At 27.9% G+C, this 72,089-nt stretch overlaps 5 protein-coding genes across 5 annotated transcripts; 3 read left to right on the forward strand and 2 right to left on the reverse strand.

Moving 5' to 3' along the window:
* Positions 1-11,461: 11,461 nt before the first annotated feature.
* On the forward strand, positions 11,462-17,698 carry LOC132939233 (uncharacterized). The gene is made up of 6 exons (XM_061006306.1): positions 11,462-11,771; positions 16,361-16,427; positions 16,967-17,070; positions 17,155-17,287; positions 17,351-17,467; positions 17,543-17,698. The coding sequence occupies exons 1-6, from the start codon at positions 11,697-11,699 to the stop codon at positions 17,548-17,550; spliced, it is 504 nt and encodes a 167-aa protein (XP_060862289.1). The 5' UTR covers positions 11,462-11,696; the 3' UTR covers positions 17,551-17,698.
* Positions 17,699-23,423: 5,725 nt separating this feature from the next.
* LOC132937980 (regulator of G-protein signaling egl-10-like) lies at positions 23,424-28,213 on the reverse strand. The gene is made up of 8 exons (XM_061004622.1): positions 28,155-28,213; positions 25,855-26,056; positions 25,678-25,780; positions 25,551-25,598; positions 25,361-25,467; positions 24,333-24,384; positions 24,082-24,239; positions 23,424-23,546 (listed from the first exon to the last, which is right to left on the reverse strand). Exons 1-8 carry the CDS (start codon positions 28,208-28,210, stop codon positions 23,502-23,504), a joined length of 771 nt encoding a protein of 256 aa, XP_060860605.1. The 5' UTR covers positions 28,211-28,213; the 3' UTR covers positions 23,424-23,501.
* A 13,497-nt stretch (positions 28,214-41,710) lies between these two features.
* LOC132938925 (uncharacterized) lies at positions 41,711-42,245 on the forward strand. The gene is made up of 2 exons (XM_061005910.1): positions 41,711-41,861; positions 42,025-42,245. The coding sequence occupies exons 1-2, from the start codon at positions 41,711-41,713 to the stop codon at positions 42,243-42,245; spliced, it is 372 nt and encodes a 123-aa protein (XP_060861893.1).
* Positions 42,246-42,743: 498 nt separating this feature from the next.
* On the reverse strand, positions 42,744-43,571 carry LOC132938926 (uncharacterized). Its single transcript, XM_061005911.1, has 2 exons — positions 43,397-43,571; positions 42,744-43,306 (listed from the first exon to the last, which is right to left on the reverse strand). The coding sequence occupies exons 1-2, from the start codon at positions 43,569-43,571 to the stop codon at positions 42,744-42,746; spliced, it is 738 nt and encodes a 245-aa protein (XP_060861894.1).
* Positions 43,572-67,657: 24,086 nt separating this feature from the next.
* Positions 67,658-71,557, forward strand: LOC132938057 (THAP domain-containing protein 8-like). Its single transcript, XM_061004725.1, has 5 exons — positions 67,658-67,864; positions 68,185-68,420; positions 68,507-68,629; positions 70,808-70,903; positions 71,490-71,557. Exons 1-5 carry the CDS (start codon positions 67,746-67,748, stop codon positions 71,555-71,557), a joined length of 642 nt encoding a protein of 213 aa, XP_060860708.1. The 5' UTR covers positions 67,658-67,745.
* The last annotated feature ends 532 nt before the right edge of the window (positions 71,558-72,089 follow it).

The raw sequence follows: 72,089 nt of genomic DNA on the forward strand, positions 1-72,089 counted from the left end.
TACATTAATTTTCATTAGCCGTTAATTATTATTATATAAATCAGAATATAATATATTGAGGACCTACCCATTATATATTACCTATATTATATTACATTCATTGCAAGTAAAATATTATGATTTTATTAAATTTGACTTATAATTTATCAATAACAATTTTATTCTGGAGGTATATTTGAAAAGTTTAGGTAAGTAACATTTTATTTATTGAAACGCAATTTAATAAAAATTACGTAGAGTAAATCAAAGAGTATAGTCGTATAATTATAGGTACCCTATATAGGGTAGATAGATAATTATGCACTTTATGTGACGAATAAATGTAGCACAACCATAGCTAGCTATAAGTAATAGTATATTGTTTTTTTACAGACAGACATTTCAAATTAAAATTTTGAATAAATTGTATTTTTATAAGCAATTAAAATATATTATTCGTAACTTTGTAAGGATGTTTTTGCTGTTACGTTTTATTATTATTGTAATACACAATACAATAATCAAAATATTTAGATCCATTTCAACTACCAAGTCCACAAACCCATTCTCACCATTCTATATTTCTATGATATTGTTATTTGTTTTTTTTTATAAATTTCGAATTTCGAATCGACGGTTACAACTTACAATTATAATATTATATTATATTTAAGTAGGTACCTAAATGTTGTTTCTAATTTGTTTTAGTATCAATATTTTTCATTTTAGTAATAGGTAGAATGTAGATGCATAATATTATAATATGTACCTACATTAAACGTAGGTAGGAAAGCGGGTGTGAAAAATTTTATATTATGTTACATAATATTAAAATGAACTATGAAGTAATGTATTTTAAAGGCATTTTAACGGGGGGTCTGTTTCATTTAAATGTGTTAAGTCTCTCCAGGTCAAAAACTGAAATTGTGCCTATGATATTAATAGTTAAATAATAAGCAACAATAATTTAATAATAACGAAGTGCTTGATGCCTGTTATTGTACACCTAGATTGTTCAATCTTCAATTACCTACCTATTGTTGTACATAGTGCATTATGCAGTAATACAATTTCAAACTAAAAACACAGAATCTGGTGTAACCGTTAGTCAATAGACATATTATGAAAATAATGAAAAGTGCATAGAAATCGAAGATTTAATTATTATGTACTTATTTATGCAATATAAAATATCACAAAATAAATATTTTTTAAATTAAAAATAAAAAACCTTTTTTTTACTGAAATATATACGATTAAGTTTTAACTAGGTAACTATCTAGTATCTTAGTATCTATAATCTAAATATTATAATTCATTAATAATTTTTACATTCCCTATCTATATAAAAGAAAATATATCACAAACAATAGGTACTTTATCACTAATCGGATACCTAGTGAAACAAAAAAATGAAAAATTGAAATATTTTAACACCCCCCCCCCCCCCTTGACCAATTCCTGCGGACGTCCATGTATTGTGTAAAACCAGAGCCTGATTGGTATGTATCGGTCCATCGAGATTTTCATGTCATACAGATTACAGGTCCATACAGATTTTCACAAGCAGCCAATTTACATATCCACTGGCCAAAAATTACGTCAAAAAATGTTACGAGCTTATATGTGGCTATTCGTGTTTTAAACATTTTAAGGATTACCTATCTTGGTAGCTCCACCCGGCCCTGTGTACAACAAATTGTATATATAATATTATACAGTCGTGATTATACATAATATAAGTTAGGTATACACATTTTACTAATATTATCTATTTATATATTTATACATATTCAGTATAAAGATCTTATTGATGCCAGAGTTGTGAGCGCATGTATGTTCCGTTTCCGCTAATTGGATAAACCCTTGCTGGCGGTTTTTACGTGCTATATTATAGTCTGTTTAATTATAATTTATAACAATTTATTTATATACGACACTATTATACAAATAATGTATCAGCAGCCGAACACTATTTATAGTCCGCTATAACGACTCATGGATATTTTTTAATGATTTATTCAAACAATCGATTATGACAGTTGACTATTTATTTGCTTTCGAAAGTTTATTAATAGTGGGATGATCTTAGTAGGTAATTGAGGACTGTTGAAATTTCCTTCTAGTCCTTACTACTCGTGTTGCCTTCAACAACGGCACACGACTTTATAGTTTCTTGTATTTAACTATTAGTTTGTCAACTTCACCTTCATAATTGTGTTAAGTACCTATACATATAGTTGAATATATTTAACACCTCATCTGTTATTGTAAGTGATTTTTTTGTTTGTGGTATCGACGACGTCGCCGGAACTTCTGGCGAATTACTTGGGCACATATTATTGTAAGTACCCATCTACAAAGCTGGACAGTAACTAGTTAATAAGTTAAAAGTTACTTTTTTTGGTAACTTTTAACTAACTAGTTAAAAAAAATATATAATATAAGAAAGTAACTTAGTTATTTCATTTCATGAAAATTTGTAACTTAACTTAGTATTTATTTTATAAAATTAGCTTAGAATAATTTAACTTTAACTAGTTAAAAAAATTGGTTTACTTGCCCAGTTTCGCCAACCTAGTTGCACTTATCTTAGGTATATTATTAAGTATATTAATAATTAAGTATAATTTAATAATATATTCATTATTATTTATAAATCATTAAATTTAAAACTAAAAGTAATTTGAAATTTCTGTTACATAGTATAAAACTGGGTTACCTACCACCTAGGTACCTACTGCTAATTTTTAACCTGTATAATATTATTCTATATAGGTACTATCGTTTTTAAAACCAATATGCAATATAAATTATAAATTAAAATTGTAGCAGAAAATTATCTTTTAGTTTGGTTTTAATCAATAGGTAACAATATTAACAATGGATATTGCAATGGATACCCCTATAATTTTTTCAAACAATTTTAAATATTTTAATAATTTAATTTACAGTATGATTATTTTATCATAAATCATGATTCACTGATTATATAGGTAAATATTATTATTAAATAAATATCAATTTCAAAACAACATATTGAATGTATTGAAGACTTATCAAATGTAATACAATCAATTTCTAAGTATAAACTGTGTCAAAGACTAAATTCATGGCATGTATCAAAGTATTTTTCAGTCACTAGCAGTGTTAGCACAAATATATTAAAAATAGATAGTACAGGAACGTACAGACATACTAATTGTTAATTTCTCCTTGATATTGGTAGTAAATGCACATATTGTGCTCAAGCCCTTGAGACAAGTCAAACAGTAAAAAGGTTGCTTGTAAATTCGCCCAAAAGACTAAAATTTAAAGTTACTCCAACAAAGAGAAAAATGTTAGAGAGATTGCAAAAAAAGTCAGAGATTATCAGAAAAAGAAATAAACGCCAAGAAAATAGAATAACAATTTTGAAAAATGATTTACCAGAATCAATTAAGAAATTAGAAAGTATGGTGACATCTGATATTACTGAAAAACTTAAAGCTACCACAATGTTCCTGATTACCAACAGGCGACAAGTTATAATTAAAGACATTTTAGCAGCTACTAAGGTTTGTTATATTAAAGAAAATTCAAAGAAAATAATGAAAAAAGATAATATTTTTCTATTTTAGGTTAAAAATTCAAAAGGAAGACGTTATTCTGAAGATTTTATAGTTTTATGTATGCTTTTACACATTCGGTCTCCAGGAGGTTATAATTTCTTAAAGAATAATAATTTGTTACCATTGCCATCTGTTCGTACAATTAGACGCTATTTAGCATTATTAGATATGAAATGTGGTTTTGACAAACAATTTTTTGAATTGTTTAAAAATAACCTTCAGAAAAAAAGTGGTATGCAAAAACATGGAATCATACTATTTGATGAAATGTCTGTAAGACAGGCTATATCTGTATGCTCCAAAACGTTGACTTATAAAGGTCTTGTGGATTTTGTAGAAGACCCAAAAGCAAATGACATCAAAGAACAAGCAACACAAGTGCTCGTGTTTATGTTTCAGCTTTTAGCTGATAATTATATACAGGCATTATCAGTTTTTGCATCCAAAGGCCTAGTTGTTGGAATAGAGTTAGCCAAATTGTTTGTCAAATGTATTATTCTTTTAGAGGAAAGTGCTCTAGTTCATGGATTTGTGTATATATAATATAATAACATATTATATATTGACATACCTACTTAAAAATACATCAGACATTTATAAATTTTTTTACAAATAGTATTTGTACTACACTACTATACTCACGGTTTGCATTGGTTAGATTTCAACTAAATCTATGATTCAAATGATTTTTCAGGTTATTTACGTTTTTTATTTGATTTTAGAAGAAATATTGAGTGAACACAAATTAAGTTTCCCATGTTTTACACATGCCACTGATATAATTTCTTTCGTAGTTATATATTACATACGTATGAGAATGAGGCAGTTTTCCCAACAAGTAAATCATAAAAATAAAAAATTGAATCGTAATAAAAAAAAAAATTGCTAAGTTATATTCGACATAATACATGAAAGTACCTATTGCACCAAACGTTGAAATTGTACTGTAAATATTTGTAAATATTAAAACAATAAAATATAATATGGTTAATTATTAAAGTAAATCATTATTCATTATTATCAATGTATTAATTTATTTTATTTAGTTAATACTTAATTATTAATTGGTGACCGGTTTTAGATTCTGAGATCTGAGCGCCGAGCGGAGCGATGTTTTTTTTTAAATTTGTAACAATGTTGTCACTCTGCAGCCGATGACCGATGGTTAGTTGGTAAATAGGAAAATGCAGCAAGTTGGAACAGAAGCGCAATTAAAATAGTGGATTAAATAAGTACTAAAATGTCCTCTGTAAGCGGGCACAATAATAAGCAAAGAGTCCCGACCTTATCTTCTAAGGCCGTGCTTTATATCATGTTATTTTAGCTTAGAGAGGACATTTTAGTTGAGTTTTTCGCCGCTAATTTATTAGGCGCCCCGGTTTGAACTTTATTGAAGTTATGAATACAATTTAAAATATTTTAGCGGCGAACGAAAATTAAACATCACAATAAATTATTATTATCGTAATTGAAATTAGAAAACAGAAATATTGTATTATACAGAATGTTTAATATATTATTTAACAGGTAGGTAACATAATATAAAAATACCACTGAGTATATTATTTATTATTTATGAGGACAAACAATAAGAATGTTTTTTTTTAATAATTGTATGTATAATATAATAACTAGAGCGCGGATTTTTATGCACTAAAAAGTATCAAAATATGCCATATAATATGCAGTAAAAATCATGAAAATATGCAAAAATAAACAGTAAAAATCATGAAATTCATTTTTTTTATTTATTTAAAATTTTACAAATTAAACTTCTTATAACAATTAATTACTTAAATACTAAAATATTAAATACTTATATAAATTTCTCTTTAAATTTTTTAAATTTTATTTACTATTAAAATGAATGATCATATGCATTTCAAGTTTTTCTTCAGTGAAGCTATGACGTTTATCAGTTAACATATTTTTAAATACTGAAAACGAACGTTCGACGTCAACCGAAGTTGTTGGGGCATATTTGAAACAACTTTTATTTTCGGGTCTTGATAAACATCTTCGAGCTGAACGTTTTCGCCTGATAGCAGTACTGCATTTATTTTTCGTAGAATTTCTAGACCTTTATTTTTATTGGAAAGCTCATTTTTATTTTGTAGTAAGTGTTGCACCTTTTGGCCCAGGAATAGAGTTAATTTTTTCTTTGATTTCGTCAATTATTGAAAAGCTTTCATGTAAAGTCATATTTTGAGTTTCCAGTTTTTTTATGACTATCACTAAAAATGCCAAATGAGTTGATATAAATGTTAAATCATTGACAACATGTACCATCTTCAATTATATTCAAAACTTTTCTAATACTTTGCGCATCATCCATTGCCTGCAGTCTCTCGATAACTTTTTTATATTTGGTAAGATAATCTGCGTAATATAACATATTAACATACCTACTTAAAAATACATTGGACATTTATAATTTTTTTTACAAATAGTATTTGTACTACACTACTATACTCACTGTTTGCATTGGTTAGATTTCAACTAAATCTATGATTCAAATGATTTTTCAGGTTATTTATGTAAACAATTGATGTACATGTATTACACAAGAAACTATCAAGTTTGTAAGACATCATTTATATCTCATCAAGGACATTCGCATAAAATGCAAGCAGCTTTGGTTAACCTGAAAACCCACGGACGATTTATACATCCAAATATAACTTTCTTCTATTTTATTAAAAATATTGAACAAAAATTTGAAAAATATTGTAATTCACCTTACGTTTTTTATTTGATTTTAGAAGAAATATTGAGTGAACACAAATTAAGTTTCCCATGTTTTACACATGCCACTGATATAATTTCTTTCGTAGTTATATATTACATACGTATGAGAATGAGGCAGTTTTCCCAACAAGTAAAACATAAAAATAAAAAATTGAATCGTAATAAAAAAAAAATTGCTAAGTTATATTCGACATAATACATGAAAGTACCTATTGCACCAAACGTTGAAATTGTACTGTAAATATTTGTAAATATTAAAACAATAAAATATAATATTATGGTTAATTATTAAAGTAAATCATTATTCATTATTATCAATGTATTAATTTATTTTATTTAGTTAATACTTAATTATTAATTGGTGACCGGTTTTAGATTCTGAGATCTGAGCGCCGAGTGGAGCGATGTTTTTTTTAAATTTGTAACAATGTTGTCACTCTGCAGCCGATAACCGATGGTAAGTTGGTAAATAGGAAAATGCAGCAAGTTGGAACAGAAGCGCAATTAAAATAGCGGATTAAATAAGTACTAATATGTCCTCTGTAAGCGGGCACAATAATAAGCAAAGAGTCCCGACCTTATCTTCTAAGGCCGTGCTTTATATCATGTTATTTTACCAATTCCCCGTTGGCCGTTTTAGATTCACCACGGATATAGATACTATCATGGCTAAATATATTTAGCCATGGATACTATAGTATCTATATCCGTGAGATTCACCATGAACTAAGTTATAAGTAGGTTAACACTGACTTAAAAGTTAAAATGTTCATGTAAGATGTATAATAATATTTAAACCTTATGGGTAACCATAAAATTAAAAACGAATATAAAATTGTTTCTTAAAAAAAATAAATAAATACGAAAGAATATTGGAAAGATTAACATTTAATTTAATTTTTGGTATTAGTTTTTAAATCTGTATATTAGGATATATTAGGAATGCAATAATAAAATATTATACAACACGTTTCAGGTGTTTCCACCACATATTAATTCGTGGTATAAACTGCTTAAGAGCTAAAAATATAATATAACGTTTACGAAAACTCCCGGGTGTGCCGGCGATAACGATCTATAGTAGACCACTGACAATATGGGCAATAAATAATAATATAATATAGAGTTCGTATTTGGAGAATCCGTCTGTTGTTTTTGTTATTGACGATTGACGAATGACGATCGTTTTCTACAAAAATTAAATATTATTTATATTTAATTTGGAAACAGGGCGCGCCACTAATCGGTATTATGTTGGCTTGTTACTGTTGTAATGTTTTGTAAATTGTAATTTTGTTGAAAATACTAAATAATAAAAACCGCACTCCTGGAGTCCTGCACGTCACGTCGGAGCTTTAACAGTAAACATTTAACTACCTATACAGCTTTACTTTATTTTATTTTTCATATAATTATAAATAAGTGAAGTGATGAATAAACGTCAAAAATTCTCCATATCGGACTTCTTCAATAAAAATACATTTTAAAGCAATACATATACGTAACTTAGTACGTTAAATACGTACTAAAATGTCCTCTGTAATAAGCAAAGAGTCCTGACCTCATCTTCTAAGGCCGTGTGTGATAGTATCTACAGCCGTGCGTGGAACCGTAAGTTAAGATTGAACAGCTTTCGCGCACGAGCCGCCGATCACCGTCTGACCCGGCCGCGGACTAAGATAGTAGTTAGTATCTTAGTCCGTGGACCCAGCCTGCTATAGCAGCTCGATTTTGTAAGTCGATACTGTGTTAACGAAATTATTAGATAGTGATCACTATCGATGTATTCTAAAATGTATCAAATTCAGTTATCGACACAGTGATTCTGTAAAATGGCTCTATCGTTAGTTCGCGCCACTGACTATGATTAACAGGACTGGAAAGTGGAAACGAACAATAGTGCACTGTAATATAATGAAAAGATCGGTTACGGAAAGTCAATGAGCGATTGTATCGCCATCTCCTAGTATCTATCTTTTTCACCAGCTTCCTACGCTGCTCTATTACCTACTATATACAGTGACTAAATTTTAATTACTCAATTTTGTCGCCACGATCGCTCGTTAACTTTCCGTAACAGATTTTGATCAAAATATGATAAAGGTTCGTTTCCAGTCCTGTATGTTTTGGTCATAACAAATTAAATTTGTCCATGGTTCGCGCTTACACATTTCGTTACGTTAGTTATGTTGGCTTCAACTCATTTTATACGCGTAATGATACCGGTTTATCAAATGTACGTTTAAGCAAATAAAACGGTTTTAAATTCTTAAACTACATAGCGCGAGCGTTTTAGCTTTCACAACGGCTTAGTTATAAACCGTTTTAACGCCATCATATAAACATAGTATATAACTCCATCTATTGTACATGATCTAAGGAATAACTAGGAGGCTCACTTAATGAGAACTCGAAAATCAATGAAAAATGTTTGGGATATCAGTGTAGCCAGGATTTGGAAATAATTAAAAATTCTCTTTTACTGCTAAAACTAATGGCGTTTTCCCATGGATTATGTCAAATTTGAATTCAATGATATAATATCATTGTATAAGAAAAACGATTCTGAGCGAAAACGGTCAATCAGCCTATGATATTACCAAGTATATTTGATGATATTATTGTGAATAAAGTAATTTATATAATATTATAACCTATTTACGTGGAGCCTTGTTTTCAATTTTCGATCTTTAGCTATAAAAGTTGAACATTTTATAAATTTCTAACTACAAATTAATGAACTTTGAACAAAATTTGAACTTAAAATGCTTATAAAAAAAAGTTATGCATATGTATTTTTAATATTTTTTAACTGTTACTGTAACAATATATCAGGAGCCTCGCATTCAATTTTTACGCTTTTTTACCCAACAAAAAAATTTTTATTGATATTTATAGAAAAAAAAATAAAAAAAGGTGGATAAGTGGATGTCGCTCTGCTGTACAGTAGGTTACAAGTGGGTCACTGTAATGGATGGTGTTAAATTTGAATTCAATGATATAATATCATTGTATAAAAAAAAACGATTCTGAGCGAAAACGGTCAGTCAGCCTATGATTTTACCAAGTATATTTGATGATATTATTGTGAATAAAGTAATTTATATATAACCTATTTACGTGGATCCTTGTTTTAAATTTTCAATCCTTAGCCATAAAAGTTAAAATTTATAAATTCTTAACCACAAAATAATTAATAAATTATAAATTTGATAAATGTTGTCAAAATTTGAACTTTAAATGCTTATAAAAAAAAATTGTGCCTATGTATTTTTAATATTTTTCAACTGCCTTTGAAACAATAACCTAGGAGCCTTCTATTAAATTTTCAAGCTTTTTTACTCAACAGATAAAATTTTATTGATATTTATAGAAAAAAAAACTAAAAAAATTGAAAACTGACAATGGCCGTAAACAACTCAAAAAGAGTCAAAATATTTTGTAAATTTTATGGTGTATAGAAAATGCTAATATAAACATTCAGTCAAAATTTCATGTCCCTACAGTCATACGTTTTTTTTTTTTTGTTTTCAATCCTTAGCCATAAAAGTTAAACATTTTATACATTTTTAACTACAAAATAATTAATAAATTATAAACTTGATAAATATTGTCAAAATTTGAATTTTAAATGCTTATAAAAAAAAATTGTGCTTATATATTTTTAATATTTTTCAACTGCTATTAGAACGATATATCAGGAGCCTTATATTAAATTTTCACGCTTGTTTACCCTACAAAAAAAATTTTATTGATATTTATAGAAAATAAAATAAAAAAATTGAAAACTGACAATGTCCGTAAACAGCTCAAAAAGAGTCAAAATATTTTCAAAATTTTATGGTGTATAGAAAATGCTTATATAAATATTCAGTGAAATTTTCAAGTATCTACAGTTATTCGTTTTTTAATTAAAATAAAATAAGAAAATTGTTACATGTGAAATCGAGTGAATATCAAATGTTGTAAAAATATAAATTTCAGACGCTCATAAAAATTTAATTTAAGTTTCTTGTAGATATTTTTTTTTTTGATAAAGGTAGACAAACTTATGAGTCATTTTATATTACATTTTCAAATCTTAGATTTAAAAAGAAAAATTTTTATGAATTCTCAACTCAAAATAATTTGCTAATTTTCGTGATTTTTCCGTATATTGTCAAAATTTGAACTTTAAATGCTTATTAATAAAAACTGGATTTTTAATTTTTTTTCATCTGCCTTTGAAACAATAACCAGGAGCCTTCTATTAAATTTTCAAGCTTTTTTACTCAACAGATTAAATTTTATTGATATTTATAGAAAAAAAACTAAAAAAATTGAAAACTGACAATGTCCGTAAACAGCTCAAAAAGAGTCAAAATATTTTCAAAATTGTATGGTGTATAGAAAATGCTAATATAAACATTCAGTGAAATTTTAAAGTATCTACACTCATTTGTTTTAGAGTTACACCAAAAACCAAAATCGATTTTCTCGAAAACAGATTTTGCGTAAAAATTCCCGTTTTTCCTTAATTTTTCTTTTGTTTTACACGCTGCTTTTGAAAACTACTGGGAAATGTTTACTTATGACCCCCCCCCCCCCCAAAGTACCAACTAGATTCACTTTCCTATCAGAAAAGTTACTGTTGAAGAAAATCCAAGCACTTTTATTGTCCTAAAAGGTGACGACAGACACATAAATAAAAAAAATAAAAAAAAACACCCATCATTGTAAAATCAATACATTCATCGCTTCGCTCAGAATTTAAAAGTGCCTATTTGAAAGTATCTGTAAATACTTGTATCTGTACTTGAATACTTTTTAAACCTATTTTTACCTATGAAATCAAAAATTCGTACAAACCGTACAATATTACTTAAACAAATTCCACAAAACGTAAGTACCTAACTACCAACTACATGTAATAATGTATGTATAGGTACGAGGTACCTACCTATATAGTAAATTATACATTTACTAGAATGGCCAATGCGTAGGTATGGAACGTGTTGAGAAAATCAAATAATCATCACGACCAACAGATAACATTGGTAGGAAGTAGGGAACTATATATTATACCTATATAATATATATGACGTGTGTACCTATATAACGATTACAATTATCACTCCGTCGTAATAAACCTACGTCTCACCACATATTATAATATTGTTAAAATCGCCGCTGCAGCCGGGACATATTTTATAAATTATATAATACGTTTATACGAACGCGAGTCACGATCGTCATCCGCCGTCATTCGCCGCCCTGCAATATCAATCGCGTATGGATTAATATAATTGTATTAATAATTATTAATAATAATATTTTAATGTTGCATTTGGCACCAAACCTTATACAATATCGGAGATTATGGCAAAATCTGAATGCTTTTTCGGATTTTTGAATGTATGCGGATGTGCTCTGTCAATAGCCATGTTCAACATGGTAAATATACCATAAATAATACCAATAATGCCTACCGGCTATTTTTATAGTTTACTTATATTCTATTATATATGTATAGCTAGTATATAGGTTGTACCTTATAATATATTACCTATATTACTGTATTATATATATTATATACAGTATATTACTATATTATAGTAGGTATATTATTTAGTATATTATATTATATTGTACTAAAATATGTAGGTACTTGAATAGTGAACTCTTTATGTTTTACATTTTTAGTCGTAAGTATAACTATAGATACCTACCTACCTAAAAATAGCCAATAAAAGATAGGTAATTAAAAGTTATTGAGATGTACAATAATTGTTTTCATATTTAATACCTACCCATCTTGAATATTATATTCGTTTTATTTTTGTAATAAGTATTAGTATAATATAGGACATAGGTATAGACAGGTAGGAGGTAGTCTCTAATTAAAAATATTAAGATCCAATATGCTATTCTCATGTAGTAGATATATAAACATTTTTCCACAACATAACAACATAATCATATTTAACAAAAAATAATTACACATTACCCCAAGTATAAACGGAAACAATAATAACAATCAGTAGGAAAATATTTATTTTAATATTTTATAATATAACACATTGTATCTTCTGAACAAGGAACAACTCTGGTTAGATAATAAAAGTTATTTTAAATTTTTTGTTATTTAGAAATTAAAAACTTTTTAATTTTAAATGTATTTAAATTAACGTTCTACTATGATTTTAATAAACCAACAGAATATATATAAAAAAAAATTATTTTAGGTAGGTAGGTCCTGACAACCAAATGGTGAGAGTATATATTTTATTAAGTAGGTAATGAACATTTAAAGTTAATATTATTACTTTAGTAGGTAGATAATAAGTAATAAGTAATAACTAATGATACTAGCACTAGGCAATAAAATAATTGGATGAACTAAGAAATAATTAATATTTGTAATGTAAAATTGAATAGCTTAATCAACAACTTTGGAAAAATAATCGTAGGTATGTAACTATGTAAGTATTTTCTTTCTTCACTATAGTCTGAACAAAATGTTTTCCTAAATTATTAATCATCGCATAAGATTGGTTGCTAAGTATACTATTTGTTTGAAAAGACAAATCATAAATGATAAACCTAATATAATAAGTAAATATGATTTTAAAACAAGTATAAAAATGCATTGTACCTATAAAATAGGAATTTATATTTATTAATTAATAATTTTATTAATGCTAATAAAACTTCAAATTCCTATTATACATTATCCTATTATATGTTAAACCACACATCTATTAAATTAGGTAGGTACCTATAATGAATATGAAAATACTAATATTTTATTAAAACACTTATTAATGATAAAAAAAAATGTAAGTAGGCACCTATAAGAAAAAAACAATAATAATAATTTGTGTTGAGAAATAATATATCTACAAATGATACACAATAATAGAAAAATATAGCCGACTTATTAACTCTTATTGTTTGGTGATTACATAAACTATTAATTTATATTATATTAGGTTCTATCAAAATATTAGAAAAATTATAAATAATAGATTATGATTCTTTGGAATATTTACATTTGTTAATAAAACCCCTTAAGGTTGAACCCTTAGGTCTTGTTAGTAGGTATTAAATTTTAAATTAACTTGAAAGCAACAACATTTTTTTTTATTACAACATAATATAAGTATATATATATATATATGTTATATAATATATAATGTAGCAGTAGTAATATTTTTTATATATAAATTCTGTTTAAACAGTTACTAAGTAGTAAGTAGTAATTACCTACACACTATTTAATATTTATATCACTAAAGCACCAATATTCAACTATTCATTGTGATAATTTATCAAGAATTTTATGAAAAAGAATCAGGATACATTTTGTAACTTTATGGTAGGTACTTCTAATAATAATAATAATTATTAATAAGCAGTCATAACTATATAATAGTTCAACGACTTTGATATTGCATACTACCTACCTATGAAACATGAAATAACTACCTTTTGTATAAAAATAATATTGAATTATTGAGTACCTATTTACAATTTATCTATAAATTATAGATTTATATTTATAATTTAGTACCTATTTATTCAAGACAAATTAAACTGTGAAAATAAAATATCAATATACACATATTAGGTAGGTATTATATATTATCATTATTAATACCTATTCGATAAAAACATCTTAAATTCATAAACAATGATTTTCCTTTAAATATAGTTCAAATGTTAAAAATAATGGTAGGTTTATTTATAACTCATAATAATAAATTATGTATGAATTGATTATTAAGCTTACAATGAGAAAATTAATAATTAACAATATTGGTAGTTAGTAGGCATTGAAGGTATCCAATTTGCAGTGTTGAAAATCCGTCTACCAATTGATTATATTGAATAGACAAATATTTTATTAATGGCAAATTGTTACACTACATATTATGTACTGTATATAGTTAAATAAATCACAATTTTTATTCTATAAAGATTAAAAAAAAAAACCACAAGGAAATATGCAGATGTATAATATTGTTCTCGTATTACAGAACAAACAGTCACAACAACTGATATAGGTAATAGTACGGTCTACGAAAGATATAATAATTATTATATTAAGTATAGTCCCAGTTGATATTAGCCTCAGGAATATAATATAATAATTATTTTTAGTTAACAGGTAGTCTCTTTTATAAAACGTGAATATAATAATATAAAGGACTAGTTTTCGGATTAGCTATTAAATTAATTTTTTTTGTAGTATTTACTATATATATTATTAGGTATATTTTGTAGTTTCTATATAAATGTATGCATAATAAATTATATAAAATTACCTACATTTGTGTAGACGGATAAAAGCGTATGTAATATTAGAATTTTTTTAGACGTGTGCAATCATTTTATAAAATATGTAGCATTATAAGTAAAATTAATGGCAGCAGTTCAGAAATATCTAATGATTAGGGTTTTGAATGTTCTTATATAAAAATATTATATAGGTAATATAAAAACTTTTTTTAGATAATATACTTTTATATTAATTTGCATCTATATTATGCGGAGAACTAGGTATAAAAAAATAATAGACTCATTAAAAAAATACAAAATAAATGTGAAAAATAATTCTAAAAAAAAACGGGTTAGTAGATATCTACTGCTATGCTGTACAGTAGATCACTGTAATGGATAAGTTAAAAGCTTATATTCAATGATAAATCATTAAAACGAATAACAATTCTGAGTGAAGACGGTTAGTCTATATTACCAAGTGTATTTTATGATGTTATTGGTATTGCCTATTAGCAGTGTTCGGACTTATCTAGACAAATTTATCTAGATGAATATCTAGATAATTATTTGGTCATCTTTTATCTTATCTAGATAACAAGAGATCTAAACGTTCATCTTAGATAATTTCTTTACTAATCTAAAAAAATTCATCTAGATACATTTTTTATTGATAAAAATCGCGAAATTGTACAAACGCATTTTTAAATATTTATACAGATTCTCAAACAAAGTTTATGGTTTATAAATAATGTAATTATTTTTATTTATATCATTATTATTATAATGGTCCTGGTGCCCAATTAAAATATACCTAAATTTAAAACCATTTAAAAAATAATTGTATCTTTTTTATCTAGATAAAAAAGTATTTATCTTTATCTTTATATAGATAAATATGAGTTAAGTTACCTTTTATATCTATCTAAATACATTTGAGTTGCATTATCTTCATCTTTATCTAGATAAAAAAGTACTTATCTAATCCGAACACTACCTATTAGAATAATTTATTGTACTATAAGTAGGTTATAAAGTAGGCCTAGAACATTGCATTTTAAATGTATGTTTAAAATGCAATAACATATTTTTAAAGTTTCAAGTAGGAGGAACCCATAAATAATATTTTTAAATTATAACAAAATAACTAAAATTGTATGAAACTATTTAACCAAACGAAAATTTTTACATTATGGTAACCAATAACATAAACCAATAATTAAAATATTTACAGTCACTTTATAATTATATGTACTATATATTATATTAAAGGGATAAAGATTGGGTAGGTAGGTACTGAAGTATATAGTGAGCGTCATGATTTATAAATGTTCAGCATACCACTGATGGTAGATATACAATGATGATTTTATTTCGACACCATTTATAGGACATTTACGGTTTTTGCACTGATCGATTAAGATTTTTTTTCTGAATATTTCTTTATTAAAATATGATTTTTGAAAAAAATTTGGCCATACCTGATTATTGCACCGGGTATGTTGTATAATATGTTTTAGATATTATATAAAAGTAGAAAAATAATGTATTTATATTGTTATTTTAGTTATGTGAGAAAAATATTACCTACTTGTTTACAAAAGATAACAAACATTTACTTATGTTCAAGCCTCAAGGTATATTTTTTGATAAATACACCTGGCTTATGTTATTTATTTGAATTTATTTTGATCAAGATATTAATTATTATTGTTATCATAGTTTATATTTTTATAATTTATTAAATAATTTATATTTTTTAGGGTTTTTTTGTGTTATGCATCTTAATAGCCATTCGAATGTGTATATTTAATAACTCAATGATAACTGGTAAGTCAATTTTAAATACATACAATACCTACTTAGTTTTCTATTAAAAATACTACATAATTTATTGGAAAGCTTACCTTTTTTTTTTTTTACTTGTGAAGAAAAGAAATGTTAGGTAAATTTATTAACTACATTTTTAATATTTTTAATTTTTAAATACCAATGCTTCAATGCTTGTAACTACTAACTATTATATTGTGTAGGTACTAATGAGATTATGAAATACATTGTACAACACACACTAGATACTCTGAAATATTTTATAGAACCCAAAACTGATAAACACAAAATACAATTTGAGACCTAAGACTCATAAGCTGTTATTTATTTTTAAATCTAGAAATTTGCAAATAAAATTTGTTCTTGCACAGAAATTATAACATTACTAAAAAAACATATAGTTTAAATTACAAACTGATAAATACTAAATAAAACTTAATTTTATTTAAAACAATTTAATTGATTAATTCAATATTTAAAAAAATAAAAAAATTTCTTGATTATAATGAAACAAAAATACAGTGTTTTATCTGTTTCAGATTCATCTTCAATAGTAAAAGCAACTTTTAAAAGTTTACTTTTATTATTCTTACTATGTTTGATAATTTATTTCAACAATAAATTGAAGAAAGCAGCATTTGTGGTAACAAGAATTATTAATTTCCAATTACCCAAAAAAAAAACAAATGGTAAATAATTAATCAATTATCAATATTATTTTTTCCAGCATAATGTTCTTTTCATTAGACAGTGGTTGATGTTTCACTGCATATTTTACGCATTATCTTCAACTCTATTGTGTTATTATCTATTTACACATCCATGTAAAATTATAATTACTAAAGTTATTATTATTATTGGTAAGTTTTAATCATTGAAATCTGGTTTAAACATTTTAATTATTTATAGGTACTTACTTTCAGTTATGGAAATATACCAAATACACATAGTTAAAAGGTTTTACAACAATGAATTGGAGCACTTAGCCACCTCAAATTGTAACATAAACAAACAAAGTATAATACCAATATTTCCCAGAGGTTATTGAATATAAAAGATGTTGATTTAATTTTTTTTATTATTTTAATGTTCACAGTGTTTTTTTAATTTTACAGTTATTTAAATGGAGGAAATTAGTGAAAAATATACCCAATATAAAATATGTATCAAAATGTCAAACTAAATTACTATATTTCATAAATATGTACCTACTCTAATTATTGTATTAAAAGCAATACTTGAATAAAAGTTTATACATTTTATTTTTTAAATTTAACTTTTGATTATTAAATTATACCTAACCTACAGAATATTGTACTTAAAAAAAATAAAAAATAAAAATGATGATTGTTTGGGTTATATAATAACAGATATTTTTTTTATGTATTTTAAAAGAAAAAATAGAAATGTACAACAAAGAGTGGAAAGTTCAACACAATTAATATTTTTATGGGTTTGTTAGTTCAAGGTAATGAAAATCAATGCATATTATTTTTAATTTTTAATTTTTTAATTTGTGTCTATCATCTCCTATTAGGACAGTAAAAATGCTTAGATTTTCTTCAACAGCATCTTTTCTGATAGGAAATTGAATTTATAGTTGGTACTTGGGGGCGGGGGCAAAATAAAAATTCCCAATAGTTTTCAAACGGCAGGGGAAAAAAGCGAGTAATTGGATGTCGCTCTGCTGAACAGTAGGTTACAAGTGGGTCACTGTGTAATGGATAGTATTAAATTTGAATTCCATGATATAATATCATTGTACACGAGAAAAGATTCTGAGCGGGGACGGTTTGTCAGTGTAGACTGTGGATTTTCATGATTGGGCAGTATTTTAAATTATTATATTATATAATTATTGTATAACAATTGTATTTACTGGGCGTTCTTCTAAAGTATTTTGTATCTTGTATTTAAATACTAATTTAATTTAATGTTTTAAGTATTTTAAATAATAAAATAATTCAAGTTAAGAGTACATCGCACCCGCATATGTTGTCTCCGTCTTACACGTGTACGACATAGCAAATTTTACGCTCAGCAGATCACGTTTAGCCCCGTTCATTTTAAAATTAGAGTGAATTGACCTCTTATAAAATTTAAAGTTAAGAATGTTATCTAGGGCATCTCATCGGCTTTTTGTTATATTTCAGTTTTAAAGTGAATTATGAGTATTTTAAAATTGTAAATTGTTTATACATCTTTTAATGCTCATAAGTCGATTTCAAATTAAAATGTTCGACTAGGAAAACTGGAAAAATTAAACTGGTTAATTAGTTCAAAGTTTAAACGTCATAAAATACGTTTTTTGTGACATAGAAATCGACATAACAATCATAGGCGGGGGCTAAGTGCCCCCTCCCAGAATTCTATTAAGCCCCCCGGAAATCTGTTTAGCGCCCTGTGTAAAAGTTTACTGTTTTATACATCCATATATTATGTGAGAATTGAAAAAATTGTAAATGTGCCGACTTAAGGTTGATGTAAATACTAGACAGGGCAAATTCCCCAGTTGCCCCCCCCCCCCCCCAAATGGCGCAACTGTCCATAGTTGGTATAACCAGCCCCTAAGTCGTCGTTCCGTGTTAAGCTGTTGTTCCACGAGTCAGACGACGCATTGTGTTTTTCCATCGTATTGGTTCCGTATTGTTTGATCACGCATCAAGTTCAGTCAGTGCTCAACTGTATGCGAGATATCTGTCGAACTTTCAAATTTTTTTTTTCCAAAATGTGTATCTAAGGGTGCTTTATAAGAATGTAAAAAAAAGGCCCGGACCAACTTCGTTTTGAAGTTATTGATGAAAATCTTCAAAAACTTAATTTTTTTCGTTACGCGCATTTAAAAAAAAAAAAATACTTAGGATTAAATTTTTTTTCCCAAACTGTGTCTTAGGGTGCGTTGTAAGAATATAAAAAAAAAATCGATTTTTTTTTTTTTTTTGTCCGAGCAGGGAGCGAGTGGCAACGCTAGCACATTATGTGCTTTTTAACAACTTTGTTTAACTCCGAGTACTGCCCAAGATGGTTTTTCGATTTTTTTTTCCGAGCGATATTCAATTATAATTTTTTTTTAAAATGCGCGTTATACGAAAATACAGTACATTTTGAAGTTTTTCATCTATAACTTCAAAACGACGTTTGTCCGGACTTGTTTTTTTTACATTCTTACAAAACACCCTAAACACATTTTGAAAAAAAAAATTTTTTAAAAATCGAAAAGTTGCTAAAACAGAATTGTTCCCTATAAACCAGCAGTTCCCAACCTGGGGGTAATTACCCCCTAAGGGATAAAAACACGATTTTTTGAGGGGTAAAAGTTAAATTATTTATTTTTATTTTAAGTACTCATTTTAAGTTTACTCATGTAAATGATCATTATTTTTTTTATTACTCAACTTTTTTTTGATAGGGAGGGGTATTTGTTAATATCTAACCTGACTTATGGGTAATAGTCTCAAAAAGGTTGGGAACCACTGCTATACACTAATGATGGACAGCGCATTCCACTCCGCCCTGTCATCAATGCACGGGAATCATATAAGAGAAAGAAAGAAGAAAGAACGGAGAGAGAAAAGAGAGAAAGTACATAAAGTGGGGTAATCATAGATATATGAAACTAACACTGTATTTCCCCCCACGTTCTCTTTTCTCTTTTACTCTATATCGTACCCTTGATCTCTCTCTCTCTCTAAGCGCTGTCCATTAGTTTATAGGTCTATGACGTATACGTATATTAAAAGTTTCATATATGTATGTAGATACTCTGGGTAAACTTCTCCCGTCCCTAACATCCCGCAATCGGTTACCGCTAACCGCACCAACCGTAGGCTTAGGTTAGGTTAGGCTTCGGCGCAACAGTATAGGTACGCCAAAGTTAGTAATATAATTGCCAGCTAGCTTAATCAAAGAGGACCGTGATCGAACATTCGGACATTTTCATAACGAAAAAATGTTTAGTGCACATTTAGGTGTTCATAAAATCATATTAAAGTATTTAATAAAATACGATTGTAATACCATTGGCCTGCTCTGCAAAAGCTATAAAAAATTACGTTATTTCATGGAAAATATGTCAAAAACGTAAACCAGATAATCAGCCAGCCGCTGGAATGTTACAATCAATATTTAATAAGATCATTTATTACGGCGTTCCTTTCCAAGAGATTTCTATTGATTATAAAGGCAGTTTATAATTTTTCGCGATATACCTGACTAAAACAACTCTGGAGAGTTCACATATTATTTCCTTCAACTTTCAAGTAGGTACACATAATGTTGACCCGGGAGAGTTTACAAATTACTTTCAGGTAAACATAATGGGGGAAAGTTTACTACCGCCCAGTACAATTTTGTAGTGGAAAAAATAATTTTACTAATTAGTAAGGCCCAGAATTATATGAACTAAAAACGTACGAAATATGCATGCATTTATGCACCAATTATCATTCAAAATATATACACTTAAAATATACAAAACTATGCAATCAAAAATGCATTTTAATTAATAATTAAATTAAGAGCAGCAGAAATACATGTACCTACCTAGTTGTAAAAGTTGTATTAGGCATATTACACAATTTTTATCCATATTTTTTAATTTAAAACAAAATCGTGTATTTTGGCTATGTTTGTTTATGTACATAGAATAAATAGTTTTTCCTAAATGTTGACTCGTCCGGAATAGTCCGAAAACCCAACGAACAAATTGGTATGAAACACTTTGGTATTAGAAAAAAAAAACAGAAAATGGAGTAGGTAGTCCTACACATCAAAAAATTAAAAAATATTCAAAAATATGCATTTTAAAACCATCTATTTTAAAAGTTAAAACCATCCATATGCTGCAATAAAAAATCATAAAAACGAAATATGCAAGTATGCAATACGCATCAAAAAATGACAAAATATGCAAAACTTTGTATTCCGGTCTCCGGATCTATTGAGTATTGACTATAATTCAAACTTGTAGCTTATCTTTTTGAAATTTAAAAATAAACCAGGGCCTTACTATTTACTAATTAGTAATTACAAGGGCTCGGATGTTTATGTGCTTAAAATTACTGAAATATGCATGCATTTATGCACTAAAAAATTATGAATTATGCAATAAAAATATGCGCTAAAAATGTTCAGCCAATAAAAACACCAAAACTTGCACATAAAACATAAATATTTTATTTTTATTAATTTAGAACATGAATTAAATTTGTATCCAGGTGAGCATTAAATTGGATAAATAGAAAAAAATATGTAATTTCATAAACATCTGAGCCCTAAATTAATAAACATTTATATTTTTTGTTAATGCGTGGTAGATTGTAGTTACCATCTATAAAACTTATATATATAAATTGTAGAGTTAATTGTATAAATCGTTAATTTAAATTGTTTTTTAAAAAAATGTACTGAAATATGCATTTTTATTTTTAAAATCCCAAAATATGCTATTAAAATACAAAACAATTAAATATGCAAAATAAAAATAGTATTATTTGATTCTGTAGAACATGGATTAAATTTGTATCCAAGTGAGCATTAAATTGGATAAATAGAAAAAAAATATGCAATTTCATAAACATTCGAGCCCTAGACTAATTACCTACTTATATAGTTATATATAAGTATATAAACTACAGGTATTCAACAATATAGTAGATTATTATGTTAAATAATGTATATTTCAAACATTTACATTTTGTACCACTTAATATAACTAATAAATAATTGCCAATAAGTATAATATAATAATATTTTTAATGTGAAAAGTGCCAAAATATATTGTATTACAGAATTAAAAAAAAAAAATTTAGTTATCATTATATAACAATAGTTGCTCTTGACCAACGATTTTAAGTTATTGATCATTTGACTCTAAATACTGACCTAGATTAATTAAGCATGAAAATTGAACACTCATATTGTAACAAATTAAAGTTCAGTAATATAAGGAAAATATAAAAGTAAAATTATTTGTATAATATTATATTAACTTGTACATTTATAATATATAGGTATTTTAAAACCTACAAGATACTATAGATAATTTTGAATTAATTAACCACCGTGATATACAAATATTTTTGTGCCAGAAAATAGTGAAGTATTTCACAAAAAATAAAAAATAAGTACATTAAATACATTAAAAACAAACATTAAAGTCATTTAAAAATAAATATAATCCAAAAAATTTAACATATTATGTAAGTATAGTGGTTAAATATTTATGTTGTAATTTTGAATTATTATACCTATGTAGATACCTTGTTGTTAAGCTATATAAGGTACATAGGATCAGAAGTTGTTAAATATTTGTCAAAACTCCCACCTTACCTACCTCATACAGCATAACATTATGCGGTACACATAAATATGATTAATAAAAAGGTTAACATTAGTGTGATGCGATAATTTTATGAAGACTATGGGTACACATAAATATGATTAATAAAAAGGTTAACATTAGTGTGATGAGATAATTTTATGAAGACTATGGGTTAGGGCCTATATTAAGGTTATCCAACAGACTAAGGATTTACATTTTTTTTTTATAATCCTTACATTGAAGTTGGGTTGATAATTTCTGATAAAATATTTCTGGGCACCCATGGTTGACAATTAATACAATAACAATTTTAGAGTTCTATTCTAAATAACCTAAATATATTACCAGCTAACCTATACTAACACAATACTATAATATTATAGATTATAATAATTTTATATCCTAAAAAAAATTATCCACTAATTTGTTTACAAACCATAACTTCAATATTTTATGAATTTTGGTGATGTAAAAATCAAATAATATATTCTTATACTGATTAAATAAAAATCCTCATTTTTTTTTGTCCAAGACTGATTTAAGTTATTCTATTCTATATCAAAATTATAAAGATAGCATGAATTCTACAATATATATGAAAACAATTAAGAAGTATCAAGTCGCGGGTATTAATACCCTTAAATAATTGAAATTAAAGATTATCATGAGAGTAATTTTATTTTAAAACATAAAAAATTGATAAGATTTGTACGATATAATAGACTGAATATCTGATTTAGGAGTAGTTGTAGTTAAAATTCTTGTAATTCATTGTTTAAATTTTTGGCAACTGCAGGCTGAAAAATACAAATATTGTGTAATATATTTTATTTCAAAATTATGTTAGAAATTACTATTAAGAGGATGTCAGCGCACTTTTGGTTTTCTCTCTCTGACCCACGCGCAACATAGACAAAACGCATTTAAGTAGAATTTTTTTTTTATGTTTTTAAGTAATCTTAGAGTAACCAACAGTTATCACCCATTATAAAAAATGATAGAGAATAATATTTTTGAGGGAATGACATATCGATTTGTCTAACTATTGTCTGTAAACCATTTAAACATAATTTAAATTTACAATATTTTTGTTTATTTTGATAATCGAATACAAAGTCAAATAAGAATGAAATGTAAAATCGATATGTCATTCTCTCTGTTCTTCATCTTTTTGGTAATGGGTGATTTTACTCTAAAATTACTTAAAAATATAGAAAAAAATGATTCTGCGTTAATGCGTTTTGTCTATGTTACGTGGGCTGGAGAGAGAAAACAAATAATGCGCTGACGGCCTCTTAAGATATCTAATTAAAACAAATTTTATAACATTACAATTGTATTATTAGATGTGGGCAATTTATAATCGGATGGTATAAACTTAAATTCCCATTTATTAACATCTACTTTGGCTTTTGCGCTTTTTTTCACTTTATAGTTCAGCAAATCTCCATGAATGTTTTCTTCGATTTCTTTTTTACACAGGTATACAGCTAAAAAAAATTCATACAAAAATAATTGTGATTTAATAAATAACCAGTTCTGAACAAATAATATGTTCTGTCATAATTATATTTTATATTCACCATAATTATAATCATTCAAGCGAGCCTTATAAGTAATACGTGAACTTGAAGACTGTAACAAATAATTATAAATATTAACATTTTAATGATAAAATAAAAAACTTAATTAATAAGGTAACTGTTAATATTCCTTATTACATAACATTATAAATTGTTTTTTATTTGGGATAACGCTTCTTTAGACTAAGTTACGAACAGTAAAGTTGTTTTGTATTATAGTACTCTCTTATTTTGTTTTAACATCAAGTGTGGTTAATGAAATGCTATTTTTAGATTTCTAAAATTTTTTAGTTATTCTACCTATATTTTGTTTACTAAATCACAGTTTTTCTTAAATTAAAAATAATAATAATATTATTGTTGGTAGGTAATACTTCATAAATATATTTTATATATTGTATTAGCAATTAGCCTGTTTGAAAGTAGCTAGAAAGTCAAATATATATTTGTATTATAATGTTTAAAATATTGGAGGTTGGAGAAAGTTACCAAGCATTTTAAAATTTAACTTTTGTTACGCATTACTAACATTATTGTTTATTACTACCAATCTTTAGTAGGTACCCAGGTGTATTAATGATAAAAATGAAATAGATTACTGGATTTTTTTAATCATCTCATAGAAGGATTACTGTGAAATCATACAATATTTTTAGTATAATAATATGTATGCAGACATATTTCTAAATAGTTTAACATATTTAGTTTTATATTACAATAAAGGAAATTCACATATTTTATATGATAATAATACCTAGGTTTAAAAATATATTTTATCATGAAAAAAAAATATTTATAGGCATGTTAAAATGATAATATCAATTATTAAAAATTTAAAAATACTAATGCAAAGTTGCATGAAAATTGAATTAATTTAATGACCAAACATTGGTTACTAAATCATGTTTAGGGGACCATGAGCTCGGTAATGATTTGTTAAATGTTTAGTGATTGTTCATGCTTAAAACTTATAAATGTAGTTGTAGTAGTAGAATAATTAGCCATAATAGGTAGTTGTTTATATTTACTAGATTACGATAAAAGTAACCGACATTCAACACAGTCAGATAGTGATTAAGAATTGTAAACATGATGATATGTGACGACAATAGATTTGTCATGTACAATGCTTCATCTAAAATAAAACATTATATTAAGTTTTCTTCTGTTGGTCGTCTTAAATGTTTCAACTGCCAACAAGACTATTAGCTACCTTACCTGCATCAAAGTCCATTGTATTTATAAACCACAATAACAAACTGCCCCCTAAGGAAAAAAAAATTATTATTTCATAGGTAATATAATTTTATTGACTCATAAATAATTATTTTAATGTTATAGTTACCATTGATCTCTATGCGAGGAAATATTACTCTTGCACATTTTACAATTGTATTCAAAGGGACACGCTTTACCTTATTGTTCATGCGATTAATCAGGTCACTCACCTGAGAAACAAAATAAAAAAATCAGTGAAATTGAACAAACAAAAAAAAAAACAGAAAAATGAGATGACGTCTACTTTTATGTTGATAATATGGTTTAGAACTTCTATATATTCCCTCTTCAATTTCCTGACCATCTGGGTAGGCGGTATTTTACTAAATGAAACATCTTGCAAATGCACGAGAGAATCCACCAACAAGTTACTGGCCGAATCTTCTGATAAATTGAAGGGCAACTCAATGGACCAATCGCTATTATTAGCAGACTCTCTAGTAATCCTGTGGAGAAGCAAAACAAAAATAATATGTAGTTACAATGTTAGTTCGTCATATGATTACTAAGAAAAACAGCTATTTGAGCAACCAAAAGTCAAGTTAGATACCGGCTGGCCTTGTAAAGTAGGTACTAAACTCGGAAAGTATGACGTCAGAACTAGGCACCTACTAAATTTATAATTTTGTAATGTTATTATTTTCTTTATCAACATCGCATTGTTCTAAATATTTGCAACAACTGTTGACTTGTTGATTTGTATTTTGTTACAAAGGCCTCAACTCCCAAGTCTTGATTCCCAAACTTCCAAGCCACACAACTGCATAATATTATCGATTGTAAATCGTACCTAACTGATAGTAAACATATCTATTAGGTTTTGGGTGGCAATCGGAAAAAAAGTACCAATGAAAAATTTACCGAAATATTATTTTTATACCGTTTTACAGTTGTACTTTGTATTTTAGTGTGTAATCTATAAAATACTTGTAAATAATATAATATATTTGTTATCTGACATAATAACTATTATATAACGGTATTTTCATTCAACATTTGGTCGTAATACTCATTACATAAGAAAGAGGTGTGATTAAAATATTATATTGGTTATAGCATTATTATAATAATTATATATGTACAATATTGTATTTATTATTTTAGACTTTTTCAATTAATTTATTTTTTCCTTGCTTGGCACCTTTTTTACGGGGACTTTTTTTCCGCGATTCGTTTTGAGTACGCCACCATCTCTCTTCATACGCGCAACGCCAACGGAGACGTGGGAGGGTTGGTTTCTGAATGTGAACGCGCCAAGCGGTTTAATTACGAACCGTGACAATGGCATCACAAAAGACAAAATAGTCTGAACCTTGTCTAGAGAATAGAATATAATTATATAAATCATGGCCACCGAATTTCTACTGCACCTATGTGTATCAGTGCTCGAATTGGAAATATAAAAGAAGGGGTGTTAAAGGACGAGGGTTCCAATCAACGATTTAAATAAGCTTTACTCGTGAGGGGATTCGCCCCCCCCCCTCCCACCAATAGTATTATCAACACCAATCGAACAATCATTACAACTATATACAAAGTGTACCTACAATACAACAATAAATAAATATTATTAAATTACAAACAAATAGCTCTACATAATATGAATGGTTCTCTTCGTTATTTTGTCGCTTAGGGCAACTTCATCAGCACAGCATTTTTACTAAATAGGTACTGTTAACAGTGTTACCAACCATACGATAACATGGCTTCTTCATTTTTATCTCGCTATACGAGCCTGTATTATCATAGAACAATATTATAATAATCATGGCTAAATATATTTAGCCATGATAATAATAAAGTATCTTATATATTTTGATTCTTATCATTAATGAAATTTACAATTTATTACATAATATTTTGTTCAAACTGATAATACATAATAAATATCTTTATATTATATAAACGTTGTACAATTTTTCAATAATAATATACATGGGGGATGTACCATCCCCCCATTCAAATTAAAAATAATAGAATGGGTACGCTAAACATTTTAAGGGAGCTCCTTCCCCCTGCGCCCCCTCCCTAATTCGAGCACTTTTAATCATAATATCATATTATATTAGTATAAGTACCTATATTATCGCCACTCTACTTTTCCCCAAATTTATTGTGTAGATAGTTTAAAAATCATATACCTGGGTGATATACCTTTTCATCCTATTATTTATTTATATTTTTAATTATTTAAAATATCTGTAAAAATGAATGTTAATGAGTTATTCACCATCACACTATTCACTGGAATACAACTTTCATAACAAAAACATATCTTTAAAAGAAATAAAATGTGTGAGAATGGCCAAGAAATTACGTTTGAAGGATCTTTAAGAAATATTGTTTTGTATTTATTTACGTGCAACAAAGAATAATGAAACATTTTAAATTATTAACTGCAGTGTAGACAATTAGCGATATAATATTAATTTTAAACAATATATACTATACCTATACATATAATAATAATTATTGAAAACACCTATGTCTAATAGTACATACTATTTAATAATATTATAATTAAATACTAGCATATATACACACCATATTTTTAAGATTTTAAAAAAGGACATCAAACGCTTCTTGATGTAACGGAGCATATTGTGTGTTTCGGCGGCAGCTGGACACGATCGATGATAATGACGATAACAAAGGAACGTGAGTGGGTGGTGAAGTTGTCGTTGCCGTACGTGAACCAGTATGCGTCAATCCGTAGTACGGTTACCCAACGAATGAAGGCTGTAAAGATTTCATATCCAGGACCCGGAGACACTGCGCGCGCATGGCCCAGCGATATGTCGCCACCCACCTTACACCTACGGTAGCGGCGGCGGCCTTGGACCCGGGAAATTAGTGTGGTCGGTGGTGATGCTCCCATCGGGGGAGGGGGTGTCAGCACCGACAGTGGCGACTAAGGTGTATCTGTTGCTGTGTGCCCAGACAGGTGGAGGGTGACTTTGTAGGTAACGGGGGTGACGGGAGTATAATATAACTACTACCCTTAATTATAATAATACGCTGTACGATGGAATGTAAAACACATCAAATATAGGTATTAAATTTAAACCAGCTTCGCTTCTCACATTGATTTTTTCTAGAAGAATATAATACAATGTCGTGTCATGTCAATTTCGTTAATGTGTATTATAGTAATATTGTTTGGAAACTAATGTATTTTCAGATTAAAATTGTTGAGTTTAAAAATATACGTGCGGTATTATATATAATTTTCTTCGAAATTTAAAAAAATATGGAAAATAGTATCAGACAGTCCCAATTTTTCTGATATCGAAACTATTGAATTTAAAATTTGATAAATTATACAAATCTTGAACAATATAAATACACAGATATTTTCAATGGGAGGGGACGAGGGGTTACATTGATCAAGTACTTTCCAAATTATACACCGCGAGTACCTTTCAGGGTTTATGAAGGTAAATTATTATCAATTTATAAATTTAATTTATTTTTATACATCCATACAGCCATATCATTATACGTAGGTATAGTGAAAAAGTTCTAAGGTGGTGGGTACCCCGTGTGTACGCCGACGTGTATATGTTACGGGTAAAGTACAAAATACGGTTAGTGTTCACATTATCCGGGTAATGTGGACACTACCTGTATCTATTGGATAATGTAAAAATACTATTTATAAGACGTTTACTTCGTTCATTACTCGGGTATTTTACACAATATCTACGACTGAGTGGGTTAAGTACTTTGATAAAATGTATACGATAAAATAACGATTGTAGATAATTGTTTTTGAAAAACCACACGGAATAATATTTAGTACAGAAAATTATTGCTCTGTCAACATCTTTACTACCAGCTGAAGCAGTGGAAAAATTAACCACTGAACATGAATTGTAAAATAGTTCAAATATAATATAATTAATAGTTTAATAGTGATAATAATAAATATTTTTTTTGGATTAGTATAATTTGAATTTTGTTACTAGAAAGACTGTATTTCTAGAACCATTTTAAGTGTTTGATTCGTTGGTCATGTTGTACAGACGGAATCAGTTTACGATTATTATAGTAATACGAATACTTTATCCACAGCACACCGGATAATGTATAAATTGATTAGATAGTACATATTTAAGGTGGAAAATGTATACATTACACTGTTCATATGGATAAGGTTCACATCATCCGGGTAATATGTACATTAACTGTTTTTGGACCTTACCCGTAACATATATATTATATATACTTTTCAAATAACTTTAGAACAATGAACATTGAACAATAATGTATTATGAACTATCGTGTTATATAAATTTATACCTAGGAATAATAAACTTTGATGGTCAAGAAAAAAGTATATGAAATAGTTCATATAAATAAACAATTTAAGTTTCTTAGTTTCTATACCTGACAGTAGCGTAGACAAGGGGGGACTATATTATTAATATTTTGGAAAAATATTTATTTTTTTGGTTATCAAAATATATTATTGTATGTAATGACCCTGTGTAAGACGTATTATATCGGGTAGTTTTTACTACATAAATACTATTTAGAAGTTGTTAATAAATTAAACACAAAAATAGTTGTAAAAGACGAATGATTATTAATAAATAGTGATAACGATTAACGAGTAACGATGACAGGACGACAATCGCTGTGCCTGTCGGCCGCATATATAGGAGCTTTTTGCTAAAAAGAGAATCAGATTTTATATTATCTTCGTCCTACTCTAAGTAAAACGGTGTGGTGACAGCTTTTCACCGAAATCCGCTTTTAGTTTAAATATGCCAATACTGAGCGGAGGCTTAAGCAGTAATAGTTATCTATAAAATTCCTTTAACTTTCACTTATATTTAAAAAAAAATAAACTTGCATCTAAAATAATAATACTTAATAATATGTTAATATTTTAATGTTTATCTAGATACCACTTTTAATATTATTTTTTTTTTATACATGTCATACACAGTGTATAATGATAAACTAATATTATAATTTAATAATGAATGTTATTTGAGGACAAGTTTAGGGGGCTTTTTTTACTAATTTTAAATATGTTAGGGCTGAAGACCCTCTAACTTTAAGGTCTAGTTACGCCTATGGTAATAATAAGTATACATTTTACATAAAAAAGAAATAAATACATGGAATAGTAATTTTAAACTTAATATTATTAAGGAAGTGCGATCACTGGATGGTTTCTTCCCTCACCCAATTCATGTTCTTAAGGCGGTTGAAAGTGGACCGTTTTTTAGGGGTTGAGTATAGGCAATATGTTATATTCATTGGGAATTGCTGTGTGAGTGTGTGTGTAAAAACTGATCATTGGTGTGCGTTAGTTCCCCGAACGCGTAATTATTTCGTTTTATCAGTAAACAGTTCAACAATAATTTTATTACCGTCACACCGCGCATTGTATTGACAAAACGGGTAGGTAAATACAACATCGTACTTACATAAAGTATAATGTACCTAGTTCATAGTTTTATCAAAAACATAATCATTATAAATTATATATTGACAACAGTAAGTCTTTAAAAAAACAATTGCTTGTATTATATTATATTGCTACATAAATGTATAGTTATATATTATATTCTTAATATACCTTAATTTAAGCCTTCTATCTTTTAATGTTTTCCTTAAAAACCCCGGGACTACAGTTCCAGAAGAACTTTTACGACGAGCTGACATGTCTACAATTCTATTACAATAGTTTCTTAAAATATGGTTCATACATTCTATTTTTTTTACATCTATGTCGTAATCTGCATAAGGTTTAGAAAGTGTTAACTTCTTCATTATACTTGAATCTCCATCTCCAATTAATTTATCATATATTAAATTATGCATAGTCACACTTTGACAGAATCCCTCGACAATTATATCGGATTCCATGGCAGTAGAAGTCCCATTCCAATTTTTAAAACACTGATGAAATGGTGATTCTTTTTCACTATTTTCATTATTTTGGCAAACTGAACAGTGTTTATTACGTACGCCCATAAAAAGAACTTTGTTGATCCTATACCCAATGATAGACGCCTAAATAATAAATTAAACATCAACGTAACAGGTGTCTAGTAAAAACAAAATAAATAATTATAGATGTATCTACAGTCATTCGTTTTTTAATTACAATAAAATAAGAAAATTGTTACATGAGAAATCGAGTAAATATCAAATGTTGTAAAAATATAAATTTCAGACGCTCATAAAAATTTAATTTAAGTTTCTTCTAGACATTTTTTTTTTTTGATAAAGGTAGACAAACTTATGAGTAATCTTATATTACATTTTCAAATCTTAGATTTAAAAAGAAAAATTTTTATGAATTCTCAACTCAAAATAATTTACTATTTTTCGTGATTTTTCCGTATTTTGTCAAAATTTGAACTTTAAATGCTTATAAATAAAAACTGTGACTAAGGATTTTTAATTTTTTTCATCTGCCTTTGAAACAATAACCTAGGAGCCTTCTATTAAATTTTCAAGCTTTTTTACTCAACAGATAAATTTTTATTGATATTTATAGAAAAAAAAACTAAAAAAATTGAAAACTGACAATGGCCGTAAACAGCTCAAAAAGAGTCAAAATATTTTGTAAATTTTATGGTGTATAGAAAATGCTAATATAAACATTCAGTAAAAATTTCATGTCTCTACGGTCATTTGTTTTAGAGTTACACCAAAAACCAAAATCGATTTTCTCGAAAACCGATTTTGCGTAAAAATTCCCGTTTTTCCTTAATTTTTCTTTTGTTTTTCACGTCGCTTGTGAAAACTACTGGGAAATTTTTACTTTTGACCCCCCAAAGTACCAACTAGATTCACTTTCCTATCAGAAAAGTTACTATTGAAGAAAATCCAAGCACTTTTACTGTCCTAAAACGTGATGACAGACACAAAAATAAAAAAAAAATAAAAAAAAAAACACACATCATTGTGAAATCAATACATTCATCGCTTCGCTCAGAATCTAAAATACCACTGAGATTTAAAATAATTATAATATCGCATTATTGAACAACTTTTTAACTGATTATTGCTTATTTCTGAAACGTTATTGCTGTCGTCATTGCCGAGTTCTTGAATTTCTTCATTTTTTTTTTGTAAATTTGCCAAATTGTGTTTCAACTTTTTTCGTCTTATGAATAATTTAGCTCGTTATTTATTACCAAAACGCCAATTACTCATTTTTACCACAAGAAAATAAAATTGGAAGTGAGTACAAATAGTGCACGGACTGAATCACGATGGCATAATATACTAAATAATATTTTATTTAGCAGCTGTGTATCACTATAATATTATGTAATTGATTTCTTATCGCCCGTATAATTATAGTCGCGGCTAAGATTCTCGGAAATCGGTATAGCGTACCTACGCGCAGTCACACGTCACTATATTTTGCAATTGAAAATGTTTCAACTCCTATGTGGCTATGAAAGTCCCAAAAAGCGGAAGAAAAATTCACCCAGTACCAAAAGCCCGATTTTAATTTTGAAAACACATTTAAATTCATTATTCTGTTTTCTAGGTTATGTAGGAAATGGATTTTCGATTTTTTCTATTGTTTAATTAATATAGTACCAAATTAATTTTCTTTTTTTTCCAAAATTCACTTTTACTTTATTGTTACTAAAAAATATAAAATTAAAAATTAATTTCCTACATAACACAGACAAAGAGTAAACAAATCCAAACATTTTTTCAAAATGAAAATTGGACTTCTAGAAGTGTGTTTTTTTTTCTTTTGCTTATTGGTCTAAATGCACGAAAAAACGACCCACTTTCAACCGCCTTAATTTATTGTAACATATAATATTCTTATTATGAACTTGTGTATAGATTGAATATTCTCAAATACAAATTTTAAAATTTAATAAAAAAATATTATTATTTATATATGTAATATTAATAATAATTATAATATCTTGTATTATAATTTAGTATTTATTTAGTTGAATATGGATATTAAATTGTATAAAATAATTTTTAATTATGTATCAAAATAAAACTTGATAATATATTATATTTTTATTATTATTGACCAATATAATAGTTATAAATGTATAATTGATAATAATATACTTACCTAATGAAACTAATTTATTAATATAGGTAGATATGTACCAACTTATTATTATAAGTAAAGTTAAAGTCAAAAATAATTTATTATCGTAATAATTTACATTAGCCAGATGATCAAATAATGTCCACTTTCGTCGAAATTTGATATCATACCCACGGTAACATATTATTATAACATGAGTATCTATAATTAATAGTTGAATAATTAGGTATACTAATAAATTTGCTTTCTACGCCAATTAAATTATATACCTATTATACTGCTATACTATATTAATAAAATAATAATGGTATGTAATATAATACTAAACAATTCCAAACATTGATTTTTCTTGTTTGTTTGAACAACCAAGTTTAAAAGATTTTTAGACTTTTTTTTACAGTTCTGAACCCTGGACGCCCCTGGAAAATTATTTTTAGATTATTTCTCCTGACGGGTAAACAATTCCGTTTGAATTCAACTCGTGCATCCTTGGCCTAGTTTAGACCTCAAATCCCGTATTTATTGTAGCTGCGTACTTTCCATTTCACCCGGGCGGAATTGAGGGTAGCTGCAGGCTCACCCCCCCCCTTCCCGTAACGAGTGGGATGTTTTCTATCCCAGATCGATTTAAACCGTAAGGCCACGAACTCTCGTTTTTCGTTCACACAGTTTTCCACAATCAATAACAGGTACAGACACGGTAATAAGTGGTGTGTTAAAGAGCTTTATAATACAACGTATATATTATGTACGGGTTGAATGGTTGATACATAATAGAACGTAAGACACTCTCTAAAATAGATATAATCGTCACTAACGATTATGAAAATAATTATTTCTTCATAATTGTAAGTCATTACAAAACAATTTTTTTGAAAAAAAAACCATATTTTTACTATTTTTTGAAAGTTTTTGGACAATAATTTTTTTTAATTTCATACTCATAAGCAGAATATTATTTGGAGTATTTTAATCTGTAAAAATCAAATTTTGGACAAGTAGATTATTATTTACAGCTTATAAAGTTTATAAGTATATTTATAAATATAAAATGTATTAAGTATATCATAACTTATAATTTATAAGTATTTAAAGTGAGTGGAGTAATAGATCGTTATGTTGTGGAGTACCTCTTGTACCACTCCACTTAGTTCATCGAAAATTTAAATACTTATTTAATACTAAATTAGTTTTATTTTTTAGAAATGTACCTACTGATATAGTATGAAAAACCTATAATTTTAATAGAATTGAAGTAGGTGCTAATAAATGGATATGTTTTTTATATTGAACACTGTAATAATAGCTGTTATAGGAAACCTGGAGTAGAGCCGATAAGAGGGTAAAACTTATATTGTTTATAACCCATTATTCTACGGATGAAAATTATACATTTTATATTTTTTTCATTACTTATCATGAAACATGTCGTTGTTATCACTGTTAACATCAACTGCATATTTTTGCCTACGATAACACTGTGTTCTATTGACTATTTTAGAAAATTCATTTTTTTTCTGTTTAGTGAAACAAATAATAATTTAATTATACTGAGTCCACGGGTGCGTCCTGTAAGTAGATTACAATTCTAAATCAACAATTTTGTTTTCAACAACGACCAACGAGCAACAGCCGCGTATGAACAAAATATGAATTTTGAAAATATTAAACTGAAGGATTATAATATATATTATGTTGTTTTTTATAGCCATATTTGATACAAATTATGAAAAAAACAATCATTTTGAAAAAAAAACTCGTTTAAGTTTGTCTGAAAATATCAAGTATATTATAAATTATAATAATATTATATTAGTTTGCATACATTAACAATAATATTTATACAAAATATTATCTTAGTAACTCTCATATAAGCTAGGCCTGTGGTTATTTGTCATTATTAATAAAGTTAAAATTAACGTAATAACGTAATAGTAAAAGTTTTAATGATTTAATTTGACTAATAAATGATTTAGAAATCAATTTTTGTTATCAAATTTAGATTTTTATTCAACAAGACTTTTTATGCAATTAAAATTATTTCTATTGAATAACGTTTTTAATAAGCAAGGCTTTTTATCCATTGAGATTCTTTATTCAAGAAGGCTTTTTTAAAATTAGATTTTTATTAAACTTTTATCAAATTTTGATTTTTTATTCAATTTAGATTTTTTTAATAAAAATTACAATTTGTCTCGAATTAATTTCAATAGTGAATACAAATTAAACTTAAAACCTGAAAAATTAATCTTAAAAACTATGAATAAAATGATTAATATAACTAATTGAAAAATGAATGTATATTTATAAGTTTATAACTATTATTTTATTAATTGGATAAAGGTTGTAGTTTTTACTAAAAATCATATTTAATGAAAAAAATGTAAATAAATATAAGATCTTGTTAAATAAAAAACTTACCTTGGATAAAAAATTAAAATTGAATAAAAAAACTTGTTGAATAAAAACTGAAATTGGATAGAAAAGGCAAGTTGAATAAAAAATCTAAATTTGATAAAAAGTCTTGTAGAATAAAAAATATTAAATGGATAAAATGCCGTTTTGGATAAAAATCTGAATTAGATAATAAAAAAAAACTAATTTTATAAATCTCTAGAAACGAAAAAAATTAGATTACAAACCAATACAAACCAATAAAAAAATCAAAATTCCAATTTAGGGAATTTCCCCAGCCCCCACTAAAATTTCAGTTTTAAAAAAAAACTAAATCTCTGCAAACAAAATAAATTAGATTACAAACTAATAAAAACCGGCTACAAACAAATGGTAAAAAAAAAAAATTTTGAAATTGGGGGGGGGGGCTTGGGAAATGTACCTCTCACCCTAGCACACTCCTTAGCTCCCTCTCACACTGTACATAGGTAATATTTTCATGTGCCTAACAACACAACATTTAATTTGCACCCATATGATGAAAATATTGGTTGCAATACCCAATGATGATATGTTTATAAAATGTTAATTATAATTAATTTTTTATAATAAAAATTTACTACAACTAAATTTTCGACGAAAAACGCGCGAAATCGTTTACTTTTTTATTAGGAATTTATGCGATTATGTGCCATTGTTATTCGAGGCCATTCTACTATTATAGTATTATATCGCGATTTATGATTTGCGATGACTGAGGGTAGTATTCACAGCGGCCGTCACGACTGCACGACTTTCTTGCTGCGACCCTCGTACCGACATCTTTACATTTCAACAACGTTGCCGCTTTCCCCAGCAAATTCTTCGATTGCGCAGTATACATGTTTATGCTATAATAATAATAAAAATAATAAAATAATTATTATAATATGTAGTAAATAATACCATTGAGCACTTGGATCATAATATTACTATGGAAGGAACTATGTGCCGATAGCGTATTTAGATACCCTACTTGAAACTAGCCACGGTATTAAAACCACACTTTTGGATTTAATATTGTGGCTAGTTTTAAAGTAGTAATCATTAAAATTCAAACGTACAATGAACACACGATAAAAATCAAAAGTTTCGTTTGAGTGTTCGTAATGGCGTCAAAACTACAGATCGTCAGTACCAGGGCTGTAGTAGTATCAGGAGCCAGGACAGCTGCTGTGCGTGTACCGCGTAAACTACACGTAGGAGTGTTTTAGACTCTAGTGGTGACGACTGGTACAGTATACAATATTATATAAATATCATATTATAAATAATTATTAATGAGTAAAAAATTTTAAATATTGTAATTATATTTATTGTATAGGCGTTTAGCTATGTATTTGGGTAATATTTTGTATAACACTATAATATATTTATGTCGGTGAATGGAATACTTGCAAAGATACGGGAAAGTTAATGAAAATATTTATCTTGAGTTAACACTTCGCCTAGTCGATTCAAAAAAAAAAAAAATAATAATTTTGTTACTTTTAAATTTTATAAATTATAATAGAAGAATTCACTCTAAACGTTAATTGGTAGATGCATAATTGGTATACTAAATGCTTGACAGGCTACAGATACAAATGTGAGTATATCTTCATTTTATTTAACATTGTTTACTTTAACGAACTACAAAAAATAAATAACTATGAATATTCAATACTTTACGCTGGGATTTTGTTAACTGTCTGGTTATTATTAAAAAAAAGCAGTAAAAATACTCAAATTTTCAACCATCTTCTCTTTTAGGAAAGTGAATGTAGTTGCAAATATTAGGTTGGGTTAAAACTAAAAGTTCCAAGTACTTCTTCTAATAAACGGAGGGGGGGAGAGGATAAGAATAACCTGATTTTTTACTCAAAACCAAATTTAAACAAAATCTATTTTTTTATTTTACTGTAATTTAATAACGAATGGTTTCTTGATTTTTTTCACCAAATACATATTTTTATTTTTCACATAACATGGTATAATTTTCAAAATCATAATTCCTCTGTAAAAAATGTTGATAATTGAATACTAAGTCCCTCTTAAGTTTTATATTAAAGCTATTTTAAAATATTAAAGATACCTGGGTACAATTTTAGATTCTGAACGGAGCGATGAATGTATTGATTTTACATAAGAGGGTCTGTACCTCTGTTTTATCATAAACGGAAAGGGTCTAGTACTAGTTGCCTCCTAATAGTCAGGTAATAAATATTTAAGTGGATCCAAATATTTTTAAACATCAAGTATCAAAATAAGTTTGTAATAATTTTTAAGTAGTATTCCATGAACTTTTTAATAATTAATCCAACATATTTATAACTTTGAAATGATGTAAAATGTTTTTTTCTGATGTATTGTGATTTGGAAGATTTCTTCAAAGTTTATTTTAGGATGATATTCTCTCAAATCTTTTTAACAATAATAATTTCTTGGATAACTGATAACAGTATGATTGCCGCTCGCAGCACATTCCTGGCAATCCACCTAGGCGTCTCAAACGTAGTTGGTGTCGTGATCTTCTTGACCCCTCCCCCCCCCCCCCATATGAATTTAAAAAAATAAAAAAATAAAAATACTTAGTGAATGTCATTAATGGATGGTTTTTCACATCTCGTGTTTCTGTAAATGTTTATGTTAGTTCTCCTTTTTAGATGTATTAATTTATACATATTTATATATGTAATTTCTCTCTCTATCACATATACTCATTGTGCCTCTTAGCCCTTAGGTATAGATTGTATATTCTAAATAAAGAAAAAAAAATATTTAAAAACTTTTTAAATATAATTATATAATAGACATTTTATAATATATTTTTAATTTTAACTATACAACCAAATTTTTATTATTTAACACATAATATTATAATAAGTGTATTATGTTAATTTTATAAACTCATCTAGTCATCTATTTATTTATATACGGGAGGCAACTAGTGTGCAAGTTCTCGGTCAACTACCTGGTCATCGGAGGCAACTAGTGTATACTAACCTTTTAATTTACGATAAGGATGGGAGGCAATTTGTATATTTTGGGAAGCAACTAGTATGCACCGGAATTTACAATGATGTGTTTTTTCTTAAATTAAATTTTTTTTTTGTGTGGTCTAAAACAAATAACCGTAGATACATGACATTTTTACTGAATGTTTATATTAGCATTTTCTATCATCTAATATAATTATTTAGTACGATTTCATGCCTTTTGCAAATAATGAATACCGCTAGCTAGATTTGTAATGTTATATTTTATATTAGTAATTGTTGCTGACAGGCACGGATCCAGATTGAAGATCTGGGGGAGGGGCTGAAAATTACAATATTATATACTTTATTCTAAATTTAAATTTTTTCCCAATATTAGTATAATATAAATGTAATAAATCAACTAATGATTATATATTAAAAAAATCCTAACGTCTTTTCATATAGCCGCTTATGTTTATTTAAATTTCCCTATTAAAATTCGAGGGATAATATGTTTGCGGGGGGGGGGGGGGGGGGACTGAGCCAGCCAGCCAATCGGTATGAAAAAAGCGCTCTAGTATGTTTGCACTGCACCTTATCGTTTAAATAGTATTTTTTGGGTGGCCATAACACTCCCCCCACTATCACTACTTGCAAAATAGAGTTTATTGCAGTTAGAAAATTTGTAATTTGAACATTCCTATTATCAGTCATAATTATCATTAAATTGTTATTTAAATTTAGTTTAATTATCAATTTGGTATCAAAACTATTATACGATTCTATATAAAAAAAACACAATATATGTACAATAATATTTAGAACCACATATAAAATTATTAAAACCGTTAATTTGAAATATACCTATCTGAGAGTTTGACCTTAGTAATTACCTATGTAGGTTGTGGATTTCGATTTTCAATGTTATATTATAAACTATAGCAAAAACTTGTTCAAACTGCTTCAACCACTCTGTATAATATGAAACTACAAGTCTTATGTTAGCTACGCGGCTACGGCGCAACAGATGTATTGATTTTCTCCGAAATATAGGACCGAATTGTGTATTCGTGTATTCGTGTACAACATTATTGCGATCAACATTGGAGCCAACGCCAGATTCTTGGTTATTTATTTCCACTCCATTATTATATTATTATACATGAAACTGTGTACTTTAACCAATCCAAGAACCTGTATACAGCATTATATTTTGTTATAGTTAACTACACAACTATTGATTAAACTTGAAATATTCCACTGTTACAGTGTTACTTGAATAATTGATTTATCATTTTCTATACTCAACGAACTTTTCAAAATATTTAGACTAATTTTAAACTATTTACAAGCATTTGAAATTATTGATTTTTGTTTATTTATTTTAAAAGTGTTGTTACAATGTTTAGGCTCAATCAAAAAACTTACCAAGCATATAACACAACCGCCCTCGTGGCCCACTCGGTCTCTCACATCCTATATGTAGGGCGTATCTGAATTTTTTTCCACAGTTCTGACCCCTGGAGAATTATTTTTAGGTTACATTCTTCTCAGAGGGAGAACGCTACGCGCAGTGTTTAAATTCACCTTCCAAGTCCCCCTGGCCTCGTTTAGACCTCAAATCCCGTACTTTTAGTAAAGCTGCTTAATTTCCATTTCATCCAGTCGGAACTGATGTTTTACTACCTATCGATTTGATATGAGCTCTTATTTTCGTTTTTACAATCAATAACTGGTACAGCTATGGTAACAAGCGGCACGTTAAATAATTGTATAATACTACGTAAATAACTATATAAGCCACAAAGTACTGAAAGTACCTTATTCCGAGGGTTATAATATAATGATTAAGATGTACTCATTTAGAGTATTTAATCGTAATTTTACATAGATTGTTCATCTTATAAAATAAAAGATAAAACTTAATTATAATCAATAGTTATGTGTTGGTTGATTCTATGAACAATACAATAAGATACCATATTAGGTACACTTTAAGTTTTAACCGTATTCCCAGTTAACCATGTTGTTATGTTAACCACAATATAATATATACCAAATAGTTGAAAATATTTAACTACTCTACTATGTGGTAAGGAACTATAGATAAACATATTATAAATATCTTAAAGGCATACAAAAAAATACTCAAAAAAAAAAAAAAAAATTATTTACAGAGTTACGGTGAAATCCAAATATACCTGTGACGTCATTGCGTCGGACGTCTCCGCGCGGCACTGGCAGGCGGTCGCAGCAAACCGTATGAAGAATACGTATAATAATATTCTCGTCGCCTGCCGATCGCTGATCGCTGATTAAATATATATTTTTGATTTCCATAAATAGATCCTTTAATTATTTATAAATTATAAATTTAACACTATTTCTAAATACTTATAAAGTTATAAATAATACACGTCATTGTGTCGGCTGTTTTCGAGCGGCATAGGCAAACGTATAAAAATTATTATTATTATCGTCAAATGTCGAGTGTCGACACGTCGACTGTCATTATTTTGTCCCAGTTTTATGGTGTGTTTCATTTTTATATGATATAATTTAATTTCGTATATAATACCAAGTGAAATATATTAATAAATTTACATTATAAAACTCACTAGGTACTTAAAGGAACAATAGTAATAATGTCTTTAATACCATTCAATTTTGATCCTGACATCGAAGGTATAGACCGTTACTTACAAGAAGATGATGACAATTCTGTGGCTGTTAATTATGAAGGTAGATTAAATAATTCCAATTGGTGTTCTTGTGGATACTGTAAAGGCATGCTTAGTGATATCGAGTGTTTATGCTGCAATGAGTTACCGAATTTAGAAGGAATACAAGAACAAGAAGGGAAATGTATTACTTTACATCAATCGTTTTCGAAACTAATATTGGATAAAGAAATACTAAATATTACTAGACACAATTTAATACTAAAAACAAAAAACAGAATTAATAAAAAAAAAATTGGGTCAACATCATCCAGAAAATAAAATGTGGAGATTTATTTGTTATAAACAGTATACGTCTTGGGTCAATTCTTGGATTTCTATTGGAAAAGGAAACCGAGTGGTTTTGCCTGCATGTGTTGTACAGAAAATAAGAGAAGAATATCCAGAACCAAATGGAATATACGTAGGATTCAAAAATTCAAAAAAATTACCGGCTTAATCAAGTTGTATTACTAACAATATTGTGAATCAAAGTATAAAAATTATATATAATAAAAATATAATTATTTTAAACAAGTGTAATATTTTTTTTTTTCTTATGACATTGTTATTTATGAATTTTTATATAATAATTGTAATACTTTGTTAATATAACACAATTTAAATACATAAAATGGTTATTTAATAATTAATATATATTACATTAAAAAAGATATTCAACTAATATTAAGAAAACGTGAATGATGGGAATTTCGCATTATTTCCAATGCAGGTCGATCAATAGGTGCGATGTTTTTAGGCAGAGTTACATTGAGTGGTGTTTTCAATGGTGACATTTCGACTCCGTTTAAATGATCCAGTATTGAATTAATTATTTCATCTCTCCATTTATTTGTACCTTTTTTATAAATATTTTTAGTAACCCATTTTCCAGTAGGTTTGGAAAATAAATAATTTAAACCAATTTTTTTTTTATTTAAATTAGAATTATGGTCAATTATAGCAATATTGATTTTATGTACATCGCTTTAAAAGAAAAATGAACACGTTTTGGAACATATTTTAACCTTAAATTATGGTAAGACTCTAATCTTCCTGTATGCACATAATTTTTTGTTTGCTTTAAATCTGTCAAAAACTTTTTGTTGCAAATTATTTCTTTCAATAGTTCATAAGGTTTAGAATCAGGAAGTAACCATAGTTTTTGTTTTTTGTACTCATCACTTAATGGTGGATGTTCACAAGTTTTTTTTACTCCATCCTCTTCCCATTCATGAACGTTTTTAATATGTTTCAATATAGATGTAAATTTTGAGACTAATACTTCAGAATCGCCATTGCATGTTTGTGCCGACCACCATAAATGATTACTTATGGATTGCTTCCATGCCAAAACTTCTTTGTATTTTTTATTAATAGTTTTAAATTTTTTCATTAGGCTTTTAGATAAATGCCACAAATCAAATTCATGAGTGATTTCTGGGTAAGATGTTTTCAACAAATGCCTTATTCCTACATGGCGGTCGGTTAATAATAAATCAATTTTGCATTTATCGGTACCTATTAGTTTATCAATTAATTGTTTACAAGCATTTTTTTCTAAATCTCCCGGCATTATTTTTTTTTTAATTAATTGAAAATCTACTGTACAACCAGAATTAATGTCCATAAAAGTGTAAGTACAATATTTGGCACAAAAACCAGGTGAATCGTACTGACCATCTCCAGCAATCCATAACCGTCCACTTTCCTTGACATAATTCATCTGTTCTGTTCTCTTTTTCTCCCATATTTTTTCAATAAGAGGGTAAGAATATTTATTCATAATTTTATCGTATGTTGTTCTACTAAACATTACAAGTTTTAAACTTGAACAAAACACTTTAAATGTAGCAAATAAAGTACCAGATAAAAGTATAGATGTAGCAATATGTACGTGACCCTTAGAAAATTGTTTATTAACAGGCTGTGAAAACCATTTTGATGAATGACCTTCGCTACATTCTGATCTTACACATATTGTTGCACCAATTGTGTACCATTTTTTATTTATTATTTTACTTTTACAAATATTACAAATTGTAAACAGTGTTAGTAATGAATTAATAAATACTAAACAATATTTTATATCGGTATTTTCAACATTATCAAATTCTTCTGTGTAGTCTTCCTCTTCATTTTCACACTCAAAATCGGGATCATCATAAAAATTAAAAATCATTATCTGTAAATGACACGTTTTCTTCTACATCACTTATATTATCCTCCGTACAACTTAACTCTTCCTCATTTTTATTATGTTCATACGAATCAATATTTGATTTTTTAGCGATTAAACTCTCAACCATATCTTTTTTTTCATGATTTTTTATCCTTTCAGAACGGGATTTTTTAGTTGTTGTACTACCATTGCTATTTTTATCATTATTTATTCCAAATATTGTTGGTACCGTACCTGATTTTAAGCGGGGTGCTCTTGACTTGTATTTGTCTCCTAATAATTTTTGTTTTAAAATGTCTGAGTCAATGTCAGTTGACTTTTAAAATGATGGGAACATATCACAGAATTATTAGTTGGTCTAAAATGTTTGCGCTTGCAAAAATTGGTCCATTTATTAAAACGCACAGGTGAATTATCGCGATTAGGAAATCGATGCGTTCCTTTATTGTTACTACATCCAAATACACTACAATACGGCATTATTTGCTTCGAATATTAGTATTTGAGTATATTATAATATTATTGAACACATACGGATCAAAAATGATATTACGCGACTCAATAGTGCACTACGTACCGACTAGGCGAAAAGTGAATACAGACTAATTTGTTATTGAAACACAATATTGTAATTATGCATTTTTCGGTCAACAGTAAGTCTTGGGTATTATTTATGAGTATTTATAAATAATTAATGGACATATTTATGGAAATCAAAAATAAATATTTAATCAGCGATTAGCGATCGGCAGGCGACGAGAATATTATTATACGTATTCTTCATACGGTTTGCTACGGCCGCCTGCCAGTGCCGCGCGGAGACGTCCGACGCAATGACGTCACAGGTATATTTGGATTTCACCGTAACTCTGTAAATAATTTTTTTTTTTCACATTCTGTTTTCATGATATTTTTTTTTATACCACTAAGTATAAAAACCAAGCATAAACAATTTTTTTTTTTTTTTGGTTGTGTATGCCTTTAATCTATTATAATATCTAAAATATTATTTTATGTTCTAAATGTATCTGGGCTCCTGCAGGCCGTTACATATTAAAATAAAATGTAAGTGGGTACTACCAAAATTGATGATTAATTTAGATTAATGTATTTTTAGTTTATAAAAAATATTGTAATTTAATGATATAATAGATACCTAATATTATATTTTATACCATCAGTGCTCAAAAGAATTTTCAAAGTATTTAGATTAATTTTATGCTAATGCTTGTGCTATGCTCTTCGCCGGTGAAAAAAAAATATAAAATATTGTGCTTTATGTATACGAGTAAGTTAGTATAATATTATCTTGATTTTCGTGTACCCTTTTTCGAGGTATTCCAGTATTAGTGATCATATTTCAATTTTGGTTTAACATTCGAGTCTCTGACAACCCACCTCTCCTCCTCTAATACTATATTCAATCATAACCAATAGCAACCTTACAATAATCAAAAATATATTATTTTTTTTTTTTTGCTGAACATATGGCGCCAGTATTTTATTTTTTCCATCCCCATTTTATAATTAACCGGTGGCTTTTCATAAAATGTTATTTCATACAAACCTTGCTTTAACAATTACGAACAGAACAAAAACAAAAATTATTCGGTCTATATATTATATAGATAAACGGGAAGACTCCGCTGAGCGAACTGTTGATTTCGGCGGCCTTGTTAATATTTGAGTACCAGTGAGCCGGCAGCGACCGATAACACGACGGGCGCTTACGACTGCATTTATGATTTATATTATGTTTTATAAGAATGCGGTGATGACACATATTTTAATAACATACAATACATAAATATACCAATAATGATCGTGTGCGCGTGTGTGGCGGTCGGTGGCAGCGGTACATAATATTATACAAGCGATTATAATTAGGCACATTTTGCATAACTAGCGTCTAGCCTACATTTTCAGTTTACTCGTTTTATTTCTCAGAGAACATAGTTATTTTTTTATAGTACATTATATTTATCCGTTTGGTTGTTTCGCCAACAAACTTTTACCATCGTAGATTCGTAGGAGTATGTTACAAAAATATTGAATAATTATTATTATAAAAATATAGGTCCGATTAGGTATCAATGACATATACGAATTATCAAAAACCTCAGAGCGATACTATACTGAATTTATATACCCGCATACGTTGTTAAATGATAAGTTTAATTGAAATAACGAAAATAAATCAGTAGATAAACGTCAAAGTATTTTTCGTTTAGATGAGACAATAATATTACATTTTGCCATTACTCTATTACGCACTTCGTGCTGCCAAATAAAGCCTGCAGCGAGTGGGTGGTGGCTGAGTCCTTTACGCCCACATCTAGTGTCATGACAACCACACAAACGTTTTCATTCTAAATATTAAATCTTTCACCCTTTCCGAAACCTTTGAACGATTAGCCCCGGGACACGTATAGATAATTCTGCGTCTGACACTTGTAATTATAGAGGAGTGCTGAGTGACGACCAATCAAACAATAATAACAATAAAGCTGTAAACAATATTATTATACAGTAAACATATTACGGTTTAATAATAATTAAATTACCTGATCTCCCAAATTTCGTTATGCATCATTCACCATCGCTAAAACGTTATTCGTAAGCTATTTGTTACAATTTTATACAATACATAATACATTAATACATATAGTGTATCTGGAAAACCTGACAAATAAAATAAACTAATTATAATCAATTTTTTTTTTTACTTATTCACCTTTTGAGACAGTAAAAACAGCATCTTTTCTGGTAGGGAAGTAAATTTTGTTGGTTTTTAGGGTGGTCAAAAGTAAAATATTCCCAATAGTTTTCAAAAGCGTCAGGAAAAACAAACAAAAAATTAAGGAAAAACTAAAATTTGTACTCAAAACCAGTTTTTGACAAAAATTGATTTTGGTTTTAGCGTGACTCTAAAATAAATAACTTAATATAGATGAAATTTTCACTGAATATCTAGGTATATTAGAATTTCTATTCACAATGGCATTTTCGAAATAGTTAGACTCTTTTTGAGCTATTTATTGGCATAAGAAAATTTCAAGTTTTATTATTTTTTTTCAATTATTGTCGATACAAAATTTTTCGGTTGATCAAAAAACTTTCAAATGTAATACAACGTTCCTCGTAAGATGATGTTAGTGTAAAGTAAACTAGGTTAGATTAGTTTAGGTTAGCCTAATTTTTTACGATGCTCACAGAACATAGTGACAGTTGAAATTTTTTCGTCCTATTGAGGATATTTTCAACGCTTTCTCCTTTCAGAAACCCAATTCTAGTTTCAATGCCTTCTGAGTGCGGTGGAGTGATGTAAGTGACGAATTATATAAATATAGGTAGTAGTTATGTACACACATTAATACAATTTATAATGATAAATAAACTCAATTTTCAATATAATAATTGGCATAATTAGAACTTAGAAAATAATTTAATGCAGTATAATGATGAGCTTAAAACTTTTACAAAGTTCCTAAATATTAAAAGATGACTGAATAATTGGTAATACAATAAAGTCATTATTATTACATGAAAGAATGAAAGAAATCATTTTAATTTTTTTATTTAACTTATGAAAATTATTAGATACATTTTTTGCAACATAAATATCTAAGTAGTTCACTATATTTTATAGGTTTCATAAATAACTCATTTTTTTTGTCAAATATAATATTACAAATAAGGAACACATTATTCTGCATTTTCTTTCTAAATTATGTTGGAAAATATTAACTATTCTTATTTCTTGAGTGAAAAAGTATCAATTTCTTTCTAGATGTGTTTTAATACTTTAATGGTCATGCTTGTAAATTCTGAGCATAGCAATGAATGTATTATATTTATAATGATGTATGGTTTTTTCTGTCATCAACATTTGGGGTGGTAAAAATGCTCTGATTTTTGACATCTGCGTCTTTTCTAAAAGAAAATTGATTGGTGCATTCGGGATGTCAGGATGGAAAATTCCCAGTAGTTTTTGAAAGTGTCGAAAAAAAAATTAAAATAAAACTGTACATTTATAAACAAAACCAAATTTTGAAAAAATAATTTTCACTAAATATTTGTAATATTATTTTACATATATTGTAACATTTTCAAATATTTTCCTTTTTAAGATTTTTATAACCTTCAAATTTTTTTATTTGTTTTAAAATTGTTCTAAATAAATACTTTTCTACTCAGTAAAAAAGTTTGAATATGCGATGCATGGTTCATCTTAAAGTACTTGAATAGTAGTAGGTACATATTATTATAATATTATTATATATTAAAAATACATATGGGCAAGATTAAATTTTATATTATACATTTAAATGCATATTTGATGTTCAAAATTACTGTAACAACTTGTTGACTTTACTGTAAGTTGTATTGGAACGATAAATATAATATGGATTTGGATTGTAAATTAAAATAGCGCATTCGTGTGATTGGATAACACTAGAATACCGTAGATACTAACACTTTATTTTATGATACAGTCTCGGGTTAATGATGCCTTAACGTTAAATAGAATAAATATTGTATTATTATCCTATAAGGTTATAATAAATTTAGAATATCCAGATAACTATACAAACATATATCTCGACGTCTTAGTATCAATACGACTATATGTATCTGACATAAATACATATAGGGATAATATCACATGAAAATATTCTATTAAAAAATATATGGATACGAATTGCAAAGTGGTTAATAATGTTTGAAGGTAAAAACGGTTTTACGCACTCGTGCCTAACGAAATCTGAGCATAAAATATTTAGCAACATGGGTTTCGTCGCCTGAAGCTCTGCAAAATAAGTAGGTACCTACACAACCACCCAACAGCTAGATATAGGTAATACGAAATGTTTTTGCCATCAATACTCGTTTTAAAATAAAATCGATAAAAACCGTTGCCACGGAAACACGGATTACCTATAGAAGTAAGTTGTAGGTCTTCGAGTTTTGATCATATACACTTATAAAGTTAGTTTATATGATCGAAGGTATATTGTATAGTGAATATGAAATTTAAGGACTTGGAATTCTACGTTTATTAATTATTATAATATGTACCACCTATACACATAACACTTATTATAAGAGCTAAATAAATGGTCGTTCGATTAAAGTCTAACCTTAAAATGTTATTTGTTATTATAATATCATTTTTAGATTCCGAGCGGAGCGAGAAAGCAAGTGGTTTTTTATTGGTGTTTTTAAAAAAAATTTGTATCGTGTATACAACATTTCTACCAGAAGGAGTTTTTGGATTCAACATATTATAGTATCTTATCTTTTAGCAAATTGGATCAACATGATACTTTAGAGAGGTAATTTAATGCCACGGAAAAAACCACTAATAACGGGATTTTAATTTCAAACGCTTTGTTTATCACTTAGGGCTCGGATTTCGATGCACTTTTCATTTTTTTCCTGAGGTTGCTGTACGATGCTCGCCTAGTCACAAACCCGTAACATGTAATTTTATACTGAATATTAAAAATAATAAATAATGACCAGGGAATCAACTCACTCGTACATACCTCTTGATGGCCCAGGAATCAACTCGGTATCAGTGCAGCCTTACAGGTAAACAGGTACCCGGGAATCAACTCCTACGCAGCCTAAATAATAACAATATTATAATATATCCAGACTGACAAACCGTGACCGTCTCCACTCAGAATCGTTTTTCTTATACAATGATATTAATACATTACCTATTATACATTGACCCACTTGTAACCTAATGTACAGCAAAATGACATCTACTTACCCGATTTTTATTTTTATTATTATTAATTAACCCGTGGTAACATATAGACCGTTATAGGTGTACATTATGTATATTATCTACAGATTAACACTAAATAATAATATTATATGATTATTATAGATAGAGTAGGTTATATTTATAGATAGTATGATTTATTTTAATGCAAGTACAAACTACAAAGCGATAGGTACTATATTCAAATTCTGAGCTTTAATGCATAATTTAATGAAAGATTTAACTTTAAATTTTTTAAAATTTAATGACATAGCTATCGTACATTATAAATAAAGGTACTTCGTACTTGGACGGTTGAATTAATATACTAATTATTATCAGACTCCAAAAGTAACAATCCATATTAATATTTATAAGTTGTTATTGTTTAAGTAATAACTCAAAAGTTTATAACGCATTGAATTATTCGGTCGTAACTCAAGTTACCAAAAAACTACATCACCGGCAATTATTTACGCATGAACAATTATGTGCTGCCCTCTAATGATTGGGCTCTCATATTATCACTGTTTGTAATCAATGTTTTGTATTTTTTTTTCTAATAACTGAAAAATGTGTGAAAAAAATTGTATTGAGTGTGTATTATAATATGGTAAAAGTATTCCACCAATATTTTACAGACATGAAACCTTTTATCCGAACATCAGAGAATTATATTATATATATTAATATAATATGTACCATTAGGTATATTACATTAATTATTAATATTACGCGGCGATATTTGACTGTAAAAATGAATTGTGTACATGTTATGCCAGCGGGCTCCAACCTTTTTTTACTGCCGGCCAAGTTGTGATCATAAATAATGATTAATATATTTTATGTTATAATTGAAATTAGGTACCTATAATAATATAGTAGTTATATCATTACCACAGTTATTGTACGTATGCTTCGCTTTTTGGTATCTGCAGTTACAGTTACTCGAGGCTGGGCGTTAGCTAGTTAAAAACTTACTTTTAACTAAGTTTGAGTTAAGTTACAAAACAAATTCATTTTTTTTAAAAGTAATTTCTAACTTACCGAGTTAAATAAAATTTAAAAAATTTCCATGGTATGCAATAACTTATGAGCTTACTAATTTAATTAACTTTACTATCCCATATGATGGGATAATTAATAATAGTAATACGTTTAAAATATTGCATATTCACAGAATATATTATACATATTATAAACTAAAAAGTTATAGGGGTAACCTAAGAAAAATATAACTATTTAGGTACTAAGAATCCCATTCATATCTGTATAATGTATTAATCATTATTAATTAATAGCTATTACTTATCAGTTATCATTATATTATTTGTATTCGTTCATAGAATTACAGCTGAATTGAATAATATTTGATATCGGTAAATGGTAATTAATTATATTTTAATAATGAATTTGACTATTATAATTTTGTTGTGGACCTTTAGGTAAACAAATCCATAAAAAGTGGGCAAACGGATACTGCTTTACTATAGGTTCAGGTACAGTAGCTGTCTAGAAAAGTCACTGTAACGGATGTGTTCAATATTTGAATTCAATGATACAAAATCATTGTTATCGAAAAAATGAAAAACGATTCTGAGCGAAGACGGTTAGTCTACCTTGCTAAGTATATTTTATGATATTATCGTTATTGAAGTAATATTGTTCACTATTAGTATTACAATAAGTCAATGGTTACCAAAAAAATTACATTTAAAAATTAAAAATTAAATTGTGTATAAACAATTTAATAATATTACACTTTAAAAGTAAAAATTGGTAACCATGAATAATATTTTTAAATTACAACAAAAAAACTAAAATCGTTATTCTCCATTTATGTATCTAATTTCGTCCAAATTTTAACTTAAAACATATATTAAAAAAAAATTGTAGTTATATATTTTAAAATTTTTATTTACAATATAAACTACATATGAGAAACATGGTTTTACATTTTCCGTCCTTATTTATAAAAATTTAATTTTTTGTGTATGTTTAATTACAATTTAACTATCACATTTTCAATAGTTCGACGAACTTTGTCAATTTAAACTTTAAATGCTAATTAAAAAATCACGGCTGCTATCTCTATTCTTTAATATTAATTGTTATGTTATTATAAAAACTTTTATTGAATCTTGTATTACATTTTCAAGCTTTTTAACCAAATGAAAATTTATTCATTGATATTAATTTTAGTCGGGAAGTTAATTATAATAATAAAAATTGTCTTGTCATCTGAAATATCGTTTTGCCTTCGAGGTTTAACATAATCGTTGACTGCCATAAATAATACTCTATTCGCATTATTATAATAATAATGACGGCAATAATGGAATGATAATAATCATACGAAACACGCGCGTCTGCTCTCACATGGTTGTATATAAAATTTGTCAATATTTCATATTATATTGACCTTTGCTTGGTTGCCCCGAGTTACGCCTACGCACTGTGCGCTGACTTCAGCCCAACAAAGTTCGTGGACCGCGGTACGCAAAATACTTGAATATATTTTACTCTCTCCATTTATTCTATCGTCTCGAAAACTTAATCTAAATAACGTCAAACAAAACTAAAGATAAAGAGCGCATAAGCAACACAAATCGAAAGTTGAAAATCAATTAAAACTTATTTGTTGTCTATTATTATATGTTTATAACTTTCATCAATTAATTCGTTTTTTTACTTCATATTATTATATTAAAGACAATAATATTATCATATTATCATGATGTTTAATTCTCAAAAATTGTGTTTTCAGAAATATAATAATTATATGCTCCCCAAAAACCTAGCAATGTTTTAAACGCGACTCACGCAAATTCATGAATGACAATTTATTACTATGACCTGCAGTACGGATTGGCTTAGAAAATTATAGTTCCATATACCCACCGTAAATCACAGCAACAGTTGTATCGATCCCCAGAACTACCCACGGGAAAACAGGTGGTATAACACCCAGACAGCATTTTGTAATGATAATATTATAATATTATTATAATAACATTTAACTAATATTATTCGTTATTATAATGTTATAATAATATTTTTAAACAAAAAATTGCTGTCTGGGCAGTAAATATTAAATATTCATCCATGACTCTTTTTCATTCTGGAAAGACTACTGTAAATATCATTCAAGTAATGCATAATATAATAATATAATACAAAACATTCTAAAAATATTAAAATACTATTCATTAAAACTCTATTTCTACGAAAAAATGAATCCATTATAAAAGTTTTTATTTTTACTCCTATACTTAGGTAGATATATATCAAACATTAAATACATTATTATATTTTATGATAATTTTAAATACATAGAAGATGTGCAACGTGGTGTAAAAATTGTGTTTCACTAATACGTTCTTCCATATTATATATTACAAAATAAGTTTTTTAGGTCTATTAATAAACAAATTTAGACAATTTAAAGGTTCTATACTTTTACCTATATCACATAAAATAATAATTTAGGAAACTAAGTGTTAGTCAGATATTTTTCAAACACAATTTAGAAATAAAACATATTGTATCTAATAACAGTACAAAGTTATTTAAAGTGGAAAGTTCCATAAGATAATAGACAATGTTGTATATCCAGGTATATTATAAACTAATGCTGAATTAAATAGTCAGGAAATTCTTTTCATCAATTATTCAATATTTTCATTTATTCGCAAACAATAATGTTGATTTAAAATTGTGTGAAGTGAAAAAAATTCAAATAATACATGTTTAAGTAAATTAAAATACAATGAAGTATTAGAAGAAGTCAAACGGGCTAAAAATGGAGAAAATTAAAACTAAATGATTATAAATTATCGAAGCGCTTTTTTCTAGTTTTTTTCCTCTAACACAGAAACATATTATTTATTTATTGTTTTATATCATATAAACCTATCACACTAACCAATCACATAATACATACCTATAATTCATTTTATAGTGAACAATATTTCGGAGGGAACCTCATTGGGATTTTGTATTAATCGAAATACATAGCTCGATATTAAAGACACAAAAACCATTTTTTTTACATTTTTTAACCCATTGTAACTTTTTTATTACTTAATATTTCGAAAAACGTCAACAAGGTTCCCTCCTAAATATTGTTCTCTATAAATTTTACTATAAGAATTTTTACTCTAAAACCACTTTTTGATGGTGTTTTGTTTGTTTTTCGTAGACGTGTTTTTACCGCTTAAAATGACCAGGGTAGGACGTCATCTTTAGAGGTTAGGAACCAGTGTTGGGAATTATCTAGATAAATTATCTAGATAAGATTTTTTGAAAAAAATTATCTTTTAGAGTATCTAGATAATTATGTTACGATTTATCTAATGTTCATCTTAGATAAAAAATTGGCTTATCTAGATAAATATTATAGTAGGTACCCCTACAAAATTATAAAACCAATGTTACTAAAATTCTTAAATAATATAAATTATTTATAAAATTTGAAGAATATATTTCTTGTTATTATTGTCAAGACGCTATTACGATAATACTAGAACCTGTGTGCGGGAATGCACTATAAATCGTTCTCTACTATCCATAAATCATGAGCTTATTACAATTAATTAGGTATAGGTTTATTTCCCCATCTATTTTAAAAATAAATTAAAATTAACTTCGTAGAAATGATAACGCACAAGAACGCTGATGAAAACCGGTTGAACCTCTGACAACGATGCGTCGATGCGCGATGCAGTGCATTTTTTGAAATAGTATTATAGCATATTATTTAATTAAGACTAAAGAGTCTAACGACTTCTCGTATAAGGCGACCGTTGTCTAGTAAAAGGTATAAACATTTTATTACTTGTGAATTGTGACTTTATATTTGAGCAGTTAAATTATGGATCGATCTAACTTCCACATCAAATAAAACAATTCGTTTGGACGTTGAACCAGCAGAAGCTCAAAATGTGGACGACCCAACAACTCTCATTTCTACTCATGTTTCACTTGCACTTGCACCTTATTATACATATTTATTTTATATGTTTTTTAAATATTTAATGTGAAGTTTATCCTTTTTTATATTGGTTTAATATGATTTACAAGTGGCTATAGCCAAGTATTGATTTAAATGTTTTGATGTTTCATTCTTATAGCTATAATATTCAAATAGTTAAATTAAAAGGCTCAATCCGTTGTTATTATAAATATTATGTCATTATATTAATATATATCTAATATTACAAAAATACTAAAAAACATTAAAAATAAGTGTATAAAAATGATGTTTATCTAGATAAATGTATTGTTGTATTTATCTTTATCTAGATAAATTACATTTATGTTATCTTTATTTTTATCTAGATAATATTTTGTTAAAATTATCTTATCTTATCTACATAATATTTTGTTAAAATTATCTTATCTTATCTAGATAATTTTTTAGTTATCTATTCCCAACACTGGACGTCACACCCCCATGTGTTGACTCCCTACGACACACGTATTGGCACACGTACGACATAGACACAACGCGTTTACGCAGTAGAACTCGCTCAATTTTGTTTCTAGAGTAAAAATACTTATTATAAATTTGAATTGTGACAATATTTCTGAAGGAAATTTGTTGCGTTTGTTTTTTAAATTTAAATTTTAAGAAGTTAAATGTATTTTAAAAATGTTGAAATTGTTTCTATTTCTAGAAAATATAATGAACGTTATATTGGGTATAATGGAAAAAACGCAATGACTTACCCTCAGTAATATTGTCACAATTCAATTTTATTATAGGTATTTTTACTCTAGAACCAATATTAAGGGAGTTCAACTCAGACTGCGTAAACGCGTTTTGTCTATGAGACAACACATGCGGGTGTGACGTCCTCTTAACGGCTGTACGTATTTTTAAATCTTACAATAAAACAATACCATAATAATGAATAATGCAAAATCTAAAATAAACATAATTTAATGGGGATTTCGATGTTTAGTGCATCTACACAAATTATAGAGCTCAAATGTACACTAGATTGGGCTTAAAAAAAAAAAATTGTGAATTATTGAGCAAACAAAAACTATTTTATATCTTTTAAATTGTAATTGCCCACTGTGTCTTGGTCATTCTGTATAATGCCCGTGTAAAGTGTATAATTAATTGTTCTCATTGTCCATTGAAATTGGCATTGTATACACAGTCCGAGCATTGTATATTAGAACGCCCGAGTATACACTTTGACCGTAACATAATATATAGGTACAGATTACATATTATATAAACATTATAAACTACATATTATAATATTTTATATTTATATATTTATATAATTATATTAAAACACTAGCCGATCCTGTGCACTTCGTTGCCCGTTAAATGTACCAACTCTATATGACTCAAACTTTGTCCAATTCGTTATTTAATATTCGGTGTATGCCGTGTATGGTGTTCAAAATTTATTTTAACTTTTCTGTTGCCTGGAATCAAAATTCTGATTCGCAGCAGTATATTATCAGGTAGGCAATCTACCTGCCGTAAATCGCGGACCCCGTGCTGTTTGTACGTAAGTGTATGATTTCACTCTAAACTATCAAAGTTATACCAAGTTTATTTGGTTCTAGATCACTTTGTACGGTCAAACATCAAAAGTGCGAAACGTGGACACTTTGTACGGTCTGGTAATAAGGTACATTGCAGAACGCGGACACTTTGTACTATTATTTACATAAAGTATAATATATCATAAATATAAGCTATATACTTAATATAAGTAGCATAATATATAATATAAATTATGAAAATAGAAAATTTAAAAATAAAAACTAAATTATTATAAAATATTGTTTATTAATATAATCAAAATTATCAAACAATCAATAATATGATTATAAATCTTAATTGTATTATATTATCAAATGTTATGTTCAAGTAAATTAAAAATGTGTACAGCATAAATATGTCAAAATAACAATTCAAGTATAATATTGAAAAAAATCTTTAAAAATACATAATACTGTATAGTATAATATTTTAGGAATTTGTCAAAAATACCAATAAAATAAAATACTGAAAAAAATATTAAAACCTACATGTATGGTATAATATAGAAATATCTCAATATCACAAATAGAATATAATATATTAATATTACATATATTTACAATATATACCTATTATGTATATAATAGAACAAAGTGGCCGCATTGTGTAATCTAAAATTTTACCGGACCGTACAAAGTGTCCGCGATCTGCAATCTACCTTTTTACCCGACAGTTCAAAGTGTCCGCGTTATGCATTTTAAACAATTGACCGTACAACGTGACCGTTTACCAGTTTATTTTGATACAATACGGTGGATTAATATAATCAATTAATACATAATCCTAACCTAACCTAACCGTACTAAAATCCGATGAATACCGGGCCGGATTAACGTATAGGCGGTATAGGCAATTGCCTAGAGCGCTAAATTTTGAAAGGCGCCAAGCAGAATCTGATGCCAAGTCCTACATTTTATTAAAAACAAATTTTTTTTTTCGACGTATTGAATTTTATTGAAAATTTATTAAAAAATGAATACATTTTAAATGCTTAACGCTTTTATTTGTTTGCATTGAGTTAAATAATAATAGGTATATTTTTATCTGTATTTTCCATTAATTTATTGTGTATTTATGTTTTGTGAGTTAACTACAACACGTCTATACGGTTTAAAATCGTTTATTTCCAAAAATGATTAGACAATAGCCGGCCATGGAACGTAAGTTATAATAATAATCAAACAAATCAACATAATTATAATCGTATGTGGTTTTCAGAATAGTGTATGTACAATTATAAATAGTTTAGGTATATTCTATTTATGCCGTAACGGTTTAACCCGTATTGTAGTACATTCGTAAAGGAATGTAATAATAATAATATCAATTTAATCAACTCATATTATATTATTAACTTATTCATATCAATATATTATTATTGTAACATATAACTATTATTGTTTTCTATACCATCTTTAATCGTGAATAATTTGTGATGTCCACGTTTACTATTTACCGTTTACTTGTTCATCGTTGATTGAACTGTGTACAGTGTTGTGTACTTATGTGACGTGTGTAGTCTGTAGCGCACTATTGACTATAATATTGTGTGTCCTGTGTGACTTTGTTTCTTTATGTATTAATACTTAAAAGCTTATGATCAATAATAATAGTTGGTACGTATTATTTAAAAATGTATGTATGTATGTTAAATGTCTAAGTATGGGTAGAACAAATACAAACGCTGTACAACGAATGTACAATTTTAAATACCTACACGATATGTGAAATTGTAATATTTAATTTAAATAGATAGATTAAAATTAAAATAATTGTTACATATAATATATTTTACAGTTATCATAAAAATTAATGACGAAATTTCAATAACGTTAATCTTAAAAATTTTATAACGTTTAAATTCTATAAAAAGCTAAGTAGAATATTTTTATCTTGATTTAAAGTGCTTAAATTTAACCAGGGTGGTTATAATTATAAATTACTTAATTTTTTGTCATATTGATTAGATATTTTAATTTTGTTTCATTATTTTATGTAGGTGTATGATATGATGTATACAGGATAATAATTGTTAGGTAATAAGTCATACAATATTATATTATTAATCATAATTCATAATAAATTGTAATAAAAGAAAACCAAGTGGAAGTCGATTTAAAAAGCATGCAAGAGAAAAATTGTTTGCATGTTGATTTAAAACAAATAAATGCTCCATTATATTTAATTTTATCTTAGATACACTATTATTCCTTTTACTATAACTGTTGTTGTAATTTATGAACTTCAAATTCGTGGAACTTGCTTATTCCATAAGTGTTGTAAGTTGTAACTAGATAATGCATATTTAATATATTATAATACCTATTGTGATATTTGTATATTGCATAATATATTGATACAATGGTTATAATAATATGAGATTATAAACGTCAATGATTATTGGGCAGAGTAGAATACAATTTTAGGGTATAGGGGACACAAGTAAAACCATTGCCTCGAGGCACATTTTCCCTTAATCCGGGTCTGGATGAATAAAAAAAATCAAATTTAACCCTTTTTAAATTAGCCTATCTTCTTCCCAAAGATCTGCACACAAACATTCATTTATATATAATATACCTGATCCTGCGCTCTTCGTGGCCCATAAAAAATGACGAATAAATTGTGATTGTTCAATTTCGTTTTGGTGTAACTCACTGTAGTAAGTGCAACTCAGCCACCCTGGTAGGCAATGTGCAAAAATTCGATTTGGTGCATGCTTGTACCTGATCTGCCCGATTAACCAATAGCAACCAATAATAAATAAATACTATTTCTATTAATTATTTCCCCCATAACCAACAACCATTATAATAACAACCATTTATAAATAAATATTTCTATCGTAAATCTCAAAATCTCTGTTTGAGCACTTCTATTAACTGGTCGTATCGTGATGTTATATAGCCTATAGCCTTCCTCGATGAATGGACTATCCAACAAAAAAAATAATTTTTCAATTCAAACCAGTAATTCCTGAGATAAGCGCGTTCAAATCAGGGCTTGAAACCGATTGAAAAAATTTCGATTTCGGTTTCGATTTTGGATACTGGTTTCTAATTTTTTCGATTTCGGTTTCAATTTTTCAATACCGGTATTACGAAATTTCGGTTTCGGTTTCGATTTTGGATACCGGTTTCTAAATTTTTCGATTTCGGTTTCAATTTTTCAATACCGGTATTAGAAAATTTCGGTTTCGGTTTCAATTTTTCAATATCGATATTAGGAAATTTTAGTTTTGATTTCGGTTTTGTATGCTGGTTTCTACATTTTTAAAAACGGATTTAAAGTAGACTTTAAGTTATAATTATAAATAGTTTTATTATACTTAAATAGTTAAATACTTATTATGATTTTTAATTTTTGATAAAAATAAGAGCAATATTTCAATAGGAGTGATTTTGTAATTTTATTCTACAAATTACAAGCTTTAAGGAACCTAGAACAAAATTATTTCAATAGTTTAAAGTATTTAAACTTTAAAGATAGTACCTACATTTATCACTAGACTATAAGTATAAAAGTAAACCGATAAGGAACTACACTATAATGAACGACAAACTCGCAGACTGCACTACTGCAAACACAGTACGAAAATTTCAAAATATTCTACATCGAAATATATACACTATACAGTGTAGGGGCACTAGGGAAAAATTAAAAATACAGTTATTTTTAATAACTAAAAAATTCTTAAACAATATTATATATTTTAAATTTATTTTTATATTAGTGTTATTATTATTGTCTCTGCTCCCACGGCCTATAGACTGCAGTAGCGGTGATGGTCGTACGATCACTCACACAAATTAAAACCCGTGCTATTTTCAGTTTTTCCTGGTATTGTACCTCTATAAATAATTGGTTCTAGCAGTAATTATTATATGATTTTCTTATTATTTATATTTTATAGTTTGATTATAATAGTATTATACTATCCAGTATTTAATAGCTTAATACTATTAATTAACAATCTAATAAATTAATAGACCCATATACGGGCCGTCATCTGTCAAATGTGCTGCCCAATAAATAATTAATATCTATTATTAATATTATTTATTATTCATTACTATTATAATAAAAGTATAAAACAACTATAATAATTTTTCAAATAATGAAATAGTTATCAACATTTTAATCATAATCCTATGAGTGTATCAATGCAATTTACGTATTTACGTACATCTTAAAATAATTTACGTTAATTCAAAAAAAAGCATTATTTAAAATATTAAAATTAAAAAAATTGAGTTATAAGTTATAACAACAGTTTCCAATTTTTTCCGATTTCGGTTTTGAATTTAATACCAGTATCCAATTTTTTGCGGTTTCGGTTTTAAATTATAATACCGGTATCAAATTTTTTCCGATTTCGGTTTTGACTTTAATACCGGTATCCAATTTTTTTCGGTTTCGGTTTTAGATTATAATACCGGTATCCAATTTTTTTCGGTTTCGTTTTCGATTTTGATTTCGGTTTCGATTTTTTAACGGTTTATACCGATTTCTGAAACCGGTTTTGAAATCGGTTTCAAGCCCTGGTTCAAATACACAAATTCTACAGCTTTATATATTACTAATTTACTATAGATAATATTATTATTAATATTGTAATATATAATAGCAAATAAATAAATAAATAAATAATGTGTATTTTGGTCTATATAGATATTATATCATAATAAATTTACTTTAAAGCAGTGGTTTCCAACTCAACACTAGGCACGGACCATTTTTATATATTTTTCACCGTCACGGACCACGACCTGATTTCTATCCCCTCCCCTCTTTATATTCCTTATTTTTTTATTCATTTATAGTTGATAGTTTATAGGTACAAAATAAAATCAGAAATACAGTTTATGTTATGGAAAAATATTTTAACTTATTTATTTAAACATTTAGTTTAATGAAAAAAGGTAATACAAATTAAAATGTTAAATTTTAATTTTTTCATTCGTGGACCACTTGAGATGAGTCCACGGACCACCAGTTGGGAACCACTGCTTTTAAGTAATATGCCTACATAAAATATTAGGTACCCATATTTAAGAGTTGATGATCGTATTTGAATAAACTTTTAGTACCATACACATAGGCATAGGTCGTGGAAGGTGTTTTATTTTAACATAAGCTCAATACTTAAATGTGTAATTATATAGACAGTTCAATATAGACGGATGAATAAGCAGGTCATCGCCCTCGGCCAAACAGCTTTCGACACGTGCATCGAAGCCCTACGCGTTCGAGACAAAATGTCAGCTATTAAATTGAATTTGGTGGTTATATAAATCTCTGCTGCGAACCCGGGCACCGAGCCCCGGGAAATGTCTAAAAACGGCGTCGCAAACAATACCTCCGCCCGCTCCAGTGGGATTTGACTTTGAGGCGGCTACGCAAAGGCTTTAAGCGCTGGTGATGGTGCCGTGGTGGGCGTTCGGAGTGAACCGTTATTTGCAACTACGCTGAGTATAACCCCGCGTTTCCAAACATTAAATTACTTCCCAGAATTCGGGTCAAATTTCGACGCAATAAAAACACATATACAAGTATACTGTTAAGCCGTACCCCTATACGCAATAATATGATATTACGTTTCTACATAAACAAAATAATGTGTGTGCACAGAGTTGTTTATCCCGAAGTAGTAATGGTGAAACCATAGACAATATTATACTAGGGATAGGACATTCGTATATCAATAACATAGCGGTTAGCGCTCTCGAATAAGGAAGAGAGACGGCAATATAAAATACAAATGCTCCATCCTACTCAGGTCGAAGTAGGGGCTGTGGACGATTTTTATAACGTTACTTCCCCCGGTAACGAAGCTGGTTTCATATATTATAGGTCACCTTTCAAGTTTCAATACTGAATATTACATTAAACTATTATAGTTTTATAATTACGCTCTACTTACATGATAATATATTAATAATATTTATCAAATAACAAATACACTATAAAGGATATCAATTTAGGATATAAAAGTTGTAGAAGTTGCATGTTATTCAATATGCTCTCGATTTATAGCAGACCTGCAGACCAAGGTAAAAATCTGAGTTAAACAGTGATGAGCTTAAAAGTCAAAAATTTGAAATACATCTCAAGCTTATTCACCAATGTATATACAAATAATTGATTTTAATTTTGGTGCAAATTACAATTCCTATTTTGGACTCTCTGGGAGTAGTGCAAATTACATACCCTTATTTTGGTGCAAATTACAAACACTACTTTCGACTACCTGCAGTGGTGCAAATTACAAACTCCCGTAAATCAAATCCCGTGTTCGGAGCGTGCAAACATTATAAATATTATAATATTATTATATAATATTATGTCATTGTACGCGGGTTTTTTTTAACGATTATGGATCAATGACATGGAATTTCGTTAAAACGAAAATTAATGTGTTTCTTTATTTTTAACAGGCAATTTTTTTATAACAATTTCTTAATTTTTAAACACGCAGGTGTACCAATAGCAAAATAAACTTTATTTTTTCAAATGGCAACTACAATATTTTTTAATGGATTCTGGTAAAGCTTTTTTTTCTGAAAATGTTGATCGTATAATCATCAATTTTGGTTTTCTAATTTATTAACTATGGCCCTCTAAAGTTTAGTAATATCTGCATTAATACTTTTAATTGAAATAATTGGTATAGGTTTAATTTACAAGAGCTAAATACATTTTTCTTATAACTAACTTTTATAATTTGAAATTTGAACCATAAGTTTGAAATTCTTTAAAATTCTTTAATAATCGTGATTTAAAATAAACTATTTGCAAGATATATAGATAAATAGTCAATCCCAATATAGGCTTGGAACCTAACTAGTTTGTAGCCTAACTTAGGCACACTTTTAAAGTTAATTACAGATTTTTAATATTATTATAACAAGAATCAAATCCCATTAGGTACCTATTACCTTGGTCCTTAGCCGCTTAATAAAGAATCCAAATTAATGCTATTGTAATAAAAGTATGATAGGAATTTATGATAGGAAAAGCACGAAATAAAATTTAAATGTCCAAAACTAAAAATAAGAAGGGTTATGAATTTCAACTTCTAAATTCACACTTAGCATGAGATACCTGATACCTACCAATAAGTAGAACCTATATGGTTCAAATTTCAAGCTTATCCCAATACGAGAAGAGCACCACAAAACATTTCATTAGGTACACAATTTTTTTTAACCCCCGAAGAAATTAATGTCAACAATCGAATACCATTTACCAATTTACCATTATTACTTTAGCCACCTAATAAAAAATCCACAATTATGATATTGTAAGTAAAGTAACTGTGAAGTAATTAATAACGATTACCTATAATAACAAATTAAAATAATAATATTAAGTTAAAATAAAAATAATGATCTGTTTTCCAACAATTGTGTATATGTTTTTTTTTTTTTTTTTAGTGTCGTTAGATTACCGATTAAACTACTTAAGTGTATAAAAAGGTAGTTATAAGAAAAAATTATTTAGCTCTTGTAAATTTAACCTATACCAATTATTTTAATTAAAAGTATTAATGCAGATTTTACTAAACTTTAGAGGGCCATAGTTAATAAATTAGAGAACCAAAATTGATGATTATACGATCAAAATTGTCAGAAAAAAAGCTTTACCAGAATCCATTAAAAATATTGTAGTTGCCATTTGAAAAAATAAAGTTTATTTTGCTATTGGTACACCTGCGTGTTTAAAAATTAAGAAATTGTTATAAAAAAATTTCCTGTTAAAAATAAAGAAACACGTCTTTTTTCGTTTTAACGAAATTCCATGTCATCGATCCATAATCGTTATAAAACCCCGCGTACAATGACATAAGATACACCCTGTATAACAACGCATATCGCATACCTATGGTCTATTGTGTCTTGCTTTTTTATTGCTGAACCTATTATTTTCAATGAGTAATCAAAATCGTCACTGTCTAGAGTCCAATCTTAAGTACCTAGTTTTTAAAATCGTCCAGATAATGTTGACGATGCTCACGTAATAAAACCATATCATTGTGTTTTTAACGTACATGAAGTTGGCCCCTTCATAAAAAAAAAGTTAATGGTTTTAAAAATAATAATAATTAGTAACTACCTATAATTATAATTATTATCGTTATAGCATTAAGTTTTACCATTGTTATTTATTATAAATAATTTACTATTTTTAAATATAGGTATATTATTACAGATAACATGGTGGCGTAAATGTGGCTCCACTAATGAAATCGCAAACTAAAAAAATAATTCATATATATTGGTACATGTATAATATTGAAGTTTGTCTTATATCAATTTAATATTGGGTGTTAATTATTTGTTTTACAAGATTCAAAAAAACATTTAATAATAACATTAACTTTATACTAATTTTCATTAAATATTCCATTTTTTATTTATCTACATTTTCTTTATTATTTATTTTTTGGTGTGAAATATTCGAACTACTTTCAGCTAGTTATTATTATTATGTATATAGTGTATGAACTATGAAAGTATGAAGGCTTGTAATGATGAATTCCAACGAATAATTTTGATCCGCAACAATATTGTGATGATGGAACTATGGAAGTAGGTATTCAAAATATGATGGTCGTATTTGAATTACACATTCACACAATAATGATTAATTACACTAATCATGAGTCATATGAACTCATATCTGGGAATCAACATTCATTAGTAAACAATTCTAGGAAGACGTTATAATAATATAATGTATAGTTAGCGTATCCGTAAAACAAATATTGTCATTGCCAGAAATGAAATAGGTACAATCATTATACACACAACACACACACATACTGTCTTTATTGCCTACAGCTAATTAAATAAATAAAAAGTAAAGAATACAATAAATACATATTATTTAATAAAATAGACTTATTTTTTAAATTAGCTTTTTTAAGGCTTCGACGACTGAGATCATTAGCCTATAAGGCCGGTAGGGTTGGTAAGGTCGATTATGAACACGTGTATGTGTGGCAAGGGTTTTGCGCACTACGAACACGGGTGGTCACCCATCCGATAACTATAGTGACAGCGGCCGTTGCTTACTCTTAATCACGTCACATGATTGATTTCAGCCACTGCGCCAAGATGCGCCGAGCCAAAAGAATAGATTTTAATTTGTTGTATGCATATAAATATATATTATTATTATATATATCTAATATCCAAACATTTTACTCAGTAGCTACAGTTTTCATCCCGTATACATCGCTAAAGCTCATACATGAATTTAACTTTGTATCTAGGAAATCAAATATTTGTTTGGTTATTCAAATGGTATCCATTGGTTACAGATAATAAAATAGTTATTATGATTAAATATAATCGTCTGAATCAAATGAATGTTCTTTCTTTGTCCGCTATATGGACTATAAAACTACTGGACCGACTTGCGCATTGTTTTTTTGCAAAATGGGCTACGTTTTCCGTATTAGATTTAAAGCTATTCAATTTCTAGATCTGATAAGTAGAAATAGACTAAATGCTGGGAAAGTTAACTATTTTTTTTTAACTCGTTTAGTTAAGATAATACAGAAAAACGTGAGTTAAGTTTAAAGTTAAAAGTTACCTTTATTATTTTTAACTTTTAAAAGTTACTAGTTAATTTAAACAGTAACATAAATAACTTAATTTAGTTAAAAATCCGTTACCTTTTTTTTCATATAAAATAAATAATAGTATTTCTAGGTACCTTTTTTAAAGCTAACAAATAACATAGCAATTCAATTATTAATATGTTTTACAATTGTTAAATAAATGTATATTATATTAAAATTAATTAGGTGGTGTAGGTACGTATTTATAAATATTATGAAATCCAACAAAATAATTAAATTATTATTATGTATATTTGTTTACGTAATGGCCCACAACTAAACAAAATTTTATTATAATCAAATGTATTATTATAATATAATTAATTGGGTACACAGTTCACAGCTCCACAGAAAACAATAATAAGCAATATAATAACAAGATCCTGAAAAATTATTTTCGACCACACGTGACACAGTCAACAGTCTATTTCTTTATGACTTTATCTCCTCTAATAGAATCTATTTATCTATACGTAGTAAAACAGAAATTTCAAACTTTGTTTTCTGCTTATTACTGCTCGGACATAATATCGGGTGGTTTGTTATAAAATAAACCCACGTTGACGTGTTTTCAAGAGTAGATAATCTAGGGAGGTGGGCGGGCGAATCCCGCCTGGTTCTGGCGAAAATTTGGGCTAGTTGAAACATTTGGGACAGTAACTTATAAATATTTTATAATTTGCCAAAAATTGGGCAAAATGTTCTGTTTTCCTGGGGCCAATATATTGTACTCCCAGTCCGCTGTTAAATAGCTTGTTCGTTTATTTAAATAAGTAAATAGTACCTAATTACGATGAATGTGTGGAGTAATCTGGAAAAAAATGATTTTTACAAGGGTAGTTTAGTATGTTTCCTGTTCATACGTCGGAAAACCTCTGATTCATTCGTGTACGCATTAGACGAAAAAATAAAAAAAAATAAATGTGAATCCAAAAGCATTCCAATATAAACAGAATTCGATATAACACAAATAAATCGTTCAATTGTCAAAATGTTTAGAAGACAATGAACAAAAAGACACGAGACGATGGTTCAAGAGTTTCCTTTAAATTAAATTACAAACGGTGGTGTAGCAACGTGCACAGGTGTACAGCTAATAAGAATAATAATGTAAAACAATACTAATGTATATTATGTAAATATCTAATTTAAACTAAATATACAATAATTATTGATATCAAACATTGAATTATAATTATTTATTCTATTATATTGAAGTCTAGCAATAGCGTAACATTTCGGGGTCAACTAGTAATCTATATTTATTTTATTTTTATAATAAAGATGACGAAGACAATAATAATGATAATAATAGTACCTAATATAAATGTGTAAAATACGAAGCGCACTATGGATGATACGATTGTTTCGGAATATTATTATCGCGGTTTGTCAATTTATCGCGTTTGTTGTTGTGGGGTTGGGTCAATAATAATAATGGGCAACCTGTGGCCGGGTGCGCCGACGCATCCGTTGCCACCACCCCCAAAAAACAAGCGCTTGTAAACTCACTCAAAATTATTATCAGAAGATAAACTTTCGGGGACCGTTCGGCAGTAGTCGTCTAATATACCTATCTGTCGGCTGCCCCCCATTGATTTTGTCCTATCGTCCTCATGACAGTCGTGAGTCGTGAACCGTGAGTAGGAGTCTAATATATTATCATCGCCATATCGTTTCCTCGGATATTAATGTTCGCTCAAACCACCTAGGTACAAATAATTACTTTAATTTCTTACTCGAAAAAGTCTGGTCAGTAGGAATTTTTAAAATTGTTTCCGTTTTCGTTATATTGTTTTTGCGATGAACCGCACAAATTCTGTTCTTTCCACCGTACCGAAGAAACACAAGAAGCCCAATTTCAACTCCTGCGTGGTGTGTTTAAAATCTAAACAAAAAGGATATAACATTTCTTTGCACAAGTAAGCGTTGTTACATTGTTGTTATAATGTCGTTACCTACAATTATACATGTATCAATCTCTTATATTATTCTTATTTTATATAAATGAATACCTATAGGGGTTCCCATTTCCCGTTTATACAATTTCAGTTTTCCGCCAAAATGATATTCCAATTATTATTTCCACCATAAAAATATAATATTAATACAATATTAATTTTTTGATGGAAACCGATCGGTCATGGTGATAAGTACTGATAACGGTTGAGGGTCACTATGCGGAAAACATATTTTACGCCCGCATACTAATAATCAATATTATATATTTATCTGTCGCCAGATTCCCAAAAGATCCCATCAGGCGAGCAGTTTGGCTTACAAACTGTGAATTTGTGGAAAAAGAAATTGAGCATAATAGATTGTTATGCTCTTCCCATTTTGAAAAAGATTGCCTCGTCTTACACCGCAACAGAAGAGTATTGAAGCCATCCGCCGTGCCTGTTATTTTTGATAAGAAAAAAAAAAATAAAAGAAACAAAAAACGAAGTCAACATTCCCCAGCTTTGCAAAAAACAGGTAAAACTATAATTTATACATCTATAATTATTGATTTATGACCAAATAATAATTTTATTTTCATTATAAAATTGATTGGCCTGCAGTTACAAGTAGTAACTGCAAAGTGTATTTTATCCTGGTGTCGCCGTTGATTTTGGTTAAGCCAATTGTTCAAAATCACGTTCCCACGACACATACTCAAGATATTCAGACATCTGGGCCTTCAGGTTAGACTGTATTTTGTAAATTATGTTAAATAACCAAAATAACTAGGTAACTATTATTATAACGAGTCTGTTGTTTTGATTTGGTAACAAATGCCTACATTAAGGAACTTCAAAAATCAATTTGTCTATGAATACTAATATTCATACAAATATTTGTGGTGATAAGTGATTACTACATATTATTATTTAAAAAAAAATGTATTCAATACGAAATTTGGTCTATGTGTTAATACTTTCCCTGCTGGCCTGCTCCCACCACCACGCGGTAATGATTGGTAACATCTAAAATAAAGATATAATATTCACGGTCACGGTAGGAGCAACTGGTCTCACAGATATATATTCACTTTATTGTATTGTTTTATTATTGTTAAAGTTATTATTTAATGTGTCTTCACTGTCTTGTAAGCATGTTTCCGTTTTCGAGATGGTGGGGGGGGGGGGGGAAATTTTTGACAGGCCTAAAATAAAACCGCTTGCTAACAATTACATTACATTACATTACAATTGCATTTTTATCTCAAAACAAATAGCCTTCTTACATAATTTTATACTTACTAATTAGTATCAAAGGTTACTATCATAAGCATAAGTAACCCATTTTTTGAGAGATAACAATAATTAAATAATTAATACATATGTAGAGGAATACTTAAATATATTACCTATTAGCTACTATATGAAGGCCCAAAACTAGCTCGACCAGCTAATGACAAGGGGTGGCAAATGCCCACCCTGCCCCCCCCCCCCCAAATGACGCCACTGCTTGTAAGTTGGGTACTTAATATTATGTAGATTGTACACAGCGCGGTATCTGACTCCGCCGCGCCGACTGCGCGAATAAGTATCCCACAACACGGCGTCACCATGATTTTTGTCTCGTACCTACCGTACGTTGTTGGGTCAGCACAGGCACGTGCCAAACAATAGTAAATTTTTCTTTTACTCAAATAGTAAAAATCCTCTCTGATTTGTTGTTTTTTTTTTATCGTTGTGAGCAATGTGAGCCATATATCGATAACACATTAATTGTTATATTATTAAATGTTGGACGCAAATCGCTGCTAACATAATTTTATTATATTGCACTTTTTTAAGTTTAGGTATTGTTTTAAATTATTGGTGTGTGCCCAAATCGCCGTCACTTGTTTTATTTAATTTCATCATTCGAATCATTGTCATGTTTTATATAAACTATTAGTACTATTTAGTACAGGACCAGCTGACCAGTTTGCGCCAGGGCTTGAAACCGTTTTCAAAACAGATTTCAAACACCGGTATAAACCGTTTTGAAACCGAAACCGAAACCGAAAAAAATCGGATACCCTGCAACCATAGGGAACTGGTTTTGATAGCAAGGTGACGCGGGGAATGCGCATAATCAGCGCGTTCTCTCGCTGGACAGGGTATAGTATTAATTGTAAACACACCCACACGGCCACACACATGCACACTCATTATGTAAGTATTCACAAATATACATTTTACACAACACGCATTACATAGCTCGACAGTGTTTACCGGGCGATCCTTACCACTGCTGTTCATTACACCACTACTCCGTATTCCTCCAAATCCTCAAGAGGACGTCACACCCGCATGTGGGTTTTCCGTCTTGAACGAGTTATTACTGCGTAAACGCGTTTTATCTATGTCATACATGTGTAAGACGGAGACAACACATGAGGGTGTGACGTCCTCTTAAGGCCTAGGTGTTAGTGGGGCTCAAAATTAAATCAGTGTCCAGACACGCGTGTTACTGCTGTACGCTCGTGGCATGTACACACACAGTATGTCAGATACTCAGATGTTTAATCTGCAGTGTATGTGTTTCCTTAATAATATATTTATACAGGAACCTACCTACTTAACCTTTTTTTTTTATTATAAATATTTAATCAATTAATAACGAACATCCAATTGGTATTATGTATAAACAATTTTAATTAATTTTAATTTATATTTGATTGTTTAGTAGATATTTAACGAATATTTACTTATTAATGAAGCACAATATAATATATAAAATTAGAACACCCATTAGAGTCTGTAGATATCCATATAATAATAATAGTTAACTTTAATTAGTTGTTTGTCATGTAGTCGAAATAACACGCATATACCAAATTATAGGTAAGACTAACACAAAAAATGTACATTCATATTTTTTAATTTTAGACACTACACTACAAATAAAGGTTGAAGATTTGGAAAATCCAGCTGCTGATGTTATACCAATGTGGGTTCTAAGACAATTTACTGACCAATTGTCAGGTAAAATATAATATGTACCTATTAATTATAATAATATATCTTATTATATAATAAATTAATACCTATTTTCAATGATTAAAATGGTAATTGGTCAAAATGTCCGAGGACAAAAAGTCGGATGAAAAATCCGCCCTTATATTATTTTTAATTTTGGCAAAATATCTAGAGTCGTTTTTCAAGTTAAACAAGAAAAACGAAACAAAAAATAATTTTTTTAAAGTCAAACATTTTAAAAGTACCTAGGTACAAAGGAAATGTACTATAAGTATATTATTTGTCTATTGTCTATTGTGACTACAGTTTATCTACCAAGTGCCAGGTATTCGTGGGAATGACGGAATTACATATATTATTGTGATAAACTTTAACACTTACATTACAGTGATTACTGTTACTCAGTGATGTACTGATGTGGTAGGCATATCAGAGGGGCTTCTATTTATTTTTGGAATTTTTTACTTTTTTCAAATCGACTTTGTTTCTGGGGTTTTTGTCCGGGAATCGATTACAATTGTATGAAGTTAGTTTAATAAATTATTGTTGTCATATATTCATATGTTATAATGGATGTTCTAATTTATTGTAGGATACTCTTTAGATCCTGAGAAGAATAATGGAACCAATGATGTTCCTATTTTTCCTGAGAATAATTAGTTTATTGACGTTGAAACTTTTATTTAAGTAAGTATCCGTTAGGAAAATATGACATCAATCAATATTAAATAATTAACAACAATGTCAATAAGAAATTATAGTTAAAACATCTAAATCTAAAGAAAATTTAACCAAATTAATGATTTTGAATTGTTTTTTATAAAAAAATACATTATATGCTAAATAAATAAATATAAATTAAACTATGAAATTCTGTCTACATTTTTGTTAGTATTTCATAAAAATATTAAATAATATTTAATTTTAGTTGTGTCTCGAAAAGTCTTTATAACCAAGTACCTACTACCAATTATTTGGTCTCTAGATTTCTGAGATTTTTTTATTAATTACCTTTTATTTGCAATGATTAAGTAATGAGTAAGTCTGTCTACTAAGTCCAAATGTTTAGACTCGGATCATAGTTCATAAAATTAAAATTGATATGTATTTGGATTTCTCAATATCTCTAAATGAAACAGAAGACTTTCTTTAAAATGTTTAACAATTTTTTTTTTTTAAATGTAGGTATCTT

The sequence above is a fragment of the Metopolophium dirhodum genome, chromosome 2 (assembly GCF_019925205.1).
Source record: "Metopolophium dirhodum isolate CAU chromosome 2, ASM1992520v1, whole genome shotgun sequence".
In the NCBI taxonomy this organism is placed as follows: domain Eukaryota; kingdom Metazoa; phylum Arthropoda; class Insecta; order Hemiptera; family Aphididae; genus Metopolophium; species Metopolophium dirhodum.

What these genes read in the sequence shown, in the direction of transcription:
- LOC132937980 (XM_061004622.1), bottom strand. Translation starts at nt 28,210, where the DNA reads ATGCTCCGTTACATCAAGAAGCGTTTGATGTCCTTTTTTAAAATCTTA. An exon ending in TTTAAAATCTTAAAAATATG is followed by an intron (nt 26,057 to 28,154) that starts GTGTGTATATAT and finishes GCTTCTCCACAG; the next exon opens with GATTACTAGAGAGTCTGCTA. An exon ending in GTTACTTTTATCGTAATCTA is followed by an intron (nt 24,385 to 25,360) that starts GTAAATATAAAC and finishes TATTTGTTACAG; the next exon opens with TCTTCAAGTTCACGTATTAC.
- LOC132938057 (XM_061004725.1), top strand. Translation starts at nt 67,746, where the DNA reads ATGAACCGCACAAATTCTGTTCTTTCCACCGTACCGAAGAAACACAAG. An exon ending in CCCAGCTTTGCAAAAAACAG is followed by an intron (nt 68,421 to 68,506) that starts GTAAAACTATAA and finishes ATTGGCCTGCAG; the next exon opens with TTACAAGTAGTAACTGCAAA. An exon ending in TCAGACATCTGGGCCTTCAG is followed by an intron (nt 68,630 to 70,807) that starts GTTAGACTGTAT and finishes TTTTAATTTTAG; the next exon opens with ACACTACACTACAAATAAAG.
- LOC132938926 (XM_061005911.1), bottom strand. Translation starts at nt 43,571, where the DNA reads ATGAATAAATATTCTTACCCTCTTATTGAAAAAATATGGGAGAAAAAG. An exon ending in TATGGACATTAATTCTGGTT is followed by an intron (nt 43,307 to 43,396) that starts GTACAGTAGATT and finishes ATAAACTAATAG; the next exon opens with GTACCGATAAATGCAAAATT.
- LOC132939233 (XM_061006306.1), top strand. Translation starts at nt 11,697, where the DNA reads ATGGCAAAATCTGAATGCTTTTTCGGATTTTTGAATGTATGCGGATGT. An exon ending in TAATAACTCAATGATAACTG is followed by an intron (nt 16,428 to 16,966) that starts GTAAGTCAATTT and finishes TATCTGTTTCAG; the next exon opens with ATTCATCTTCAATAGTAAAA. An exon ending in TGAAGAAAGCAGCATTTGTG is followed by an intron (nt 17,071 to 17,154) that starts GTAACAAGAATT and finishes TATTTTTTCCAG; the next exon opens with CATAATGTTCTTTTCATTAG.
- LOC132938925 (XM_061005910.1), top strand. Translation starts at nt 41,711, where the DNA reads ATGTCTTTAATACCATTCAATTTTGATCCTGACATCGAAGGTATAGAC. An exon ending in ATACTGTAAAGGCATGCTTA is followed by an intron (nt 41,862 to 42,024) that starts GTGATATCGAGT and finishes AACAAAAAACAG; the next exon opens with AATTAATAAAAAAAAAATTG.